This window comes from Anneissia japonica, unplaced genomic scaffold (genome assembly GCF_011630105.1).
Source record: "Anneissia japonica isolate Jap-2015-1 unplaced genomic scaffold, ASM1163010v1 scaffold5280_len750649_cov202, whole genome shotgun sequence".
NCBI lineage: Eukaryota > Metazoa > Echinodermata > Crinoidea > Comatulida > Comatulidae > Anneissia > Anneissia japonica.
In genome coordinates this window covers 280544-341928 of record NW_022703058.1, presented here as the reverse complement: position 1 = coordinate 341928, position 61385 = coordinate 280544, and the positions used below count along the sequence as shown (strand labels likewise).

The 61385-nt window shown below is 33.9% G+C and overlaps 5 protein-coding genes, 1 long non-coding RNA gene and 2 other non-coding genes across 17 annotated transcripts in view; 4 read left to right on the top strand and 4 right to left on the bottom strand.

The window, feature by feature from the left end:
• Positions 1–1200: 1200 nt before the first annotated feature.
• LOC117104278 (glyoxylate/hydroxypyruvate reductase A-like) lies at positions 1201–10392 on the bottom strand. Of its 3 annotated transcripts, none has more exons than XM_033245029.1 (12): positions 10280–10392; positions 9202–9286; positions 6100–6337; positions 5377–5505; positions 3974–4145; positions 3660–3739; positions 3423–3519; positions 3139–3259; positions 2460–2527; positions 2202–2286; positions 1862–1906; positions 1201–1540 (listed from the first exon to the last, which is right to left on the bottom strand). In XM_033245029.1, the coding sequence occupies exons 3-12, from the start codon at positions 6329–6331 to the stop codon at positions 1454–1456; spliced, it is 1116 nt and encodes a 371-aa protein (XP_033100920.1). In that variant the 5' UTR covers positions 6332–6337; positions 9202–9286; positions 10280–10392; the 3' UTR covers positions 1201–1453. The 3 variants fall into 3 exon arrangements, with proteins under 3 accessions (XP_033100920.1, XP_033100922.1, XP_033100921.1); XM_033245031.1 differs by having other exon boundaries at positions 6100–6254; XM_033245030.1 differs by lacking the exon at positions 10280–10392 and adding an exon at positions 10117–10163.
• Positions 10393–11244: 852 nt separating this feature from the next.
• Positions 11245–22649, top strand: LOC117104254 (U4/U6 small nuclear ribonucleoprotein Prp3-like). 2 transcript variants are annotated; one of them, XR_004444718.1, is made up of 14 exons: positions 11245–11407; positions 11635–11753; positions 12615–12806; positions 13359–13519; positions 13781–13871; positions 14357–14545; positions 14883–14984; positions 16051–16198; positions 16363–16506; positions 17354–17453; positions 17885–18117; positions 18359–18433; positions 19163–20279; positions 21129–22649. XR_004444718.1 is itself a non-coding variant. In XM_033244975.1 (13 exons), the coding sequence occupies exons 1-13, from the start codon at positions 11260–11262 to the stop codon at positions 19381–19383; spliced, it is 1923 nt and encodes a 640-aa protein (XP_033100866.1). In that variant the 5' UTR covers positions 11245–11259; the 3' UTR covers positions 19384–22649. The 2 variants fall into 2 exon arrangements, 1 of the variants encoding a protein (XP_033100866.1); XM_033244975.1 differs by having other exon boundaries at positions 19163–22649.
• Positions 22650–23360: 711 nt separating this feature from the next.
• Positions 23361–29846, bottom strand: LOC117104255 (protein KTI12 homolog). The gene is made up of 9 exons (XM_033244976.1): positions 29585–29846; positions 29039–29090; positions 28810–28862; positions 26450–26505; positions 25786–25865; positions 25293–25452; positions 24745–24807; positions 24483–24551; positions 23361–23519 (listed from the first exon to the last, which is right to left on the bottom strand). Exons 1-9 carry the CDS (start codon positions 29727–29729, stop codon positions 23376–23378), a joined length of 822 nt encoding a protein of 273 aa, XP_033100867.1. The 5' UTR covers positions 29730–29846; the 3' UTR covers positions 23361–23375.
• Positions 27988–28060, bottom strand: Trnak-cuu. The gene has a single exon. It is a non-coding gene; the product is annotated as a tRNA-Lys (tRNA).
• A 1565-nt stretch (positions 29847–31411) lies between the features above and the next one.
• LOC117104256 (deoxyuridine 5'-triphosphate nucleotidohydrolase-like) lies at positions 31412–36659 on the top strand. Its single transcript, XM_033244977.1, has 5 exons — positions 31412–31893; positions 33312–33448; positions 34488–34562; positions 34830–34900; positions 35923–36659. The coding sequence occupies exons 1-5, from the start codon at positions 31541–31543 to the stop codon at positions 35977–35979; spliced, it is 693 nt and encodes a 230-aa protein (XP_033100868.1). The 5' UTR covers positions 31412–31540; the 3' UTR covers positions 35980–36659.
• Positions 36660–40020: 3361 nt separating this feature from the next.
• On the top strand, positions 40021–40093 carry Trnaa-agc. Its single transcript has one exon. It is a non-coding gene; the product is annotated as a tRNA-Ala (tRNA).
• Positions 40094–42618: 2525 nt separating this feature from the next.
• Positions 42619–61385, top strand: part of LOC117104253 (unconventional myosin-Va-like) — an 84351-nt gene continuing 65584 nt past the window's right edge. For 6 of the 7 annotated variants that reach the window (XM_033244974.1, XM_033244971.1, XM_033244968.1 and 3 more), the window contains exon 1: positions 55142–55354. In XM_033244974.1, the coding sequence (XP_033100865.1) occupies positions 55292–55354 (63 nt within the window). In that variant the 5' untranslated portion in view covers positions 55142–55291. Of the gene's footprint in view, positions 43036–55141; positions 55355–61385 lie in introns of those variants that run through there. The other variant, XM_033244969.1, reaches the window with a different exon arrangement.
• LOC117104258 lies at positions 43910–54778 on the bottom strand. The gene is made up of 3 exons (XR_004444719.1): positions 54643–54778; positions 54198–54303; positions 43910–45014 (listed from the first exon to the last, which is right to left on the bottom strand). It is a non-coding gene; the product is annotated as an uncharacterized LOC117104258 (long non-coding RNA).

Sequence of the window (61385 nt, the reverse complement as noted above, 5' to 3'; positions counted from 1 at the left end):
TTTTTGTCTTCATTTAAAATGGGAAATTTTTAATAATAATAATAATAAGTCCATACTTCTATAGCGCATTCTGCAAAAAGCCTCAGTGCGCTTTACAAAAAGAAAACAAGCAGTGAATAAATTTTGACTTAAACTACTGTACTTATTATCCAGAACATACTATGTATCAAATGGTTTACTTTACCGCCTGTTAAGACCATAGGCCCCTCTTGAAATAGTTATGAAAGTTCCGATTATCATTAGGATTTATTACTAGCCTAGCCATTAGGGGTAGGGATAAAAAAGCACTTCTTATGATGAATTTTTTATGAAAACATGAATCAATACACCCATTCTTAAAATTTTCATTTTTTAGATTCAAAATACGGTTTCTAAAAAATTTAAAACGCCGGATATTTCAGGGAATTCCCCTACCCCACACTGGAAATTAACAGCTCCCAGCACCCCCGCCAACTAGCAATAAAGAGTTCAGCAACTAATCTTGCACTGAGCCAGTTCACACCTAGCTACGCCACTGATTTCCAAGGAACCGTGGATGATTATTATGTACAGTACAGAACTGTAATTTATTAAATATAAATCTGCAGTTATAAATCAGCTAAATATAGATTAATGAATAATAATTAATGAATAATTTCATAATAATACTAGTTCTTTTTCCTTATTCACTTCCTTTCCTTTTTTTTTCCCATTTCCTCATTTAATTTCTTTTCATTTCTTTTTTTTCTCTTTTCTTTTCCCTCCCTTTTCATTCTGCTGTCATTTCTTTTTGAATTTTCTGTTCATTTTCCATGCTTACAATACATTCTGTCAGGGTTAGTTACACAGTGTTTGCTTTTGGTTTCCATTGAAATGAAAAAAAAAAATGAAATACAATGTACATAATTCAATTCAATTCAATATAATCTTTATTCATAATCTTCATTCAAAATTACAATAAAGATATACTGAACAGATAGAAAAATAACTATACAGAGCAAGGTTAATCTATAAATCTTGTTTATACTATATAGCATAGAGATCTCCATAGAGTACCACAGTCGTGTCGTCACAACGCCAGGTGGCGCTCTCTGTTGTCAACAGACGTAGGTTTCCGTTCATTACGCCTGAATAAATGCATACTGTAGGCTTTCTGGAATAGGCATTTTAAAATCTAATATTTTACCATCAAAATGTACTAACAAAAAAGCTCGCATTATATTAGTTATCGAACACCCATTTAATCATAAATTAAAATTTGCAAAACTTCAAATAGTATAAGATTATTGTAAAAAAAACCCATTAAAACTAGCATTATAACCAATTCCACACATTTCCAAAATGTAGCAACCTTGTGAAAAGTTCAAGAAAAAAAAAACCTAGACTATGTACCCTGTCTCTTGTTTTGTACAATTGATTCCTTATGTTTATTGTTCTGTGTCAATATCTTGTATGCCTTGTTGGAGACAAATCACTAATATCCAGCTTTCATATCCACCACATACTTGAGTGGTTCTCCTCGAACGTACCTCCAGTAATTCTCAGTAAGTGCTGCAGCAACCTACAAATAAAATTAGACATTTCATCAGTATTGTGTAGAGCTTGAGAATTTGGGAGAATTTAAAATTGAATAAAATTCCCCACCTCCCCCCACCCCCAAACTTCAAAAACGTTTTGCTACCATTGGTTAAATGTATGAATCAATCCATCAACAGATATTTTTAAAACTCCAATATCCACAGCAGATGCTAATGACATTGGCATTACTCAAAGTACACCTATTAAGAAATTTAGTTCACTATACAGTACATACAAAAGGTATATACTTTATGTAAATATATATATAAAGGTAAATAAATATAATAAACTGAAACGTACTTACATTTTTCCCAAAAGTTAAACCTGCTTCATGTGGTGATATTGTTATCTAAAACGGCAAGTTAAAAAAAATTGTAATTGAAATGTATTTCAATTTAAATACTATAATTACATGGGCATAGGTGGGGGATAAAGGGGTGGAGAACTGTGGCAAATTAGTTCCACTAAGTGGGTTGAAACACTAAAAATGACAATCAAATTTTAATTGGAATAGCGATTTAGCTTCACAGCATCAATTTTCACAAATTTCTCTAAACATTCACAAGGACAAATTAATATATTTCTTAAGTGTGGCTATAACAGCAAACTTGACTGACTTTGAAAGTAACTAGGAAATAGCATACCTCTTTCATGCTCCATAAAGGACTCTCTTGAGGAATTGGCTCTATAGGCTGAACATCCAATATTGCATGAGAGATCCAATTTTCTCTGTGAAAATAGGCAGATATAAAATAGATGAGGCTTAAGGAAAAATACATATTCCCAACCTCCTATCTAAAAATTAAGCCGACGCAAATCAATTTGCATTGTGGAAAACCAGTTTAAGAGACAGAGCAGGCCACGAATCGATTATCGTCAAATAATCCTTGTATCATTCTCACCTTATGGCTTTAATGATACTTGCTTCATCCATAACATCTCCTCTTCCAACGTTAATAAAAATTGGTTTCTGTAAGTAAATGATTTAAATAATATAATCACATCAGGAACACTGTTTCATTTCAAGATGACCAGGTTTGCAATTTGACCTCAATACCATTGAGGAGATATCATGACCAGAACTGAAAGATTGTGTATAGAATGGAGTGGAGTTGTGGTTTGGTAGTTAAGAGTGACTTTATTTCAAAATAAATCCATATCTATATACATATACATATGTATTATTATTATTATTATTACTTTTTTATTATTATTATTAGGGCTACACGATAAAAGTTGTTTACTTGTTTTGTATGCATTTTTCCAATTCCTTATGATATGATCATTTTATTCACTATAATTGTTGTTGAACATATATTGTAATGTATTTTGTTGATGGAATTGGAAATAAAGTTGCATATTTATATTTGATTTGAGATAATATGCTTGCCTTGTTACTTAAAAACAGGATTTTTAAGTAACAACTCAATGCTACCTTGTCCTTGCTTATTTAAAAAAACATTACTTCCCTGCTTACTGTAATACATTAAAATCAACATTACTATGTATTTTGCACTTTACAAATCCAAATTATTATTATTATTATTATTATTATCTATGTAGGCCCGTAGTGTATATTACCTTTTCTTTAGCATCCGCTAAGACATCACCAGATAAAAACCCAATAGTTTTAGGAGTACTTGGTAGAACATTGCACACAACGTCACAATTGGATAAAAGTACAGGCAATTCAGAGGTCAAACTGTAGAAATTAAAAATAATGTAAAAAGGAGAGAAATCAAGTATTCATGTATTGTAGTTATATAGCAAATATTTTGTGTAAAATTGCAAGTATAAAGACAGAAAAGAGAAAAGACAAAATATATAGCAGAAAGGGTTATATTATTATTAGTATTATTTCTTACCAATAGCGGTCTACACAGCATGATCTTTTCTCAATCGGTAATTCTCTTCTCACCATACCCCAGACCTTCATGCCAAAAGTTTTACAGTATTCAGCAACTGGTAACCAAAGAAAGAAAACAGGGATAAACCGATCAAAGTTTATTTGGTAAACCAACATCATATATTGTTTTTAATAACATCATATATTGTTTTTAATAACATTGATTCAAATACAAACTTTAATTAAGAAAACAAACTTTGAGATCCGATGTCACCAACTCCAAGTATTCCAATAGTAAGTTCTGATAACAGACGGTATGGTACTATTTTTGAACCCCTGTTAAAAAGAGTACAAATACGATGATTTATTATCATTATCTAGGTCATTAAAGATAGTACTTTTCACAGTCACTGTTACAAAGGAAAAGGTGGGCTGTGGGTCAGGTGATCACCAAGGATTCTGTGGTAAGGGCATTGTTTAAAGGGCATGTCTGATCGATTTGAAGGTCTATTAGGAGAATCATTGAAATAATTGTTATGGAACAATTAAATAGCTAAAACACCACCTCACCATATTTTGGCTTTTTGTGCTTCATAGCACTTATAAAACCTCCGTTCATGCGCTATCAGCCTGCCGATGACATATTCACCGAGGGGTACTGCTAATTCTTGTCCAAGTTTACAAAGAGAGAATTCTGGCAAAGGCTTTGAATAATCAAGGTGTTTAAAAAACTCATCTTGTCCTGTGAAATATAATATCAATGATTATTTTACTGCCAGTCATAGAATAAATGAAATTTATTCTATGGATAAAGCATCAAATATACAGTATTAGTTATAGCTGAAAATTCACTTACACCATGGAGGTATAAAATTAGAATTATGATTGATATAAGATTCCAGCATTTTCAGTATGTGTCTTATTGTGAGTTCATCTTTTAATTAATTTTACAATAACTTTTTGTTTGGGGTGTAATCTTTGTTTTAATTTCATTATATTCAGGGGCGGATCCAAGATGGATCTGCCAGGGTGGCGTGAAGCACACCTACGAGGACCTTGGGTCCGAGGGAGGAGGGGGTAGCTTCCAGGGGGCAAATTGGCTGGTGGCAGCCAAGGGCCCCCTGGAAGCTTTGCATTACCTTATCAAACAATTTTAGACGGTTTAATAAAAGGAAGCAAATACATTTTGTACTTGTCAGCATTTTGACTGCCCATATACACATCGGTTGCCAAAAATATCACTAAATTCGAGGCCAGACTAAAGAAACATCTGTTTGACCAGCACTTCCCCAATTAATTCTTCTCTTTCTCGCACTATTTTTTTCCACTCTCATATTTTTTTCCTGTCTTGCTTGGCTCTGGCACCATGAGCGCTCCATGCAGATACCAGCACCTTATAAATATCCGCTATTAATATTATTATTTCCTTATTCAATTTTTGTATTTATTTGCAGACACAGTAATATGATGTACTGGGAAATGAACAATACAAGATTGTAGGCCTATCTTTCGAGTATCTACATACTGCTAAGCAAACAGAACATAAAAAAAAAATTTTTTTAAATGGTCCTTAAGTCTGGTTATTAAGCGTCTTTCTCCTATACTAGGGAACATGGGCATTTATAATGATAAATAAAAGAACTTTTATAATCTTTTTTGAGTGTTTGATCACTAGTATATTAAAATGATAAAAAACTTTAATATTAATATAGACGATAGGCCTAAACGATACAATGTATATTTGCATGTAGGTATTTGATCTACTGATTGAAAAACGTTCTAAAAGGCAAATCGGAGTCAGGGATATAACGTTGTGTTCGTGTAAATTGAGCAAAAAAAATGCGAGCGCCCACTTCGCCCCCCTGCTGGATGAGTTATAGTACAGTTTACTGGGGCTCCAGACTTTTGTCATGGAGACTCTGTTGCTATTAAACTTTAAATGACATAATTACAATTAATTTATGGATACACACCTGCCCATGTAGACTGAACCCATTTTGTGTGTGGCAGCTGTTGATAAATATGTGACAACAGATTTGGATCTGATACCAAAATTTCAGCTTCCTTCAACCGATTCATAGCAGTCTCTGAAATTTCAGGATCTAACAAAAAGGCAAAAAAAGTTGATTAATAATAACAAAAATAACATAATTTCCCTGTAGTGACATAAAGTTGATTAATAATTAAAAAAAAAAAAAAAAACATAATTTCCCTGTGATGGCATATTTTATACTACTTTAATTTTTGCATCATTCTTAATTAAGTTGATAATACTTCAAGAAACATTTTTTTGTAATGGTTTAAGATTAAATTACTTTAATTAGGTTCCCCAATCTGTGAGGATTTTTCCAGTAGAGCAGCTATATCATCACCGGACTAATTTCATTCCGGTTCTCATTGCTATGCATAATTGATCCTTTTACATGTAAAACCAGACATCGCAAAAACCTGTGAAACTTACAAGATATTAACCAAAAGGTCCACTGATTAAACTCAGGTAAGAAAGTATGATACATAATCTAAATACTGAAATCCACACCACCGTCTTGTTGAATCGTCTTCATTCCTGATGATGACATAATGTTGAAATATTAAATCCCAACATGATGGTGTGCATTTCAATACTTTGAGTACGTATTATACTTTCTTATAAGATATTCACCGCCATGTATCTGTGTACATACTCACAAACAAACCTTGTCTATCAAATACGGAAAATGCTAAGCCTTGTTTATTGGTAACTGCAACAAACTGAAGTGGTATCGTAGCATCTACATTTTTAATTTCATCACAGATGCTCGGATATTCACTAAAAATTGTTACTATGGGCAACTTCTTTTCGGCAGCCATTCTTTTAAAAACAATATGAGCTTTTGTTATTTTAAGTCTTCTTATGGTGGGTCTTGCGTACTTCAGTGTGGAATACATAAACGTCTAAAGAAGAGAAAACATACTGGTATCAGTGGCGGATCCAGGATTTCAAAAAAGAAGGGACCCGAGGAGGTACTTTCACAGATGGACAATCTATACCTCAGCCCCAACCATGGTGGCGCTGAGGTAAGAAAATTTGTCACTGATTATGGCATTTCTAGATGGCCTGGAAATTGATCCCTCAGACTTAAAATTTGAATATATTTTCTTTATATCTCCATTTAAAAAAAATGTTGAACAATTTAGTGGGGGGGGGGGAGGAAGGAGCCCAGGCCAGCTTCTCCCCACCCCTTAAATCCACCACTGGGTATATAGTTCCAAAAATAATTAATATGCATTATATCCATTTTCACATTTTTTTCATTCATTTGGACATAAGGTCCTCCTTTATTTCTTTAGGGCAGGGGTCCTGGAGCCAAAGTAAATTTTTGATTTAACACATCTGCCCCAGAAGGCCGCACCCAAACTTTGACATTGCCAGTGTGCTTCCAAAGACACACCACTTTGATCTCAGTTTTAGTGTTACTTTTTACATATGATTGGTGTCGGACGTGAAAAAAAACAAGGTGTTTTCTAGCCACAAAATAGGCCTAGGGTTTAATTCATTTTCGTGGGCTACAAACAAATTTGTGTCAGGCCGCATGCGGGGGACAGCTAGATCCAGTTCTAATAAGGGAGACGCATCTTCTAAATTTGAAAATAGTTTCAGTATGTTGCTCAAATATTTTTTAGTAAAATAAAAACTCTTCAGATTTAAGTAATCCTGACACCTGAGACCTTGCAAATCTCTACAACGCTGTTAAAAAATATTTATAAAGAGTGATAAGTACGATCAACTCCCTCATTAAGACACACAAATGAAAAGCCATATGCATTCAAAATTGTATGCACTTGATATACCCAATTTTTTTTTTAACATCATCAAACCGTTCCAACGTTTTATAGGATTTATACGGTAAACGATTGCTTTCCATTCTCGTGCTTTTCAACCAATACATGATCAGACGTTTTTGTGCCTTTACAATTTAATTATGAAAATCAGGCTAGTTCTCCTCTTACGGTATCATTACTTGCTCTATAACGCATACAAATTTACAAAACTCGGTATGCGTTTCATAAATACCTTTGATTTTCCTAAGAACTCGAAATCTCAGACCCATGCATTAAATTAGGAGCCACCACAGGATGAAAGAGATGACTAAGATCAAAATTGATGGATTCAAAATCAGATAGCATACCACATACTTTAAAAACAGCTTTCTTTCTTTGTGCAAACCAATATGTTGATGGAAGCTGACCAAACACCTCTAAAACTAAGTAGTTGTAATAAGGTGTGACCAACTTTTTCATACCATTTTTTCATTTTTCTTAACTATTCCACCTTTTTCTAAAAATCATAACTTTAGTCTTGTCAAGATTAACAGTCAACCCTCATTTATCACAGATGCATACCATGTGGGGAATCTGTGGTGTAAAATTGGGGAACCTGTGATGTAAAATAACATTTTCGCCAAACAACAAACAAAAATTATTAAAGCAATCCATAATTTATCTCCATCTACTTAATTAAATGCCTTACAGAAATCTACATAAGTAGCATACTTAATTTTGTCCTTTTGTCTTCCTAAAGTTTTGTCTAGACTATCAAATATTATGTGACAAAAAAATGTGATGTGCCCACATATGGGTACGATGATGTCATATCACATACTATCAAATTGTATCAAAAAAAGTTGAACATGTTCAACTCCTATTTTCCTTTACATTTTATGTGACGCTTTTTTGATGAAATTTGATAGTGGACAAAGCTCAAGATATTTATATAGCCTGTAAAGTTAAAAAATGATCAATAGTTGAATAAACCTCAGTTTCTAAATCTGCCTTGCATGTCAGGAATAATATTATGTCCATCGCACCACATGGTAGTAATGATTTTGAATAAAATTAAAAAGTTATTTATGGCTAATTAGCGTACCAGCCGCCACGAAGAAATGGAAATCTCAGAGAAAAAAATAATAGTCTTTCTTTAATTACGCCCTCCGCTGCCTTGAAATCTCCAAAGATAAGATATGTATAATTCTTCCTAATAAATTTAAAGCATCTAACCATACTAAACTGTTTACATTTACCAATAAAATTGGATTTTTATTTTCTCATTCATCTGGATTTTCTTGGCAAAAAAACCCAAAAAAAACTTCATTTTTTTTCTTCCACCCTCCCCTGATGATCGTTAGAGAAATAAGTTCGTGAAAACAAGGAATAAAAAGTCACGCCTAGTCTAGGCCTAGTTTGTAGTAGTAGTAGGACTACTAAGATAGGATATAGGGCACAGGTGGGCAAAGTGCGGCCCCCGGGCCGCATTAAGGTCTAGGCCTAATGACACCAATGATTTGTACAACTTCTGAATATAAATTTAATAAATATAAATATAAATTTCGATGGTGAATAACAATTACAATTACAGTTACTCCCATTTACAAATATCATTCGTAAATTTATAAATACAATTACAATATAATAATTTTACTATTTCATTTATTTTTGTATTTTATAAACATGATCACCAGAAAGCAGATGATACAAAGTTATTGGTTACATGATGTAGGTGAACACACGTAAAGTAGGTGAACTGCCAGCGTACGTGATTTGCATCTAAAAATAGCTTGTCATTCTGTTTTAGCATCAGACCTTATTCTGTCTTTACATTAATGTCCCCACATTTATACTAACAACAGTACCATGGGAACCTATTTGATTGTGGAAATGGTTTCTTTCCCTTGAAACAGATATAACGTATGTATTAATAAAGTATATATTTTACTATAATATGTATCAAAAATGGAAATAAAACGAAAGAAATCACAAACCCCTTGTGTCAGCTTCACCTCAAGAGTACCATGGGAATCTATTTGTGGAAAGTTTCTTTCCACAAATTATACTTCAGTTCTGTAACTAAAGAAAAAGGCCCAGCAAGTGAGTGATTTTCTCGGGCTTATGAATATAAAAGAAGCCTGAAACGGCTATTAAAATGTATGGCATGCAACTATAAATATACTGATAATTTGATATGGAAAATATGAATATGAAAATACTATATATTTCCTTTATAATATTATTATAAACATGATTAAAAAAATTTATGGTAAATGGAAATGTGACAAGAAAAAAATGTATTGCAAATTAATCTATACTATACTTATTCTCTATTTAATTTAAGCATTAATAGGCCTAAAACTGATATCAATATATATACTGCAACAAGCAATAAAAAATAATGTTTTTTCAAACTAAGTTGATTTTAGTAACATCTGCGTTTTGTTTCTGTAAAAAATATAAATATTGACACCAAGTGATACTGAAATAGTAACAATAATAAACTTTAATATACAAAAAATTATCTTAAATACTGTAACATTAGTTTAACTAATGTTACAGTAATTTAAATAATTTCGGGTAAAAATATACAAAATAAGATTGCTACTTCAGGAGGAAAGTTGACTGGTTCCCTGACAAACAGTTCAATATTTATAAATTATAATATCAAAACCTAATACTGTATTTAATATTGATTGAAATTTTTAGTATTTATTTTATTTTCTTTGAAATATGTTGTCAGTAGAAAGACAACAAAACAAAAATAAAAACGTATGGTAAACCGATTAACGAACTTATAGTAATAATAGGCCTATGGCCTAGTTATATTAAATTTTGTGTTTTTTTAACTCCATTGGCGCTCCATATATTTGTTGAAAATAAACCGCAACCAAATAATCTGTACTCGCCCGAGGCGGCCTATCCAAACATCAAACGAGCAACAACTCTACTCTATAGATTGAAAATAATCATGCTATAGTATTCTGTTACTGGTATTAATAATTACTAGGTCTACTCTATCTATTTGAGGCCGCCGCCTATTTACTAAATATTGTACTACTGTATTATTACCAGCACCAACAACGTGACTACCACTTTGCCGTAAGTGTTGTACTCAATGAACGGCTGGTACAAACTGTTTTGTGGCCCCGCCTACTTTGCGTATCAGGCCACTCGGATTTCTATCCAGTCCAAAAAAGTCCACATGTTACTCGAGCAAAATCGCATTCCTGCCCATTTCTGATTGGTCGGTTGTTAAGTTTGATTGACACAGTGGGGTAGGCCTATCTAAAAAAATTACGCGCGTCTCCCAGTCTCCCCTACCCCCAACAACAAATCACGGTCAAGTAGTTAAAAATCACGTAAAATCACCTTATTTTGAGAGTTGCACCCCTTAACTGATCATATCAAGCCCCTCCAACTTCACTTTCGATCCCCCATCAACACCCCCGATCATGTGGTGACTGGGACACGTTCTCCCCCCCCCCCACATATTTTTATGGGGGTTGGTCCCCGATTTTCTGGAGAAATGTAATTTCATAAGTCAAAAGATGCCTGAAAATTGTTGAAATGAACTGCATAAATGACGCATGTTTTAACGAAAGAGCCATGTAGGCCTACAGCCAGAATACCGTACATCTTCTTACAGCTAGCATAATACCGGGGTCTCTGCTCACAAATATTAAAAATCACCTAGGCCTATACACGGCTTTCGTGCCTTTATAACTTGAGAAGTATGAGGGAAAAAAAGCGTGAAAGATTGGTTTTGGCATATGAAGTAGGTAAAGTAATGTAAATACATCAAAGACAATTAAGTTTTATTTGCTATGGTTCATCAGAAGGATTAACATGCCAAAGATCATGAGAAATTTGTTGGCACTTCATTTAGATCTTGTATGGTGATGTGATGATGAATTTTACTATAAGAGTGTCATTTCCGGCCAGCTAGAGGTAGGCCCCAGAGGCGGATCCAGAGATGTCCAAAAGGGGGGGGCAATTAGTTAAACATAATATAATTAATTCTTTCATGTTTGTTAGGCAATTCATTCAAGATGACATCAATGTCACGCCGGGAGTTGGATGATATCAAACCATGGGTTGAAAAAACCGTGAAGCGTGTGCTAGGATTCCCGGAGCCTACGGTTGTCACAGCAGCTCTTAACTGTGTATCAAAGGGCTTCGACCAATCACAAACTACAGGTAAACATTTTCCCTGTGTATACTGTATACTAAAAAATAGTGCTGTAAACATTATCTTATTTTACCTTAAATTGGTTTTTTTAAATGTACATATTTAGATAATAGAAAAAACTAAATACAGTACTATATAAGTACTATATAATATATATAAAAATACATAATATATTTTTATAAGAATTATACATATGAAGATATTATTGTAAATTCATATTATTTGCTCTTTTCAGAAATGCTTCAACCTTTGCTTGAAAAATCCGCTCCCAAATTTGTGACATTGTTATTTGAAACAATGCAGGAAGTTGAAACATCAAGAAAGATGAATAAACCTCGCAAAAGAACATTTAAGGTGTGTAGATGTATTTTCAGCGTACTTATTTTAATTATTTTCTATCAGACTCAATACTATTAATAATGAATTATAGTACTCTACAGTACTGATCGAAGGCAGTGCACGTTTTTGGACATAAATATTATCAATTCTGTACATAAATAATACTCTTAGCGATCTAATTAATTTGTCTGGTAGGCTTATTATTTTCTTTTGAAGTGGATGATCATGCTGATGATCTAATACAAATTTACCTTATTAGGCCTATCTGAAATTGTAAGCTATGGGTTACAGTTATGAACCAAGAATGCTTTTATACAAAAACTCTATACATATCGCGTGCTTAGTCCAGAATTCGGGCTCTGCTGCCACCGCAGGTAGCTTTAAATTAGTAATATTGTTCTTTTCTAAATTCTTGACCGGGGGTACCGCAGACTGGCTTTGACTGCGTAGGAAGTTGGTGAATGTGGAACACGATGCCCACAGGCAAAAAGTGCACTGCCGTAATCAGTACTGTAATATAGTAATTTTGGTATAGGCCAGCGATGGGATCTGCTTAAAATGTAAGAAGAAAAACAAATTGCAATATCATTGCTATGACAATAATAATATTAATAATGATAAAAAATACTGATAATAAGGATAGTAATAGTAATAATAATCATTATTGATTGGTTGATTAATATTGATCATTATAGATTGGTATTGATTGGTATTGTATTGAATTGATCAATATTTATCAATATTAGTTGATTGAATAATATGTGATGATTAATTTGACTGGTTGAAAATATCAATGTTCATTAATATCAGCATTGAATATTATTAATTAAATAAACCATATTGATCAAAATATATTGTTTCATATATTCTTATCAGGAGGATGAATCAATGGAAGAGATTGTTAAGCCAAAGAAGTCAAAATTACCAGCTCATTTTTCTGATGAGTTAGAAGCTCCATTACCAGAACCTACCCCAAGCCCTGGCCAGTTAACTGCTGCTCAGATTAAAGAAATGATGGCACATGCACGAAAACAAATTACAGCAAGGAAAGAGCAGATAGATGCAATGGTCAGAATCAATATACATCAAGAGTATATTTTATATTATTTCACACTAGTATAACTAATATAACTAGTTTTTTATGTTGACTTTGCTGAATTGTAGATTAGCCCCAGAAAGTATTACTATTCTGATGGTGTTTACATCAGGTAGGGCAAAACATCATTCCTATTAATCTCCTCAAGCAATTTTTCATAAATATGGAATTACATCTATCATTCATATTAATGTAAAACGCAATTAATTAAATTTTGCAATGCTATAATGACTCTTAAAGGAGAAGTTTACCAGGACTGATTTACCAAATTCAGGTACATAATATCCCATTTTCCAAATTACGAATCTGGTGCATGTTCATTACGTAGACGCTCAAAACTATATTTGCGATGACGTACCAAGTGTATTTCTCCATCAAAGTTTAGCGATAACGCCATTGTAATGCATAGAATTTGGATGGAACTCGTCTTCTACCACCTAATTCACTTTGTGACATTATTTTCCGATAAAAATATCAATGTGTTAGTTGTTTCTGAAACCTATTTTTTGTATCAATGAACATAGGGCATGATGCGGAAGTCATCAATAGCCCCAGTAATTCCATTGAACCAAAGTCAACAACTAGCAAAGGAGGCTCTAGAGAAGGCTAAGAGAGCTGCAGAAATCCAGGCCAGAATCCAGTCCCAGATGGCAAGCACAGGCCTAGGAATCAAACATTTGTCCAAGTATGTATGATTTATACTTGATTTGAAAGCAATTATGTCAACTGTGATATAATACCAAGCATACTTAGCTCATTCGGCTATGCTTCCGTTCATTTGTAAATCTTTTTATGTTATTATCTCCAATGAAAAGGGTGCTGTAAATGATCTATTCTAGATGAATTATCATGATTTTTTAAAGGGAATTAAACTTAAATCATTAGCCTTCTATTTTCTTTGTGTATATCCATTATTATTTGTATTTGATACTTTTCCACCAATCAGACCCACACCATTGATTCTTGATGACCAAGGGCGGACAGTTGATGCTAGTGGCAATGCTATACAGCTAACACAGAGAATGCCAACACTGAAGGTAACATTTATTTTTTTCCTAGTAATTAATTGTAATTTTTCTGACAAATAACTCATTGTAACCGTTATTCAAATGCCCTTTGTACTACTGAATGGATGGATTTAATTGGTGTAAACACAAAGGGTAACCCACGATAGGCTGAAGAAGACATTTCCACTGTGGTCCTTCTGGTGTTGACTGGGCAGTACACCAGGAGACAATCCCCTGCTCTTTTCTGAAGAGTGTACGGCGTCCTTTAACGTGCACGTGGGCCAAAATGCAGGACCAACATCTTAAACATCTCATCCGAAAGATGATGTGCTATCGTACATGGAGAGCAATGATGGAGTATTGAACCGAAAACGAAGAGATCTTTACAGTTCAGTGCACACACAGTGGCTACCACCAGTTTAGTCAACTGAGCTAAGCTGCTCTCTTACTTATTATGGTGAATTATGTTATTTTTTTCCACTCTGTTCTGTTAGTATTTTGATCCTTCTTTTCAGGCTAATATTCGAGCCAAGAAAAGGGAGGAATTTAAGGCAGTGCAGGATAAACCGGACACACAACTTGATGAGACGCACAAATTCTTTGATCATCGCGTTAGCCTACAACCCGCATTAAGACCCAAGAAAGCATTTAAATTCCATGAAAAAGGCAAATATCAATTGATTGCACAAAGGGTTAGAGCCAAGGTAAGATTAACTGTTAATTACATTATTATATTATCATTACTAGTTTGTCAGATAAAACAGTTTTAGTACTTTTATAGTGCTTTCAGAGAAATAAGCAAAAAGCTTTTGTCAATATTTGTCTCTTAATCATTGTATAAATAAATCAAATGTGTCGTATCTAGTTCCTTAAGCCTGATATTAAAATATATTTATTTTTAGTGTATATTGCTGATTTTTACTGTGATGAATTTTAATTAATTTGTATTTTTTTTGTGTCATTGATCAATTTATTTTACTATAAATTTTGAAAGTCATCACTTATAGCTATAAGTATGTATCCATGTTTATTTGCATACAGGCCCAACTTGAGAAACTTCAAAGTGAGATTGCCCAAGCTGCTAAAAAGACAGGGATCTCATCAGCTGCAAGATTGGCACTCATCCAACCAAAGAAAGTCTTGGTGAGTTATATAATTATTATTTAAGAAAATGGTACAACCAGACAAAATTATAACAGTGATACTAACTAAATGTAAATTATGGGCAATCTATGGCATACTTAAAATGTGTTTTCCATCAGTGTCAATGCAAAGTTTTTACATTAAATATATATCATAAAAGCAGAACGTTTTTTACTTGCCTGGAGAAAGTGCTTAGAGGAGAATCTGTGATTCACAAGACACTATATAAATATGGTCTTATTATTATTCATGTAGATTTTTTCAATGCTTGAGGATTCAAATTACATACGGAACCTATAAAACATTGATTTATTTTAAAATTTTATATTTGTAGCACCATGAACCCATTTAATTTCATTCAATTATAGTGACATTAAAATACAATATGTAAGAAAAACCAAAATTGAAATGCTGGACAGGGGTAGCTTAATAAGCAAAGTACATTGCTATAACTCAGATGAGCCAGCTACCCTATGGGTAATGGTGGTTCTAAATGATGATGATAATTTATATCAAGTGGATGAATTCTTGTAATTGGAAATATACTTGTTCAGGGAAACTGATTATTTCCCTGCCAGCACTACTGAAGGAGGTGTTTTTACATGATCATTCTAATTCAATTGCATGCTTGAATGATTATGTGACAAGTGGATCTGTGTGAATACATCAGTTTCCCTGAAGAAGTTGCTGAGACAGTAATGAAAGCTAGGAAGTACAGTAAGATAAATATTTTATTTCAAATAATTACAAGAATTCATCCACTTGATATTATGAGCATTGGAATAGTACAAAATATTTTTGACATAATAATAATTGTTTTTGATTGTTGATATATTCTCCATTTAGAGGCAATGTGAATAAAATGAATAATAATGAAAGGGTGAATGGCTACTTAAATGATTGTTATTGTTGTAAATAAAACACTTTTTTTAAATGTGAGATGAATCTTCCAGCTCTAACAAGCTGATACTGTAATTGGAGTCCTTGATTATATTGCATTAGAACTAAGTACCATGAGAAATATTAATATTAACAGGTGAACTGAAATTCTTCATTTTGTTTACAGAGAGAAGATGAAATACCAGATGTGGAGTGGTGGGATTCTGTGATCTTGCATGTAGATTCTTACAATGGGTTACAAAACAAGGATAAACGTGAATGTATTGTTGGCATTACACATCTTGTTGAGCATCCAATTCAATTGAAGCCACCAGGTAGTACAAGCATAATACAATACATAGTATTATTTATTATAAAGCTACTCAATTTGATAAAATTTTATTTTGACAACAAATTTATTTATAAATGCTGAATAGAAAATATTTTTTACTTTGCCTATCTATATCTATATTTTTTTTTCATTTCATTTTTTTTACAGGTGATAAAGATGCAGCAGTGGAAGTGCCAATCTTTCTGACTAAGAAGGAAAGGAAAAAAATCCGTAGACAGTCAAGAAGGGAAGCTGATTTAGAAAAACAAGAGAAAGTAAGGTTAGGTCTAGAACCACCTCCAGAACCAAAAGGTAAGCAGTCACATACACAAGACTACCACTCAGAGGCTTCTTGCATGTTATCATTGATCAGTGTTAAAGAGATTTTAAAGACAGAAACATACAAGAGATAGTGTTTGTAAGGATAAAGACATACATGTAATTGGTCTACACAAATGTTTTTTGTTTTTTTTGTAAATGTTACAAAGAGCCATATTAGAATTTATTGAAACAGAAAAGAAAAATGAACATTTAGTATTCTGAAAATTGGTTGAATTTGTGATACTTACAAAGATATCGATATACGCTAGTTGCAGGGTCATACCATATGTGGCAAAGAAAAGCCAAACCAGACACTCCTCGTCTAAAGTTTATTTTTAGTTATTTAAATATAGGGTTAAACAGTAAAATGAATGGGTATAAAGTATTAAAATAATTATTTATATCCAACATTTCATTATGGAGTTACAGGATGTTAAAGGTACAGCTGTTTAGAGAACAATATTTGAGAAATCAGCCTTTAAAGTTTACGATTTCGGACATTTCTCAGGCAGAGACCATCACCAGGTTGTTAAAAAATGTGGTTTTTAACATTAAAAATGGGGAAAATAACAACATACCTTTATGTGAAAAGTTTATTTTAGTGCAACATTCCCACATATTTTGGCCATTATCTCTGAAACACAATTTGCAGGGAGTGACTGGCTTGGCTTGTCTTATGAATGGTCTGTGTCGGATGTTTACATTATTTTTTAGGTAAGCTTGCCAAATAAGAAACTGGCGTGGGGTTTTCTAATTATGTATCTCGCTCATAGATTATCAACATCACTGCTCATTTTTAATGATGTTAATAATGGCTACATGCACCTTTGTGTTGCAGTGCGAATGGCAAACTTGATGAGAGTATTGGGAAATGAAGCCGTCCAGGATCCGACAAAGGTCGAAGCTCATGTCAGGGCTCAGATGGCTAAGAGACAAAGGTAACACAATTAACTATATTTTACGTACATCTATTATTCTGAACCATCCACAACATATTCTGATTTCCCAAATAATTTATTGTCCTTCAGTCTGATTTGAAATCTCTTGAAAAGTGGAGTGTTACTGATGTACAACACAAGCAAAAGTAAAAAAAATGTCTGTTTCCACTTCTAGACAAACGATTGTCTTTAATTACATGTTATGTACTAACGTGTTAATTTTACAAAATTTATGGATGATTAATTTAAATTTAATACTAATATTAACAGTATTAGTTGCTAAGGCTATAACAAAAAGCTTGGATTTATACATTGGCATTGTTATAAGACAGTATATATACAGTATGAATATATTTTCATATGAAATTATTTAGTAATTGAAACATTTGTTGACATTGTTTGAATGGTGGTTTTTTATTTTTTTTTCCCAGGCTACATGAGGAAGCAAATGCTGCACGAAAATTGACGGATGAACAGAAACGAGAAAAGAAAATGAACAAGATTCGGGAAGATACGTCAAATGGAGTTAACGTTTCTGTTTACAGAGTGCGTGAACTTAACTGTCCATCTCACAAATTCAAAGTTGAAGCTAATTGCAAGCAGTTGTTGATGACTGGTTTAGTGGTTATGTTCAAGGATGCTAATGTAGTCGTAGTTGAAGGCGGTAAGATTCGTCGCAATTTAAAAGTACAGTTTGGTTCCTACCACTGATGCTAGTCACATTCAGGAGCCAGACTTCTCTAGCATTCAAATATTTAACTGTTGGAAGGAGATCACACATGCAAGAATGTGCAATTAAACAACCCTTAAAATAGCCCTCTAAAATTTCTATTTTCCACTGTAGTAGAAAAATGCTTTAGATTGGGCAACAAATAAAATAAGTTTTACTTTCTTAAATGTTTTAGGTCCAAAACAACAAAAGAAGTTCAAAAGACTTATGATGAACAGAATTAAATGGGATCAAGATAAACGAAGAAAAAGTAAGTATTATTTGAGCATGGTCTTAATTTGTTGTCGGTAATCGGAATGTTTTTGATTTGAATCCAATTTGTGACGTTTTTTTTTCAAATATTTATTTGAGTGTTGCCATTCAGCTTCTCAGCTTGGTTGGAGTTCAATACCTTGCTGTGGATTTTTGCTTGAGGCTTTGTGAAAGGCAATTGCCTATAGTTGTCTCTCCCCACCCAAGAGCACAAATTAGTTCCTGATAGTGTCAAACATTATTCTGTTGATTACTATCTGCATCATTAGGTAATTCTGTCCAGCTAACTGAGAATGGTTTTGATCTAATGACCGATCAAATAAATCTGAAGTTCTTACAAGCTTTGTTGGCTGAAAGTGCTGTATAACATGTTATTACATATTATTGTCATCTTTAGTTATCATCAGTGGATTTGTTTCTCCATGCCAAAGTTACTGTCTTGAATAACCTATCTATCCAATTTTATTTTCAATACTTGTAGTGACACCCTTAGTTACACAATGAAACACAAGTATAATCATGTGTTATAATGCATGTACTACTGTTCACAAACTGAAAAGCCAATATTCTCTATTATTACTTCACAAACTAATGTAATTGATCATAAAATAAATCATAAGCTCATAGATTTAGTAAATCGAATTAGTGAATTAATTACACTGAGTGCGGCACGTTCAAACTTTGTTGCCATATCTCATTACTAAAGAAATAAAATAATTATTTTCAGATGTACACGATGACGATTCCGATGAGGAAGAACAGAGGAAGGTAAACAAGTGCTTATTGGTATGGGAAGGGACAACGATGGAGCGTTCATTTGGAGACATCAAGTTCAAACAATGCCCTACGGAGTCAATGGCGCGGGAAGTGTTTAAGAAACATGGTGTGGAACACTATTGGGATTTGGCTCACAGCGAAGCTGTAATTGAGGCGTCCCAAGATTTGTAATTAGATTCAGTTCCAATGCGAATGATTATTCTTGCGTTTTAAGTTTGGTAAATTCCAGGTATTTTGAAATATCCCAACGGTAAGGATCCATTATACATTTGACTACATTACAATGTTTTGTTATATTCTTCTTGTTATTTTTTCAAACTTCCAATAATGTAAGGAATTAGGAGAAGTAATGTAAAAAAATAATATTAGATAAAGGTATATGAAGATGAAATGGTGTAGGTTTGTACTGTAAATTCATGCGTATAAGACGATACATGTAGTCAACTCCCAAGTTTGAATACAGATTCCTGGAGTGTCAGTCATACATAACATCTGGCCTATCAGAACATGTAATTCAATTTGTGGGACCAGTAATAATGTGCATGTCCAACACACAAGTTTACATTCAGGATTTCACTTTGTGGGACCTTAGCAAAAATATCCAAGAGGTAGGGCTTAACAAATAGTCCATGCCGAATAATTTGTTTGTACTATTACTCTCTGCCCTCCCCTCCCCTCCCCCTCCCCCCACAACTTTCTACTGTTCTAAACATATCAGGCTATGATGCACAATTGTTACTAGACTACTGGTTTACAATGGAAGAAAATGTTATTAGCCCAGAGTGTAATTTTGGTGGACTTCATAGCCTTGATTAATATTAAATCTTGCCCTGACACATAAGATGACTTTTGACTTAGAACATGCAAATTCAGCTGTCTTCTTATACATGGGAATTTACAACATGTACAGACATGGTAAGATTCTCCTACCTACCCACAACTTTACCAATGTAATGTGATATGGGTTGGAGTTTTTTCTTCTTGTCGCAGGTACATTACTGTTGTGTTTGCAACAAGACCAGTGTGTCATAATGATTGACGTCAGGTGAGCCCAACATCGCCAGCAAGTACGTATAGTCATTCAATCAATATATAAAGTATGTATACCAAATATATGTACAATGTCACTGGTTTTGTATGTATAGAAACCTTTTGAAGAAAAGGTGGTGTGATAAGAAATAAATGCATCCAAACTGTTAATTTTATTTCCTGTTATGTATTACTTTTAAGAATTGTGATTATTTTATGTAAATTTTCTTGAGCCACACATATTTTGGTGTGTTTTTAAAAAGTTGTTACATTGTCAAAGTGCGTTGTTACAATGTGTTAAACGTGCATGTAGCTAAGATTTTTTAGTTTTTTAAATAAATAACATTGAAAAGTTGAACTTTCATATGTTTGAATTCTGTTATTGTGGATTTTTGGAAATTGTCATTTTTTATCAAATTAATTTATATGGCCAATAAATCTTTTTCAAAATCAGTAGAAATTTAATTTGTTTCTGTTAGCAAACAAAAGGTATTAAGTTGAATATACTGCTAATAGGCACTTTTTGCAGCCTGTAGTTACCTTGGAAAATGTAGTAACAAAACCCTCCTTTAGACAGTAACTTCTCATTTCCAAACTCCTGTTGTTGCCGTTTCTTTTTTTTCATTGAAGTGTAATAGAAAATATTGACAATTTAATGTACAAAGATCAAAAAGTCCTTAAATTTCCATGTCATGTGTACATTCAAAAAATTAACAGGCACTTTTTCTCCTCCCCTCTTCACAAATGCTAATCCACTTGATTCTATAGGGAATTAATTTGGTGTCAAATTTACTCTGAACAATTTCAGTTCATCATATGAAAGTACAACTTTAGCTAAGCCTTGTTCAGACACACCAAATCTGTTGTATTTTGTTGTGTTTTCATAGACTTGCTGGCCAGTGAACGGCTACAAGAGGTCATTATTAAAGGTAATGTATTTTATGAATAATAATTACATGATGTCTCAAAGGAAAGTTCCAGAGTTAAATGTTAATTTGAATACATTTATTCCTAACATCTTTGTTAGGAAATAAAATGCTGTATTATTTGGCATATTGCAAATTTTTATTATATTCCCTACTTCAGTTTTCAAAAACAAATGTGAGCCTTCAAAGATTAGTAATTTAACACTCTGTAATTTAAGTATTAGTATCACTTTTGATTGACTTATGCCAATGCTGGTTTTTCACTACCGAGTTCAGGGTACCAATAAGTACGTAATTAAACGTACTACATATTTTTATTAAATATTTTATCTCTAGAACTCTCCTTTAATATAGTATAAACATGCATGAATAAACGAATACAAGAAAAATACAAAACAAAAAAATTTAATTGCTATTTTAATGCTTCTCTGGCAATGTTTAATTTGAAAATAAAGCAAGTACTTAGTTGGGCAGTTAAAGATATACTATCAATCAAAAGATAATACCTCAAGAATTCATATAAAATTTTGAATAACTTGTTTAAAAGGATTAAATAAATTATTAGCTTCCACCAAGAAACAGATCGAAAAAGATTTACAGACATTTTAGTACAAAATCCTTCCATTGATTACCTGCCAATTATGATTTTTGTACTAAAATGTCTGTAAATCAGGGAAAACTGGTTTTTTTTTTACCTGTTTCTTGGTGGAAGTTTATAATATATTTGATTCTTTTAAATGAGCTCTCCAAATTTCTTTTTTTAATTTCTGAAGTATTTTCTTGTATTTTGACTGTTAGTACATCTTACTAAATACTAAATGTTATCTTGCCATCTAGTCAGGGATTAACATTATATTCTTCATTTATACATTGTATCTTCAGTCTGTTAAATAATGTTCTGAAAACCAAACTGTATCTAAGCATGGAGGTATAAATCTAAGCTACTGTATCAAGCTATGAGAATAGTATAGTGGCAACAGTGGCAGCACCAGTGGGGTGTCCAGGGGTCAAAGTGTCCTTGTCAGTAAAGAAGCCAATCATTAATATGTTGGGTAATACTGCCTTGATAAGCATTAACACAAGATGCCAAGGAGCATTTGTGTATTTCTGCCTTCAAAATGGCCTCCGAGTCATTAAGTGCCACCATTATCTAGCAAAGTCATATAATGGTGGTATTGTTCAATATGTGCTTAATCCTATTAGAATGTTACTGTCATGAATTTACAACAGCAATTGATGAAGTAAAATATTTCCTGGAAAAGCTTTTATTCATGTTTAGCACTCAAGTATTTGAACAATTAGTTAATAACACAAAGGAGACTTATAATTCCAATATTGTATGAGAAAGAGTAACAGGGAACTTAGAGTTTGAAATTCAGTTTAGCTTAAGGCTGGTAATTACTGTACAAAACTTCTCTATTCATTCAAATTTCCTTAAAAGAAATAAAAATAAATGTATAATATCAATTTGGCTGAATTGAACAATATTGTGTGTACGCATTTGTGTGAGACAGATATGTAGATTGTATGAAATATTCAAGATTTTTTTAACTTCAACAACCCATGTTATGGCAGGGGTTCCATTTGTCCCAGAAGTCATAGGAGTCTCTGGAAATTGGTAGGGCGTCCCGCACTCCAGCGAGCAAGCAAGAATCTCCCGGAAAGTAACTCATCTCCTGCAAATTCACGATATTTTCATGTTTTTACCAATTGTCTCCTATATGTCAGTGCCAATGGGTATAACCATCGACAGCAGAATATTGTTAGGTTTTAAGAAAGCTCATTTAAACAAATCTCCTGGATGTGGATTCTTCCAACTTGGGACGCTGGTTATGGTGGCTATGAACACATAACGGATTACAAGATATGTTAACTGCAGACATCTGTTAATTAACAAGGAAAATCTTTTCTTGTTTTAATTTATATTGAAAGCTAATAGCATACTGTATTTAAATACAGAAAATAAGCACCTTTATTTTTCAAGAATATGTAATGAATGTATAGTACAGTTTGTTACTTGCTCTCCATTCTAGTTACATAATTTAGTATTGACTGTAATGATGTTTATAATCTTTTATAATCAACAAAACACAGTTTGCATTGAAATAGTTATATTTTAATAGCCACTGTATAAATTTATAATAGATTATTAAGCCAAAAATTTATCTTTTGATGCTATCCATAAGCTTTCACTCTGTTATTCGATGTTCACACAAGACTGTTGTTAAGGTACTGCACAAACATATTTGGTATCACATCTGTGTTCTCTACTGGATGCTGCTTGGTATACGATACAAACTGTTGCCGCCATCTTCTTAGTTCTGATGCCGTAACATGTCTCACCAATTTAATGTAAACAAATTTGTTAAGGTTAACACACGATATACAACTTACCACATTGATTGAATCAGTTTTCGGCAAGAGTGTCAGCTTGAGCTGAAAATAAGTTTGAGTTCATCTCTTTAAACAAGAAGCCCTTATTAATTAAAAGGCTAGAAAAAAATATAGAAAATCAATAGGCTCTTGACATACCATAGATTGAAGTTCTTTGGTGTGAAACACATCAAGGAAAAACCATGAATGTCTCAACAACTTCAGGTGGGAAATTAGGCAGTAGACTGGCAGAAAATGTAGAGTACTGTGTTACATAAACAAAGACATACACATGGGCTGTAATTCACTCAGGACCAACTGCCTAAACCTCTCATCCAAAAGATGATGTGCTATTGAAACTTGCATTTCATCCCTTCAGCTGGAACACAAGAAGAGCAGCAGATGGAATGCAACCAGGGATTATTAAAGATTCAAGAACTTTCAGGGGTAGATCCAGAGATGTCCAAAAGGGAGGGGCCAAAAGGGGGGGCCTTAAGTTAGGCTGATCGACACAACACTCTCCTAGGGGGTCCTATTTTTGTGTTCTAGACGCCTGAAAATAACATTTGAGGCGTTCTGGGCTTATATTTTTTTTCCTTTTCTTTCTTTTTTTTTTTAACCTCCCAAAAGGGGGGCTGGGGCCGGGCCAGCCTCTCCCTAAATCCGCCCCTGACTTTAATTGGCCTATAAGCTCCATTGTTCATGCACACAGGGTAGGTATTACCAGCTTAGCCAACTGAGTTTAACTTGATAAGCTGCTCGAATAAAATGTTTTCATGAAGGTTGTACTCAAAAATCTAAAAAAAGAGAAAAAAAAACATACTGTAGTTGCCTGCGAAATTAAGCATCCCTGGCTGAGTAAAAATTTCAAACTGAGAAAGCATCCCTAGCTGAAAACCTATACTGTAATTGATCACCTGTTACCTGACTTATAAAGGATATCTTTTCTGTTGCTTTTGGTAAGCTGACTTCGTCACCGGGTAGACTCATTTTTTGAGCATTCAAGACAGCCTTAAAAACAAAATGTCAATTGTGAATATGTTTTGCATATAGTGTATACATTGTTAGAACTACCACATTCTGAAAATTATTAAATCTATTTGCTTATACTGAATGAGCCATCAAAACATACACTGGACACATTCGAAATTATAGAGACATGAATGAATTGGTTGGATGTACAGAAAAAAGGCATGTGACATACCATTACGATATCTTGAGTTATTTTGTCCAATTCATGCAAGAAGCTGGTTGATGAGAGAGGTTGCTGTAAAGAAATCGTGCACACATTTTTAAAGATACTGCACTAAATCGAAAAATTTAAATTTCAATCAGTCTGTTCATGAATACATTCTGTGAAAAGCTCAGCAGTGTGCGCTGTAGTTGCATGCGATCAGGAAGATTTAACAGAGGCGTGCTGTTCGCATTGAACTTTTATGCTCAGGGAAAATCAGCTGGTTATTCTCCCTGGTTAGCGTTAACTTGGGTAGTTTTAAGTCGTATAATATTACACTACATGTAATCTGGAGACACCTCTAAGACATGAAAATAAATAGTTTTTCAAGAGGAACATTGCCCCATCTGGTTTTAAAACCCAAAAACTTTGATACATTTATAGAAAGTAAAACTATGGAAAAAAAATATGCAGAAGTGTCCTCCCAAATTGTTTACTTCATCATCTCAAAACCCAGGTCCGCCATGTTTATTATACAGCCATTCTGATAGATTGTGTAAGCTTAGATTGTAACTTACAGATACAGTGGACATATTGGGAGGAGGTGCTTTCCGTAAATACACAGCATCATAAATTTGTTGGCATGGCAACTCATCGTCTGGAAGTACAGTAAACAATGGTGAGTCCCATCGATTTCTAGAATCTGGTGCTTCAAATCTCATCACCAAACCATCAAAGCTAAATTCAAAACAAGTAAGCGTTGTACAGTAGTTAGACACAAATTAGATATTTTGTCCAGACTATTTATTTGGAAAAAAAAAACTGTTGTATGCCCATACAGTATATAGTAATGATATGCCTATATATGGTCATGATGTGATGTAACCATTTAGGCATTTATACCGATTAACAGCCAAAAGGTCTATGCAACAAAAATAGGAATGTTATTTAAGCATCTGTTTTAGCATGGAAAAATTAGGGGTTTTTTTTCATTCTAAATTCAAAATGAAATATTAATAACTTATTTAAACATACAGATATGATTACATATAATTTTTGTTCAAACCTCACATTTCATTTGTGTATCGCTCTTGTTCTGATCTTGATGCATTCCACTGCTTAGCAGTTTCAGGACTGACTGCACAGTGAATCTGCAAAAATAAGCTAATCAAGTTATTTGCACATATACTGTACAATTGTTCAATTCAAGTTACATTGGCTACCACAAGGGATGTGGGTACTGGGAAAATTTGCTACTATGGCCAGCCAAGACCTCATTGAACTACTTGGCCAGTTATGGGGAGCCCAAACTGTTTAATATGGATTTCTTATATAAAGCCAAACTTACCTAGAAGTTGGTCCCAAGAGGCAGCTTTTATCCCCCCCACCCCCTCCACACCCCACAGTTTGCAACAATAATGATTTGAAAATCTGTGAGTAGGATGATCAGGTGTCCTGATTCCATCGTGACCAGATAACAAAACAAGGATAAATCTACATTTACACTAGACACGGTAACGACACGACAGCAACATATCGCATCGTTTATATCTTTAACACTGAGCACATTTTTATTGTGTCTAGTGTAAATGTAACTTGAAACAAAAATATTTATCAAATTTTGATACAAAGTACTGTACAGTACATGGGAATCTTGGAAAATAGACCCCCCTCCCCCACATATTGTTACTGTTATGGCTCTATTTGAAATTTTTTTAAAATATAGACAACTTACAATACAGTGAGGTGTTTGAGCTGACTTGGCTACACAAAATAATTCATATCGAAAACCTGAAATATCAATGAGAGGGAGATAATTTATAGTATTTAGCTCTGGTGTGCCAAGATACAGTACTCTGATTAATAAACCCAGTGTGTACAGGATTTTATAGAACATTGTACTTTGCTGCAGTGACATATCTTAGTGGAGATTGTGTGAGGGAACCTCCTCTCAGAAGAAAATCATTTTCCCAACCCCAATGTCACAGTAAAGTGTACTGAAAAATGTGAATGGAACTGAATCCTTATTTCAATGAAAACTTAATAATTAATGCTCATTTTTAGAATTTTAACCCATTTAGTGGAACTAATTTGTTGTGAGATGGGGGGTGGGGGGTGGTGTAAGGTTGCACCTTCTAGCATATGCGGCATACATGTACATTAGTTAATTAAGAAACATATACCTCATTCCCCAAATCTTATAAAAAAAATAAATAAATAAATAAAATTGACCGAATGCATAAAAACCAAGATGAATTTAAACAGAAGCAAGTACTAGGAAATTGTTACAAAAGCCAACATGAAGCAGGCTGTATAGTCTTTCTTAGCAACAACACAGATCCAGGGTAGGGGGCAGGGGCCTCTGTCATGGGAGCTGCTCTCACTCCCTGTTGGGGAGAAAAACCACACTTCGTTGGGGAGAAAATAAAAATGTATTTTCTACTTATTATTTGACTCAAAATCTATTAAATAAGCCTTTGAAGGCCTTAAATTGTCATATTTTCCTGGACTACTTTTGAGAAATTTTGAGTGATGCCGAACCACGCCTACTTTGTCCTTGTGAGGTCATCATCCCCCTCATCCTTTTTTGTATTACTGCACATGCACAGGTCCATGGAAGTAATAAATTATTTTTTTCTTTCATACCAACTAACAGAGATAAAAACCTCCAATCAAATAAATAGATTTAAAAAAATATATATATATAGAAGTAAAAAAAAATAAAAATAGATAAACATAAACAAATAAAATTATAAATATCAGATATTATTCTCCTGAAGATGATTGAAGCATCTTTATCGAAACGTCAAGACTTTCTCAACTACAACAGTTCTTTTCAGAACTACTTACGTGGTGTACCCGCAAGCTTCAACATATATAAAATTATATCATTATATTAGAAAATAAAACTCAAAAAACATTTAGTACTTTAAAGACTAGTTTGTGTGACAGTACACTAGCTTTCGTGCACACAGTGTGGATAGAAAAAGTAAGCTACTTTATTCAAGCATTAAAATGAGACAAAGGGGCTAAGGCATATGAAATAAACAGTGTAAAATAAAAAATATAAATAACAAGATAGGTCAGAGGTCAGAAATGTAGTAACAATGTTAGTGAATCAGACTATAATTAAAATGGTCAACAATTATAGAATTAAAAATAATTATAAAATAATAAAAATTTAAAAAATCACCAAATGAATTCTTGCAAAAAAAATTTGTAAGAAAAGCAAAAATAAATTCTGGGCACTGACTGACTGAGAAAAAAAAAGTGCGCCCAATGTGGGGCTCGAACCCACGACCCTGAGATTAAGAGTCTCATGCTCTACCGACTGAGCTAACCGGGCTGATGGAAACACTCGAGACCTGCAAGTTATAAGTAGAAATTACCGCATTCGTAAGCGCAGCAATCTTTTAGGTGTGGCCAGGTAGGCTAGGCCTAGGCTGAAAAATTGGTAGCGTGTAATATTTTGTACAGTATTGGCTGTTAAACCCTTCACTCTGCTCCATGCAACTGTGTCCATTACAAAATTTTGTTTTGTCCAGTCGCATAATGGAACAACTCGAAGCCAAAATGTGTTCCCTCCTGGGCAGTGAGTGGAGCTCCAGCAGTGCATTGGATGGAGGAGCCTAGGCCTCTCTAGGCCTAGCCTACAATTCAATTCCCAATATCCATTATATTTTGTAAATACCATAATTGATATTTTTTTAATCTACGGACTTGCAAATAACTTTAAAAATTATAAAATAATAATGATGTAGGCTCTGAAAATCATCGGATCGTTTCGCAATCCGCCTGACCCGGCCCTCTGAATGAAGAATCCTGATGATGATTCATGAAAGGTCGTTTGTATATGGAGCGCCATTAGGCTCATTCTTGTAATAAACATTTCCATGGATTTCACCAAAGATATAATGTAACTGTGGTCTTTGATTTTACGTTGTTTTACAACCTTGGAGAAAACATACAGTATCGTGTTAGTTCTATCCATGGTATACAGTGTTTTTGTTTTTTATCTATGTACTAGAATATTTAAGCAACGATGACAAAACCTCAACAAAGAGAATTTTAAATTATTAATTATTTTTATAATACCTTTTATGTAGTTCAAAGAATCAACAATTACAACATCCTCTTTTGAGATGACTCTGAAACAGAAAAAAATATTTTAACTTTAAAAATATGACAAATCAGATAGCTTTCTTATTGAAAATTTTCAATATTGAAATCTTGTCAGAGAGAGCTACAGTGCCATACAGGTGTGTAGCCTGCCTTATCATGTTTGTTGTGTGCAGTATGATATTCATAAAAATGTTTAACTCACCTTTGAACCCCAGACTTAAGAGACCCACGTACATCTTTTTCATTTTTTGAATCTATCAATATGAAAATACAAGTTATATATTTTTTATGGAGCACCATAGGAACAGTGGCAGCGCCAGCGGGGTAGGCCCCACACTCACTCCACCCCCGACCAGATCTCGTGGGGCAGTTGGACCAAATGCGAAAAAAAAAACTTACACCAAGCCAACACATCTGTCAAAGACAGTCTGGGGGTTTTGGGCCATCCAGAGTTCCCTATTTTTTTTTTTTTTAATCTCATTTGGGAGGGGGAACAGCTTAGCACCCCACTCCCCAGCAAATGTATTTAATCAGTCGCCACTGCTTAAGAACCAAAGTTTCTGACTCACCAATTGTACAAACAAGCTATATAAAGCATTTTTTTTTCAAAAATGTTTATTTTCAAAAAGTAAAACATCAAACCAGATACTGTACAACTCCCTGATCAAATAACATATTGTACATCCATTATGTCGTCAGATATTTCAAATTGCCCTTCTAGCGTTCCATAAGGACAGGAGTGACTCACCATTATACACTTGATTTCTGTCTATTCCATGATCTCCGACAATAATTACTTGCTTGCTGTGCTTTTCTTCAAAGTAGCATTTGGCATCCTTGGATCGTTTACTTTTACCACTACTAGGAAATCCACATATAATTATTAACGGCATTTAATTACCTAGAATCTACAGAATATTCAGGCCAACGATATGGGCCTAGGCATAGGCGTATTTTACTGTTAATCACAGGGGTTGGGGCATATCGGGAGAAGTACCGCCAGGTTTGCATGTAAGAGACAGTATGGTGCGCCAATGGTGCCGTTATTATTAGGTTAAAATAAATAAAATAGGGTGCAATTGAAAATAAATGTGAGGGCAACCGAAAATCTATGACCTGGCTTGCCAGGCAATGAAATATTTCAAAATTCTGCGAGCCCTAAGTAGATAGATATAACTTAATGGATAGATGAAGTTATAATATTTATTAAAACATATTTTCACAAATCAAATCAAATGACGTCATAAGAAAACGATAAAGTCGTTTTTACTTGTACGATTTTGTCGTTTTACGATGATTAGGCTATGACGTCATTTGGTTGGTTTGTGAAAGTTTTTTTTTTTCCGTACACGATAAATCGTTATCGAATCGTGCTAGTGTGAAAACATTTTTTTTTAAATTATTTTGTATATGAAAAATAATTGCTTTCTTTTCTGCTTTGATTGATCCGGACTCGATGATGGCCATAAATAATGAGCTCTGCTCAGCTTATAAGTCAGTTGAATACATATGAATTTGGAACATTCAATGGACCTTTTCAGAGTGTCAGTTTGTTGCTGCACGCCGCTATCCATTTTTATGAATTTAGGAAATCAATTCAGGCTTTGTGCACCCTGATCATCTTACACATTACTAAATATTTTGAGTTTTGCTTATGATTTTTGTGTGGGACGGTTTGGTTAATCGTGCATCCTTCTGATGACAATGCATTTCCACTTTTGCAACTCCCAGGCAAATAAATGGTTTCCATGCCGAAAATAAATACCTGTACAAAATAAATATAACTGTAGTCTACTACAGTAAACTAATGGTCTCAAAAAGTATAAAACTGCAAGAGGTCCGACTGCCGGGGATTTTTTGGAACGCAATCTTTTACATACCTCCATATTTTAATATTGGTATTTAGCGATCTCATAATGTGCAAGGTCTGTGTTTTGTAGTGTCACCTAGTGGGTATTGCTAATTTTATCCCAGTTATATTTTTAGAGATAACATTACATAGTAGCATTAAAATGTTAAGCATTGCTTTTTAATAAATAACTACTGTATGTCTGTCTCTTATACACATCTTTTTGTTTCACAATAAACATTTACGTTCTAAATCCTGTATTGGAAAAAGTAGTCTTCTTATCCTATTTTTAAAATTGTGTAAGAAGTATTTAAATATACATGAACATGCATTGAAATGACATGTACATGCTTTTAAAATCGTATAAATGCTCTGGCTTCGGGGGCTTCGGCCCCCACAGGGGCTTAGCGCCCCCCCCTTACCCCACCCGGGGCCCTTTGGCGGACCCCTGGACTCCACGCCCAGAACCCCCCCTTGAAGCATGCTGGCTACGGGCCTGTAATGTGCGTTCATATCGAACGCGTGCTGCGTGTCTAGAATGTATGCTGGAATTCGAAACGCAGCACGTTCTAAATGAAGGTTATGAAGGACACGCCCCTTCGTGGGAGTACTTTTTTAACGTTCCATTGCATGTATACAGGGCAGTCGGACCTCTTGCAGTTTTATACTCTTTGATGGTCTCTGCTCCCAATACTAGAACAGAGGGCGTTCTTGTACTCCTCGACGCGCATACTCGATCAACCTAAGTTATTGTGTGACTGTAAGGCCTCTAGGCCTGGCCTAGTCGTAGTCAATGTTTTATATATCGTAAACTTATTGGGCGTTTTTATACAGTATTCGATTTCAGATTACAGTATGTTACTGAGTTTCACCTGCTGTACACGATTGTTGTCATTGCTTCCGGGTCAACAGGTCATCAAACTCGCGCCAAAATCAAACTGGCGCCAGATGTCTTCAAGGAGTCATCGTAGCAACATACTCTTTGATCGTAGTCGTCGGAAGAAGGTGGCGTTAGGCCTATACCAAGAAGTTCTGTTATCTCTAAAACTCGAAATGGCTCCAAATTCCCCATATAAACGACACATAACTGATGATTGTATTAAAGATGGTAACTCGGAACGAATAGTTTTGAAGTTTTGTAAATGTAGGGAAGGAGCACAAGCACCAAAGCGAGGATCGGATAAAGCAGCAGGATTTGATTTGTACAGGTAGGAAGGCCTAGCCTAGGCCTTAGGTTGGCAACAAGAAGAGGTCTATTTAATTATAGGAAGTGGATTACATGAAATAAGTAATGCATGCGCAGTCATACTTCAATAAACTTGCATTATCGGTCAGATAAATAAATGTGTCGATTGTAGCGGCAGTTGGTGCAGAAGTTGAGGCTCAGACTTTCAATCATAAGGTCGGGGTTTCGAGCCTCCACTGTGCAGATTCACTTGTATCCTTGGACAAGGCACTTCAGCTACATTGCTTCAGTCCAAGCAGCTGTATCAATAAGGACTTTTCAATTTGAGTGGACGTGGACGGCTTTCACGTCCGTGTGAGTGGAAAATCCGAGCAGTTGACTGGTACTTGTCCACTGGTTATCTGAACGTTTCGATTTAAGTGAACGTCCATGTTGACACGTCAGTGAACTTATGACCTTGTTATCTGGGGTTTCCCCGTGTTCGCAGGCGCTATTCAAATACACTGCCCATGGTATCTTTCTCAACACTCGGGTACTGTAGTCTACGCAGCTCAACATGGCAAATCTTCATCGGCTTCGCGAATCCCTTAAAATGGTATATCCATGGGGTATTCAGGGCAGGGAGTTGTAAAAACATAAATCTGCCTGTTGAGGGTGCACCTCTCCTTCTTTGTTCGATATAGGGTTTTTTTTTTTTTAAACAGATCAATGAAAAATTATTTCCTTTTTCCTGGATGCACCCGGCCTGACTGAAGGCTGGCGGCCTCGCCTAGCTTAGGCTCCCTTAGGCTAATAGGTTGATTAATTGATTACCTAATTATCCACTGAATTTGATCCACAATAATGGATAATTCTTAAACTTAACCGAAATGCTATTTACTTCCCAGTAGAAGTTAATTTTGCCAAATTAAGAAGCACAGCGGCATCGTCCTCCATCATGAATCAAAAGTTTGCAGTGATATGACGTCATACGTCTACTTGTTATCTCAGTCAGAGAGCGAACGTCAAAACGCTGCTGAACACGTTCTCAAATTTGTTTCATCGTCTTAGTCGACTTGACACATGCGCAAGTCATCAAAACTATGTCATAGGTTATCAGTCGACATAGTGGACGTGCAAATCGAAAACTCCTTAATGGGCAGCAGCAAATTACGACTAGGCTATGACTAGCTAGTAGCAGCATTGTGATGATACTGTGTGGTGGTGTTGGGCCGACGACTGCGTTTTAATTTTTTGGGACATGGGTATTAGCCAAATGAGTGTGCGCCACCCCGAGGGTGGGCACACAATCCCCACCACCGTGATTGGCATTCCTGACATGCTGATGAGAACCCTGATATCTATATTTTTTGTTCATAGTATTAATTCATATTTTTTAATCATTTCAATATGCCTGTATCTTTTTTTTTTATTACACATTTCATATTTTCTGTTTTTTAGTGCAGTAGAAATTGTTATACCAGCAAAAGGAAAGGGAAAAGTGGAAACAGGACTCCAAATTGCACTTCCTGAAAACTGCTATGGAAGGATAGCGCCACGATCTGGATTGGCCTCAAAAAATTTCATTGATGTTGGTGGTATGCATTAAATTATTTTTTTTCCTTTCTGGTAAGCCCCGTCCCTTGGATGTTGTTGCAGTGTAAAGTTCTGTTGGCACTATGACAATAACGATCAACGATAAAATGCTAAAAAGCAATTGTTCATATAGAAAATAAGAGAAGTTTTCACACTAGCACGATTCGATTCGATTTATCGTGTATACGATAAATGAATATTTTCACAAACCAATCAAATGAATTAATGAATACAATAATCATGGAAAAACGATAAAATTGTAGTAGTAAAAACGATTTTATCATTTTTTCATGATTATGACGTCATTTGATTTATGAAAATATTTTTTTATCGTATGCACAATAGACTTTTATCGAATCATGCTCGTGTGAAAGGTATGTAAACAAATGTGTGGGACAAGCACCTATTCCTGGCAGTGGCCCTGACCTAATGGGTTAGTTCTTAAGTTTGATCACCATTTCTGAAAGATCTATTCTAAAGGTTCATCCAAAGAGCAAAGTAAGGTCCAAATAAAATAGGGTGATGTCTTATAAAATAATGATAAAGAAGTGAAGCTCTGGATGGATTTTGGGTTATGTTATGTAGGGATTCCCATCCTAAGTTATGAGGAATGGAAAAGTTGCATAACATATTTCTTTGTTTTGCATTTATTGCATATCATAAAATTGCATATCATAAAATTGCATTTGAGATATTCATTGAACCATATCCTGTTCGGGAAAACAAAGCGCAAAAGGAAATGTTAAAAGAAGGCTGTTGATAGTGATTGTATGATATAAAACTTTTCTGTTTTTAGGTTTGGGCAATCTAAATTTGTATGGAAAATAAATATATAAATATTTATCAATGTTATTAGTGTTTGTAAAATAAATGTTTACATATTTATCATTTAATGTTAAATATTAATAACCAAGTTATAAATTAAAATGAAAGTAGTGAAAATTGGTGATAATTCTTAAATGGCTAAAAATATACTTGTAAGTTAAATGCAAATGATATACGAAAGGAATAATGTAGAAATGCCTTATTGTATTTTTTCAGCTGGAGTGATCGATCAAGATTACAGAGGCGAGGTTGGTGTATTACTGTTCAATTTCTCTGATGAAAATTTCAAAGGTAAGAATACAAGCCATGTAAATATCAAAACTGATGAACTAGAAATATAGTTTTGCTGGTTTTATTAAACATGATTTAACTTGGTACAGTAGCATGTATTTCAATATTTAAGTCAATTATTAAATACAGTAGTTGTGTTTTCAAAAAGAGTGATGATGAACCAGAAATTTTATCAAATCAATTAAGTTATTTCAATCATAATTTTTTTTTTCTGATGTTGAAAATTGTAATATTAATTTTGCAATGATTTGTTTTTTTCTATTGTAGTAACCCAAGGGATGCGAATTGCACAACTTATTTGTGAAAAAATATACATGCCAAAACTTACAGAATGTGAGGTGAGTAATGACATCAGTTGACACAAATGAATAACCATTACCAGCAGAGATTGACTGTGCGAGATTCTTCATTTTTGGTCAGATAATTTTTAAAGTACAGCACTGTGGATAAGTTGTTGTTGATTGATTGTACACTACCTGTGTTTTTTAAATGAGGAAAATATTGTACATTATTATAGTAACTTAAAATGAGACTCAGTGGGGCACACAATCATTGTATCAGCCAACAAATCCATTTCCTATTTGTATCTGTACGATCTCGTGCAAACACCTTCTAAGGTTGTCGTCGCACTTAGGTCAGGGGCAGGTGTGTAGCAGTTAAATTAGGAATTAGGTGGTTGGCGAAAGTTCTTGATAGTCCAATCAAAATTTAAATGTCTTTACATCTGGCGCAGCGCAGATGTCATATGGCAAACGATCCCATTCTGGAATTTTTTTCGAATATAGAGAGTGGTGATAAGTTTTTATTTGAAGCAGTGCTCAAGTTAGGAAAGCGAGTTGGTCTGTATCGTAGTTCTCCGTGACAATGACTTCAGATGTTCCTGAATATTATTTGGTGTGATATTGAGTTTCTTTGTAGGGTGTGCATGAGTGATGGGCAATGTGATGCCATCCGTTGATTGTGGAGTATAAGCTTATCTTCGTTGAAATCGATCTAATGCACACTCCTCATCCTGTTAGGGTCTCTTAGGAATATTACAAGTGGATATTTAACAGTGGCATAATTGTAGGGGGGTGAGATGCTTTTCTTGCCTCCCACTGGAAATATTTTAAGGACAAAAATATACACTGAAGTAGTTAAAAATTGCCTCATATCACCTTATTTTTAGAGCTAGTACCCCTTCTCTCAATCGTTGGGCCTCTCACCCCTCTCCCATTAGCTCCACTATTTCAAGACTACTAGATATGCCACTGCTTGTTTCATTGTTATGCAATTCCACAGCATCTATGTATGTAACACTTAAACATTTTTATGTTAATTAATGATTGTATTTTTACATGCTATCTTTTTATTTGGCTAGAAACTGGATGAGACAACGCGTGGAAGTGGCGGGTATGGATCATCTGGACTTCACTGATAAATTTGAAAATGACCAGGTGAATGAAGGGGACAACAAACAGACAAATGAAACCAGACAATAAACTGATATGAAATAAGAGACAATAAGAGGAATTAATAATTACTATGGATTAATCAAAATGTATTGTACAATATTTTGCTGTGTTAAAATTGTCACTACATTTTGTTCAGAGACTGGCATTTCTAACCTACCACATTTTTTCTGACAGCCTATTAGGCCTCTATGCAAAATTAACTTTTAAATGTTAAATTTGATGGGATTAATGTCCACTTTATGCACAATATACTGTATTGCATACCACAAGTATACTTTTTACTGTACCATGGATATGTATACTCCCCATAGAACTAAGGAGGTTGCATATTGTGCAAGTCTCGCCCCAGTGTCACATGGATTTAAGCCCCCATTTCTAATGTGAATTTGCCCCCCTCAGAGCCAAATTGATTAAAGACAATATCCCTAGTAGCTGATTTGAATGCTAATAAATAATTCATTTTCAGGCTGAAAATTTATGAACCTAGAACCTTGTATTGTAAAAGTTGCAATATTGTTATATACAAAACTTTATACAGTATTAATGTCGTCAACATTGCACAACTCTGCATTCTTTAAGCTATTGTTAGTCCTGTTAAAACTAGTCATTTGTACATAAAATTAAACTTCTTTGAAGTACTGTATCAGCTGTTCTATCATTTATTTCGAACTCTGCCATAATCAACCATAAAAAAATACAGTATAGTTACATGGGCACAGAGCAACACATGTCCCCCTTCACTTATTTTTTAAGGGGGTTGGTCCCCTTCACTGCAATGTAATTTCATGAGTAAAGATGCCTGGAAATTGTAAAAATTATGGATTTAAGTGCAAAATTTGATCAAAAATGGCAAATTTTGTTTTAGCTTCGTAGCCCCAGCCAAGTGTGTAATTTGGGTCACAACATTACAATAGTGTCATCATACACATCATTTGATACATAATTTTAATAGTTTTCGTATGATACCAAATACACTATTCAAATTTAATCTTTTAGTAAAATACTAGCTTCAAAATGCCATTTTGGGGTAAAAATGTGTAGTAAAATTTGCAATTTTAGCAGGAGATAAGCTTTGACATACTATAACTTTATATAATATAAAGGTGTCTTGCTTTGTATGTAGTCGGTTTTTTCAAAAAGTAGCAGATGAAAAGGATGATAGGTTGATAAGAGATCAGTGAAGTGATGACGAATTTCACTACAGTATATCAGTGTCATTTTCGGCCATCTGAGGTACTATTTCCCCAACCATTGTGCGGCTGAGGTGGGTGTGGACTCTCGTCTTTGAAGTAGGTAAACATCAAGACCATGTTTTTAAGGGGTTTTTTGTCTATGGTATATTACACACATCAATTAGATCTCTATGGTTCCCGAAAATCGCTGATAAAAGATCATAAGAAATATTTTCGTTATTTTCGTTCGTTTTGACTATTAAATGGTGATGTGATAAATTTTGCTATATACGATTGTCATTTCCGGCCACCTAGCGGTAATGTTTCATCAAATTTTCGCACCTCAGACCCTATCATGGTGGGGCTGAGGTAGGTGTGGACTCACAAAATTCGGTTCTCAACCCCTCAATAGAACGACTCAGCTTCAACGGGTCCCAGAAAGTACAATACTGTACTTCAATTCCATTGGGGTCCAAACTAACCTCCAAATTGCACAAAAAAAAACAAAAAAAAAACGTATACCAAATATAGGTAAAGGAAGGAAACGAGACATCAAGTGGCGTGACGCCTGCGCTCTCGTGCGGCGGTCCGTGTTGTATTCTTAATAAAACAGGATACACTGCAGGGTTCGGTTACTGTAGTTTATTTCTACTCAACATGGCTGTCTACACCGAGACGATAACAACCACACACATCTCTTGACAGACGCCCTCTCTGTAACAATATCCCAATAACAGTGGTACTAATCTACTACAGTCCGCAGGGCCCCTCGGATCTCTTGGGGCCCCCGAAGAGGCTCCCTATCCATAGTGCCCATCTAGCACCATCCCCAAAAGGGCTTTGTTGAGACATAACAGAATAATGTCTCTGACATCGACTGCAGATATAAAAAATTTAAATTTTAAATTCGGTGAGGCCCTTACTTTGTACAAAAAAAATTAAAAATGGAGATTAAAAAAAAATGATATTCCAATTTTAAGTCTTAGTGCCATTTCCGACCGTCTGAATTGCCATAATCATAAATTGTCTTCCCTCAGCCCCAACTATGGTGGGACTGAGGCGGTATAGAATAGGAAATCTAGACCTCCATATGTGAAAGTTCCTCCCTCCCTCTCTCTCTCTCTATTACAAATTCCTGCATCCGCCACTATATATAATTTATTTCGTCGTTATAAACATTTAGAATACACTGATAAGCATGATTAAAAACGAGCATATCTAAAATCCCACAATGGAATAGCCGACCGGGACCCAAAAAAGGGCCCAGTCAGAAAGTCACATGTCCCCCGGTTCCTTCGTTAGGTCACTGCAGACATCGTGAAACTCCATAGCAATAATGCACCAGCGAATATCAGTGTATGATAATACTGTATCTTATAACTTCAGTTATGATGAATAAAAGATGCTATAGTACAATATAAGACTGACAACAAATAATATTATAGATGTTTCTTATCCCATTTTGTAGTCTCCTGATGAAGTCCATTGTGTGGACGAAAGCTTAGCTATATTCGATACAATTTATATATGTTAGTTCTCTTGATACGACATGTAGTTGCTAGTGCCTCGATTTAGCTCAGCCTCAAGTAAAACAGGCATAGGCCTATACGTCCGATTACGGTACCATGTAAGTAAGTGCACCATATCACCGTATTAAATACTGTGTATGCATAGTAGTCTAGGCACAACATGAAGAAATTAATACAAAACTTAATTTGTGCAAACTTACAATTTAATTTATGTACCCGATTTTATAATCATGCCATTGAACATAGTTGTCAGGACAACACTATATTAAATTCAATTAATTGAATAAATTATTTTGATCTATCTTTATATAATTATTTATTCATTTTTTAAAGTTAATCTTTGAGGCATTTTATTATTAATTGTGTAAGATTTTGGTTTCTTTTATCAATAATTGTGAATTTATGTAGCGTGTTATGTAAAGACCAATGCGCTTTTACAGCCATGCAGTGCAATAAATTTAGGATAATGCGGTAAATTATTCAACTATTTACCTAAAATGGCCACTATATAAATTGATTAACTTATTGATTTAGTTTAGGCCTAGTTAATGGAGTAATGATTCATTTGAAAAATAGAGTAATTCTAAGTCTCTTTCATCTAATTTATTATTTTTTAAAATAGGCCTATTTCCTTTCTTGTCTATTACATCCTTTTTCTTTTCCATTTTCAATTTCTTTTCTTCCCCTTTCCTTTCTTTTCTTTCATTACTATTCTTTCTTTTCCTTTACTTTCGTATATTTTCTTTTCCGTTTCATTATTTTATCTTTATATTTCTTGAATTTCTTTCTTTCTTTTCCTTTTTGCAGGATGTAGTAAACGTAAACTTTCCTTAAGTTCTTTCCCTTGCCTTTGTTTCCATTGTTCTTCATAGAAAATAACTGTCGGAGAGGTACGGGATTATTGTAGGGCATTCCTAATCACATGAAAAAATCATAATATTATTATTGTTAATTATTGTTTAACCAAAATTTAATAAGTGATAATTATAATCCCTATTATTATTAATCAATATATTTTGTTTCTCTACTTGAAGCTTGATTGATGATGTCAATCGGCGGAATTCGATTTTTCACTTGTTTTGTTTCGCATTCGCATAACATTTCCTTTTAAATGGCACCGGAAGGCCTCCATCAATAGTCCTCTCTGCTCTTCTTTATTTTCCGCATCAATTCCCAAACGGTAAATGGATATAATTCATTATTATTGTGTTATATTAACAGGACTTGGTGTTCAAGTTCACCGGAGAACAGCTTAATAATAGAAGACGCCATTTTGCATGTATCCCAGTATTCGAAAGCGTCAGGGGGACTAGCTCAAATGGTAGAGCGCTCGCTTAGCATGCGAGAGGTACCGGGATCAATGCCCGGGTCTTCCATTGATTATTTTCTTTTTTCCAACAGCTCAAATTAAATACAAAAGCTTGATGTTTAAATTTCTCTTCGAAAATTGTCTTCTTTTCACTACACTACCGTAAAACCTTGAATAGAAACCATGACCTTCCTTGTTTAAGACTCTGGGGTGGGCTTCGTTTCGAGATGGGACTCTGAATGCTGTAAATTTTAGAGTAGCTATACACTATACGACATTTTCAACTATGAAATTAGAAGTTCTGTTAAAAATATTTTTTTTAAATTTAACCATATGTCAGTACAATAAAATACTATCCATACTGACATCAGTCTGAATATATACTACTACCAATTAAGTACTGTATATCGAAAGAAACCCAGCCCATGTAGTGGGACACGAAGGCACAGCCCAACCCTACCCCCCCCCCCACCCCCGTTTTGCCACTAAATTTTGAAAATGTCGATGCATACCAATGTTATGTGCTACTCACTCAGCTATTCTGAAACTTTTGTGCCCCACCCACCTCCCCTTTGAAAAATTCTCGATCCACCCCTGGTTGAAGCATGGACTTCTTTTCGAGATGGGTTTCTGTTTGCAAACTGAATGCAAGTCTGTCTCTAAAGAAGCCCTTGTCTCGATTAGAAGCCCATGGGCCGCCTTTTCGATGTGGGTTTCTTTTCGAGGTTATTTTTGCAAACTGCAGAGGATAAGGGGGATTCTTTTGATGGGCGTCTCCTTGGGATTAAGCCCATGGGGCTTCTAGTCGAGGTTTTACGGTACTTTATTCCCAATCATCTTCCTCTCACTGCTTTGTTATGAAAATTCCTCATAGGCCTATACCGTATTTAAACATTGTATCTTTTATGAATAAATAAATGCGCTGCTACCACAGCACTTATTTGGTCCAATATAGGCCTACATTAATATAAAAATATATTAGAAATTGTCTTTAGTACACTACAGATTTAAAGGTAAAAAATATTTAATATCAAGACAACACAGAAACATCAAAAAGGACAACAAAGAATAATCATAATAAGAATATTAACAATAATTGTACATATAGAATACTAAATAACAATAAACAATACAGGGAATAATTTAAAATTCGTTTTAGCTATCCTTAAAAAAAGAAGAGAAAAAAGAAGTACACAGTACTTATAAAAAATATCAAATTACCAAGAACAATACAGGGAATAATTAATTAATTAATTAATTAATTAATTATATTAATGATACAAGTTTGTCTTAGGTGTTTTCTTCTCCTAATCTTTTCTTTAGGAAAATAGCAGTTTAAATTTGCCGATGGTCCTTTGCGTTTGGGGTCTGGGTACCTGAGGCCCTCAAACAATTTAGTGAATTTTTATGAGCATAAAAACATTCCGGCCAAAATCGCCAACCACAATGGTAAACCCAGTGGTGGCTCCAGAAATTTACCGACAGGGATCCGAGGGGGAGAGATCCGCGAACATAGGCCTATTTGACGAGGTGGGGAGGGAGTCAAACAAACGCACAGTCAGTTGCTCAGTGGGGGCGGCGTATGTTGAAAAGAGAGTAGGCTACATCCACTCACTAGGCATAGGCCCTATTGATTATTGATATTGATTGTTACATCTAAAAGTACGGTACATTTAGGCCTACTTTACCATTTAGGCTTATTTCCATTAATTAGGCCTATTTTTCCATGTTTGAACAAAGGGGTGCTCAGACATCACTGTGTAGGCCTATGTCTTTAATTTAATTTGGCATTATAAACAGTACATAAACAATTGCGAAAATGTTTAGGCCATTATTATAGGCCTATAGGCCTAGTCATTGACTTTTGATATAGTTGATTGTAGTTATAGCCTATTTAATTTGGTTAAAATAGGCCTACAATATTTAGGCTAAGGAGGCCCTAGGCCTTTTCTTTTCCTCTGTTTCATTTTTCATTATGTTTATTTTCTCTCATTTGATTTGCCTCTCTTGTTTTCCTTTTTTTTTTTTTTTTAAATCCCTTTCATTTTTCTTCTCATTTTTCATTCATTTCCCTTTCTTTCTTATCTCTTATCTTTATCCGTTCTTTTTAGCTTTTTAAACTTTTGAAATTCTAATGCCGGTTTTGTGTGAGAAATGTACATGAGACTTGTAGACTGTCTCTTATACACATCTCCCCATGGAGCCTGTGGCGTTTTCTTTGGCTTGGCCTAGGCTCATGGGCCTAGACACTAAAAAAATAATCATAGGGTAGTGTATCTGAAATACATACTTAACTAAATATTATATACGAGATTTGGAAATATGTCTAATAAATTCGCCATATTTAATTTTCTTCTTATAGCAAAATTTACTTACAGGTGTAAAAAATGAGTAATTATCAGTGAAGTATGAAGACCACGCTCGATCACGATGAAATTTGGTACACAGATTGCTTAGCTGAAGTGGTTGCCACAACCGATCCAAAATTCATCCCAAAATAATTTCCTTTGGAGAAAAATCGACTGATGCAACATGCCCCTGATGCAACTGACCCCACTCTCCCCTACGCCCACTTGACAGATTTTAGGTTTTGTTCTTAGTTGCCTAAATACAGAAAAAGCTAGTTAGTAGTGGTAATTGGTTGTAATATTATAATAAAGCATGTACATTAATTAAATTGATTTTAAAGAAATATTATTATCAAAGATTGTTCAGGGAGACTGTTTTCGATGTTTTGATCGATCAGCTGTTGATTTGAGAGAATAATTTTGCGAAGATTGGGTGCGCTGCTAGCTACACTACACTGCGAAAACCACCACACTGTGTGTGCGGTGAGTACAGAATTCAGTGGCTGGAAAAGAAGAGAGGAACGCGGTAGCAGGCCAGATGAATGAATGAATGAACACATTTACTGTTTTGCTGGTTGGATATTTTCCCCACTACTGAGAGTGGATAATGGTACTGGACTAGTATTCAGGAAGGATGTCTATAGAAGAACTTTATACCAAGGTAAGTGATTGGGAGGAAGTTCTCTTTAATCGCTTCCGCCTTCACATCGTAGTCTAGGCTAGGCCTGGGCTATTATTGTATTTATATTGACAACCCCCTGGCCTAGCCTATATTTTAGTGGCTACCGATGCTGAACTGAGGTGTGTCCACGGGGGTGCTAAAATGCAAACCTTTGGTTTGACGAAATCTTCGGTATTGGTCATTTTATCGTTGATACATTGATTATTAGGTATGATTGAGACGTTAATAATTCGGTTTGAATGCTACTTCTAAAGTTGAATTATATTTTATCGCCCGGCCTTGGCATCTAGGCCTAGCTAAAATGAGAAGGGTAGTAGAGGATTGGCACAGAACTAGGCTAGAAGAGGCAAGCCCAAGCTAGAGGCCTAGCCTAGGCTAGAGATGTAGAAGAAGGCTGGACGAGCTAGAGGAGAGTGTTGGCCTAAAACACTAGGCCTAGTCCATATTTATTATAGGCAATTAAGGCCACATTTAGGTCTCTCATATTTTCACATTGATTGGAAATGTAGACTACTACTGCTAACTAGGCCCTAGAGGAAGCCTGGAAGGGGCCTACCACAGGTCAGGCAAAAAATATTTAAGGAGGTGTAGTATGTCTGTACGGCCTTGAGTGGTTTTACCCCCAAGTCATTTTGGCCTTGGCCTAGATCATTTCATTTGAAACAACTGGGAAAACACTGGGGAAAATAACTCAATATTTGGGGTTTTTTTTTCTAACATTTTCAATATATATATACTGTAATTTAAGAAAAAAAAAAATCAGCTTGTTGAAGACAAATCAAAGAAAACATAAACAAGCAAAAAACAGCAATACTATAGCATTTGTGATCATTTTTTTCTTTATTTCATTAACAAAAATACCCCCAAACAAATCACAATCAATTAAAACACAATTATAATAGAAGACAAAAAAAATGATGAATGATGAAATACAGTAATTCTTCTAAATAGGCCTACTACTATTATGTAAAAGTACCCTTAGATGTCATAAAAATGCTTGAGTTGATATGACCATGAAGGTATAAATAATGGTACAAAAAACTATTGCTACCTGTACAATTGATATCGCTAGCTTTAATTCAACTACCATAAATTATCAATAAGTGATTCTAATCTATTAATGTCGTAACAGTTTAATACAACCTCTATTTGTCTAAGCCACGATTAAGCCATTATATTTTTTTTATTTTCCTTTTTTCATTTTATTGTATTGTACAGTATTCCAGATTATGGTGTGTAACACAAGTTGGATGGAAACAACCCTTGAGAGGTGTATCAATTATCCTATATAAATATGTTTTATTTAAAGAATTTAATAGATAAGATAGATAGGTAGGTACAGTGAGTACAATAGGTACTACAATGGCGTCGATTGGTAGGATATTGACTGATAGCCTGATCTCGATTTTGTAGATTAGAGTGATGGATGAATGGGTGGATAGGTTGGGAGATAAAACTGTCTTAGCAATGTCATCTTATAACATCCAAGTCAGTTGGGAAAATTATACAAGATGGGTGAATACTCCAGTTTCAGTCTGAAAGAATCTGTGTGTCCTTATTTATCATGTTTAATTGTATTTAACCTTATCAGTGTTGGTGACCTAATTGTTTGTTGACAGCAAAAATGAATGTATTATCATATCAATAATGGCCTTCCACTCCCTGTTTCCTTTTTTGGGGGGTTATAGGTGCTATTTTGTTAGTATAATTAATAAGTAGTATTTGTAATAATAACATGAACTTGGTTTTTTTTTGCCCTTCATAGATGAATCATTCCAGTTTTAGCAATGTTATTGTTATTTCTTTTTTTATATAGAGATGTTGTAGTACTGTATAGAATCTTGCTCAGTATGATAGCCTACCTACCGCCATACTGTAGCACTCCTGTAAGTTCTGAGGGCATCATGTTGCCTTAATAGTAGTCAATTTTCCTGTTGGGTAATAGTATCTTATGCAACCTGAAGATTTAAATAAAATACAGCAATTGAATAATATTACATACCAATAATTAATCAACAACAAATTAGTTAAAAATAAATAGTGAATAACATTATCGATTATAGGCTACTTATTAGTAAAATTAACTTAGTTACACAATGTAGATGAAGAGGAGATAATTATGTTAATAATACGGTAAATGCAGGCCTACTACTTTCACAGCCATTGGACAATTCAAGTACGGTAAATACCCTTTGATGGCTGGTTTCTCTGAAAGGGATTGTGTGATTACCCAACCCATTTCCTTGTATAAATTTTTAAAAAATATTTTAACTCATACAATACTTTTCAGCAGTTAATATGAGAATAAATTAAGCTGTAATGCTATTGCTATTGAACCTATTGTTGTTTTTTTTTCTTTTCCTTTTTAAGTTAGTGTTTACTTATTACTTGTTGAGCTAGATGACTCATTCATTAATAGATATTAAGACGTGTAGTAGTAGTAGTAGTACACTCCCTTTGTTAGCATTGATTCATTACAATAGCAGATCCATCAATTCAATATTCCTATGTTTTCTACTATTCCATAAAGTGGTCCTTTGTGAGAACTTCTGTGGTTATAGCCTTTTGATAATGATATATAAGGGAAGATAGGAAATCATCTTTTGTTTGAAAAATCCCAATATCTCATTGATGGAAAAGTGTATGAATAGGAATAAGCTTTAGAAAATCAAGGACTTGGTTTTTCAACTGGATTTTTCTCTTCATGCACATCTGCTTTATAAACACTTAGCAGTATATTATAATAATTTCATACAGAAGTCTCCTATTGTTAATATTACAATGCTTACAACTTGTACTATTATAAAATGATCCAATTCTAATGAATTAGGGTATTGTTTGGAGGTGTTTGTAATATGTTTTTATAGCTGCTTTGATTTCCTTTTAATGTGACACACCAAACATGGTTGTAACTTATCCAATGAGATGCAAATTACCACCTGTCTACCTTTTCTATTGAATCAATTGAATTTCCGTTAAAATGTGTCTACTGAAATTTGTCACCGATAAATCAATTTCAGTCTCTAACTGTACCCTTCATACTTGTTGAGTATTATTCCCCAGATACACTGTGAAATGTCATACTGTTAAGGGGTCAACTTTTTTTTTCTTGTAACTGATAGTCTCATGTATGTTGCAAATCTCATGCCATAGCAGAATAAAAATTTTCTCTGTGCTCAACCTGCCCATACAAAGTAATATTTACATTTTTTTTATATTAGGTTTTTTTAAATTTTTTATAAAAGGATCAAATAAGTTATCACCTGCCAGTGAGTCACAACAAAACAAATTTGATTTATTCCCCTCTGATTTGAAGACAAAAAATCTTAACATGATTTCATATTGGAATTTTAATTTAAAACAACCAATTTAAGGGCCTACCTTACAAAAAATACAGAAATGTTGTTACAGTATTATTAGTCATGCATCTGTTATTTAATTGGAAACGAAAATATTTTCTCTTGTAGAATTTTCAATTGAAAGCCATAGAAACTATAATAATATAAAAGCAATTCAAATATTGACTGATTGTTATTCTAATAATTATTTATACTCACATGATAAACTATTGTTATGGCATCTGTTGTTTTTTTTTTTTTTTTTTTTTTCAAGAATACTAGTAATTATCTACTTAACATGAAAATTAGTTTTCTATTGCATTGTGTAAAACTTAATTAGTTAAATACAGTGTTTTCCTGTGGGGTATTATGATTCTATTAATATTTTTTTTATGTATGTAACCATTTAAAAAAAAATGAATTATGAAGTGAGGGGCATTTTGCAGAGTACAGGTACAGACTACAACCTATTTTTTGTAGAATGTTATAGAAGTTTTGATAAGTACCAGTAAATAAACATTCAATAGTCAATGAACCAATCAAATTAGTCAGTTAATCAATCAATAAGTATGTTTATTTAAAATCATCTACTAAGAGTAAACATTATCAGACACTGCTTTTCCATTTGGCCCTCATTACTTATTATAATTTATTATTGATGCGACTTCATCCAATGTTACATAATACTTTCCACCTGTCTGAGTTGTAGAGGTAAACAGTATTGGTTATTATAAATTACAATTTTCTTACATTTCATCGACCCTTATTTTATTACATTACCATATAGGTATTGTTATTAAAATATTTTGTTAATTAGATAAGTGTTGTGAAATGTAACAATTTAATTTCATTGACATACGAGTTGGTGATAAATTAGCCACCAAAGTCATAGTACATTTTTATATAGATTTTAATACATTTACTATTCAATTTGTTTAACTTATGAATTATTTGTATTCCAAATAATAAAAATGGCCTACAGTAATTGTAATATTTTAAATGAAACAAATTTCAAATCATGTAGCTTTATATAAGCGATTTCTATTCTGAAATTAATAATTTAGCAATAATAGTAGGCCTATTATTAATGCAAGTACTGCAATATCAGTTTACTGTAAATTTAAGGTCTGCTTGGCAAATAATAATCATTGTTAGCAATTACAATTATTGTTGGATTGTGTGGGATATCTGTGTTGTGAATAGATTGTTCTAATATTCCTCTAATTGCCACGGCTTGTTGGAACCAATAATAATATCTAAACACATATTTTAATCATATGTTGATGATATATAATTGTTAAAATGATGACTTTGACAACTGTCACACACATAAAATAAAAAGAAATAACCTAAAAAATCATATTGAATTGTTTATTTTATACTAGTTATATAACTTTCAATAAATCACATGGGCCTATAAAAAAGATCAGTTGTTGATGGCTTACACTATTCTAATATGAAAATTCTTAAATTTGTTTGCAGAAATCTAATGCAGTGATTATAGAAATGGAATTATTTTATTTTAATATGTAAAGGAAATGTTTTGTTTTGTTGTAATTCCTAATTGAAGCTAACACAATAATAACAATGATAAGGCCTCTATGCACTTCACATTATCATTATAATTTAGCAATAGAACATTTTTATATATTTTCACCTGTCTTAAATGATCAACCATCATCAGTGTCAAATTATTGGCACACAGTCTTGCAATGATGATACAGTATATAAATAATCATTATCATTTACAAACCTTGATGCTTACCTTGTCTGTAACAGACATTTATATAATGTGATATAATGCACTGCTTGAGCATCTTGTGTGTTTTCCAGAAATGAAATACAAAAGGCTTAAGGAAGGAAAATGTTTGTGTGGGCAAAATAAAAATCATTTACCTGAACTAGACAGGTGTGTTGACCACCTCCCACCCTACCCTAGGCTAACAAACACATAATTCACAGGCTCTTTCATTGGCCAGATCCCCCATTGTGTCCCAGACAATATATTGTGAATTGGATGGAATAGGCAGATGAAGCAGCTCATATATCGAGAGAGAAAAACTTTTTCTTGAGTTCTGGAGTACAGAACTGTGAGAGACCGATCTAAACCGAATTCTTAAATTGATATTAGAGAGACAGGTTGTCGGTCAAAGCTAGCTAGACTTGTTTCTGTTACTGGACCTGTTTAAATGAATAGCATGTTGTCACAACTGTCACAAATAACTGGCCAATTTGTCATAGCTAACTGGACAAAAGTTAAAATGCAGGGCAAGTTGTCTAAGCTAACTGGACCTGATTACTACATCAATCATTTCCTTAGACTTTACAAATCTATAATTTGATTGTTTCCATGGGGCTCATTACTGTCAAACTGTTAATCTTATAGGAAGGTCCCGTTGACAAATACTTTTATGTTTAATTAATGATTTATTGACACCAATTATAAGAGTGTGTGCATAGTGTGCAATTAATTAATAGTTATCAACACACTCACTAAATCAATTCCTATACTGTACTTCTCACTAATTCATACTTTCAAAGAATTTTTATGATGCATACTCTCTACTCCATGACATTAACTGTATGTTAGTTGGTCTTAGGCCTATAAGGTTTACCATGCTAACGTATGTTATAACCACGGCACGTACTTAGTTTCTTCAATCAGTGCTGACTGTATAATGTGTGATTTATGTAATTGTAATGTTTCTCATGGCCTTGATGAAAAACAGCATGTATTGTTGATTTGTACTTCATGAATAAATAAAGTTTTACTACTACATTAGCAGTTAATGAATACTCCATCCTTCTTCATATAACCACTCTATACATTACTACAGTGTATAGTATTTGTGATATAACCTTGCTTATTATATACCTCAAGTTGCAAGTTTCACATACCGGTTAAGTCAGTAATCTGTATTCTCCAGTACAATACCGTTTCATTTTACTTCTTCAGTCATGCATTTCCACTTACCACTTGTGTCAGTCCTTTGGAATTTCATGTGAATGCTTGAATGGGTAAAGGTGAACCATGAACCATGCATATTGTTAACATTTCCTAATATTCTAACTTTTGGATAAATAATTTAATAAATGATAAATAGTGTAAATTTAATTTTAATTTTTTTATTTAGGATATCGGTTGGGGCAGGTGGGAGGGAGTGAACTGGGTGCACAACAAACATTACAAATCACGGTTTATGGCTGGGGGATGGGAGTGGGGAAACAAATTTAAGCGGGTGTCTGGGGAAAAATTACAATTATAATTATAATAATAATTATGATAAATCAACTCTAAAAAAACCTAATATAAGAAGTCTCAATGTGCCTTATAAAACTTAACAAAAAAAAATATTCACTGGAGTTCTATAACAGTGTGCTAATCTGTAATAAATTATGAATCTGATGTCAACATTCAGTGACTTAAGCCGTGATGATCTGAAAGTTACAGTATTGTTCAACATAAAAAAATAGTAACATTGTTTTTGTTCTTTATTTTTATGAACGTTGATAAGGCAAATGACAAGACGTACAGGCAAATTGTCCAGACATACATGATGATACAGAGGTTCTGGCGATGTTGACATTTAACAGAGCTTACTGTATACGTTCATCAATTTTAAAAGCACATGATCCTGTTTGAGTTCCTTGGACATTAATGATCTGAAAAGGCAATAAACATTTTAAAAAAAAACAGATAGCATTTATGAATTGCTTTCCTCATGAATTTTTCAATTCATTAGAAATGTTCACCTTTTTAGATATTAGTATGTTTAGATATCGGTAATAATTCTTAACTTTTGACACTGTTACTGTGTTTTGCTCACCAGAGGTCATAAAGTGATAGCTGTAGGTCCAAGTTATTATTTCATGAAATCATTAAAGCACATAAATTCAGTTCCATTTTATAGACCTATTTAAAATCTGAAACTGATAAAACAATGCTACAGTACATAAGATGTAATACTAATGAATAAAATACTGATAAAAATTGATCTTCTTATTTGATACTGGCAAAAATTAAAATTACTAGGAGGAGCATACACAAATATTATCAAAATACCATTGCTTCTTGAAAGTGAAAATATTGAATAATTAGTATTGACTAATAATGGCTAACCTTAGATTTTTGGTAAACTATATTATGGCTTATTATAATATCAATAATATGTTAATTGAAATCACTGAACTTGATATTTGGCTTCTAATTCTAACTTAATTTCCTCCTTGATTTTAATTTCAATATTAATTTATTTATTAGACGAAAAGGTTTGTGATATTTCGGAATATCATGAAGGGTGAATCTAGGATTGGACAAATAAGGGAACAAAGCGGGGGGGGGGGGGGGGGGGGGGGGGAAGAGAGTGGAGGGGACTTGATTATTGTTGTTTTTAATAATATTATTTCATTAATTACTATTTCCATCAGTGGCATGCTGATATCAAGTAAAATGATAATCAATGGCATTAAACCTTGCTGCAAATGAAATTTGACCTGCAAACTACCAGGGGAAAACATGATATCGTTTTGAATAAATATGATAACCTGAATAATGTGGAACTTTCAGCCTATGAAACAAACTCTGGTAGCTATAGCACATACATATAGCTTAGTTTGTGCTAAACTGACAAATTATTGTATGTTGTATAAATATTTTCTGAATTAGTTTCCGAGAGCTGGAAAAGCAGATTAAATTGTGTACTCTAACAACATAATTCGTGATTATCAATAATAATGTTTTATACAGTTAATGCAAGAGATCCTATGCATTTACATGAACAGAAAAACAAAAGTATTAAGAGGGATACTGTATAGTTGTTAAATTAAATGTGGTATGGTTAATTTGTTCATTTTTAAGCAATATAAAGGCATTTTTATTTCTTGTTTATTGAATCTATTATCCGTTATTTAATTTCACTAGGTTCCATTAATTTAAAAGATAACTAATGCTATATAAAAATTATAATCATCTACATTACCTGTCTGTAGTAGGACATCATAGTAGATGCTATAAGCTATTAATAATTTTGAAAGCACACTTAATCAATAAAACCTTTTAAACCATAATGACTTTAAATTATAAATAAATAGAAATAGAAATAGTAACCAATACCTTGGACTACATTAAACATTAGGTGCATTAGCATGTCAAAGTCAAATGTGTAAATATCATGTGTCCTTGGCAATAATAATTATTTATTATATCTTTATATAGTTATATCTTTTCAATATCATCTCAATTTAAAACAAAAACAACTGATGTTGACTTACACAAGTTTTCATCATGTTGTTAGATCTGAAACTACTCAAACATTAATTTTATCTACTTCTTATTAGCTGTCAAATATCTATTTGAACTTCAAATTCCTGTTATTAATTCATTGTTAATGATGATCATTATACTTTTTGGTATATGCCATGGACATCATCCAAAACATGACTGTATCCATGAGGGATAACTTAGATTGCTTTAGTTCGCAAGCCTGATTAAGCAAACAATTGAGTAGTGCTTAATATGGTGCATGATATTAGCAAGGTCACAGGTACAATCCATAGTTGATGTCTACCATTCATTCACTGACTAAAAGCTAACTCTACCGACTTTTACCTTTGTATGCTTTGCTTCACTTAGCTCGTCTCTACTGCTCTTATCTCTCCAAAGAGAACAATTGGTAGCTATTGAGAGTTGTTATACGTGGGCAGGACAGTTTTGTATTTTCAAAATTGTGTCCAATATTCCTACTTTGTGTCTACATAAGTCAGGTGCTCTAAATATGAGCATTATCATTATGATACATGAATATGAATGCTTACAATTATTGTATGTTAAATGTGACTTCTTCGATCATTGTCTTGTGAGGTTGACTTGGACCATGGAGGTATTGGACTATGAAGCTCCAAATGAACTACTTTTTAAAATTGTATGCCTATATTGATAATAAGATTAAGTACACATGTACCGTTTTATTTGAAACAATTGGAATGAATGTTAAGTATTCTATAGTCATGATATCAAGGTTGCATATTTGTGCATGATTTGATTCTAAAAAACCAAATATAAGAGAAATTGTAGAAAATACTCAAGACACATAAAAAATGATAAATTATAACACTGACATAATTTACAGTACTGAACAATGTTTTTTTGATCATCATTCTTATAACGAAAATGGTACTCTCGATCATGTGATTTGTATAACAAAATATATCCTCCACAAAATAATACGTAAGCCATGCTATCTCTGGAGTATGTGTACTGGTATTGGGTCAAGTAACCATCTTGGCATCTAGTAGCCATTGACATGAAGTTGGTATTTTAATGATGCTAGTTTCAAGAGTGAAATACCACCACATTTGTAGCAATCACAAAACAATTATAAAACAAAACATATCGATTAGTTAAAATGTTGCTGGAGTGGAACATAGAGATTTTGGTTGAAGCAATATAGTTTAATGTAGATAGATTTATATATTGCTTTACACAGTCTCAAAGCATTTAAAACATGAACTACTGTAGCTCACACAGTAACGTTCTTCTCCAAGGCTCCACAACAAGGGTTGTGTGGACCAGTATTCCGGGGTACAACCACCTACTCGTCTAGAAAGATGTACGGGGTTCTTTATATTGCACATGAGCCAATTGTGTACATTGGGCCTACGGTTTATAGTCTTTATCTGAGAAGACTTGTTACACCACCAGGACCACAGGCGAGCATGCCGCTCAAACTAGCGCTGAGCTCTGCCCTAACCACTTGGCTAAGCGACTCGCCGACTTGTCAACAGGTCCTGAAGAAGTTGCCTCTATCAAATTGACTTTCTTATACAGCTTTATCAAGTACTGACGGTATTGTCCGGCCTCATTGTTTACCTCTTTGTGTACTGAGTGTACATGGCCGGTAAATCATTATTTTTGAAGCACATTGAGACTCCGTGAAAAAATCAAAGACCGCTATTTTAAGTTGTTTTGATTTGATTTATTTGATATAAACTAAAATAAAAAACAAGATACAGAACCATGAAGTCAATTAAGTTTTGGTATCTAGGATGACCCTCTAAATCCTAATAGAAGATTTATTTGCAGAGGGGTTCCATGTTCTGTAGCAGTGTAAGCACTCCATACTTTGAATTTTATTTGATTTTCGGTATATAACTAAGAAATCTTTAGGTAGGAGAATAATACTTGCAGTGTCATTGTGCTGAATTGTGTGCAGGTGTAGTTTGTGATTACTGTTAGCAGCCGATAAGAGGCGCTCATTGGCTTCGTGTGAAGATGATCATTCCACAATGGCAGTGGCCGACATGAATAATAGCATTGGGTAACCAGTTATCCCAAGTTGAAAGAAATCCCTTCAGGGAGATCAGCATAAGTCAATTTCGTGAATGCTTACCTAGAAAAAATCGACTAATTTCCTAATCTAAATTTAACTTAAAGTAGCAAAAACATGCAAATTTCATTAATTTGCGGGAGATGAGTTATTTTCCGTAGATTCTTGCTTGTGTGCGAGACACCGCTCCAACTTGCAGGAGTCTCCTGCGACTTCCAGGAGAATTGGGGCCCCTGGGGTAAACCTCTACTCTTCTGAAAGATGCAGTGGTTCTTCAAACTGCACATGAGCCACTTTTTTGTATCAGTCAAAAAAAAAAATTAAAACTAATGCACATTACCAATTATTTTTGGTTGGTGCCTTCTGCACCTCATAGTTTTTAGTTTCACATGGCATATAGTTTTACGATTTTCTATAGACTTTGATACTGTAAAGGAAAGCTGTTTGCTATTATTTCCATTGTGTTTGGTTATCCTACCTGCTGCCACATCAGCACACTGGAGCATACTTCACTGCTCAGACTTTATGCTCTCTGACTGTCAAACCAAACACTTTGCATCTTGACAGAAACACTTTATATTTTACTGAAATGAAGAAACAAGTGTGCATATATTTTTACTTCAAGCAAGTAATAAGTAAAATTTCTGAACACTTTGAAAATAACCTTTTGACCTCATAGAAATTCTACAATTATTCTACGTATATAGTAACTAATAGTATTCTTTGCACATTATTTAGGTCAATACACTGGCGTACAATCAACATAATCACCCTATATTGGAGAGTTCATTAATCTGTGTGTTTGTAATGAAAACGTTTATATAATACAGTAGTAAATAGTTGCTGCATTGAATTAGTGGCCTTTTAAATAATTGCAGCTTATTTAGAAAAAATATAATACTAGTATTACAAAGTAAACATACCCTCATCTGCCTGTTATGCTGCCGCATTGTAGTGGTCTGAGTAGAATTAGGAACAGTTTGAGGTTGTACACTAAAGTCGTCATGAATATTCATAAGTGATATGTTTACACAATTACAAATTATAAATGTGAAATTAGCTGGTAGGCCTGTCCCTGTTATGGAGCATTGCTGTTATCAGTCCAGCTGGTGGTGTTGCATTTCATATCTAAAACAAGGCAGTATTAATGCCATTATCATGCTAAACTTAGTCATCATTTTAAATGCCTAAATTTCTGCTCTGATTGGCTGCAGATATTTTTATGTCAGGAGCACTTTCCCATTTGTGGATCCTGACAGTTTTCCATATGGTTCCTGTAAATTATTGGATTTGGTGTTCGGTGATGCTTTTTTTAAAACCCTGTGAATATTTTACGATTGAGTGAATTGGAAATCTATCAAGGTCAATATTGAAGCTTAAGATTTGAGGCATGGTTTGGATCCCAACGCTTGGCCGTGCAAGTATCTCTAGATTTGTTGTCTGCAGCTAGACACAATGGCTATGAATATTTCAGTCATTACATAAAATGTCAGTATTGTGTGGTTCATAGGATTTGTAACAAAACTTTAGTAGTCATGCGATCACTTGATACTGGTGTAGCAAATTTGAGTCATGTCGATTGATTGGGCATTTCGCTTCAACTACACACCAGTTGATTACAGAGTTTATACCAAAGTAAGTCTTCAATTAAATAATGATGTTTATATTATACTGTAATAACAAATATATGAATGATGGTGATGCTAGATTTGTTATTTTGGTGCAGTGTAGTATACATGTGCTTTACGGAACTTGAATGTAGGAATTGTAGGGCTATCAACTTTGTGAGATGCCTCTCATTGATTGAGATGTTTGAGCCATGTTTTGGATTTAAATAGGATATGTGCTTAGGTTTGAGGTGACTACAGTCTCCACCCATCCTTAGGATTGAGGTATGGATCAGACCTATAGAGTACCACAATCGTGTCGTCACGATGCCAGGTTGCGCTCTCTGTTGTCAACAGACGTAGGTCACTGTTTATTACGCCTGAGTGACTGCATAGGCTTTCTGAAATAGGCATTTTAAAATCTAATATTTTTTTATCAAAACGTACTAAAAACACTAAGTTATCAAACACACATTGTATCATCAATTTACAAAGCAAAGGTAAGAATGATACAACATCTTAATAATTTACGTTGGAAATTGGGATCAATGGTTGGTTAGTGGCGAAAATGGCGTCGGGTTGAACGCATTTTGCAACGATAGCAACAGAGTAGTATCACCTGGTATCGTGACGCAACACTGTAGTACTGTATGCTTCTGATGAGGTAGTTGTTGTAACAGTACTCAGAATTGAGGATTCCTTTTCCGATGTCAGTGTTTTTTTACTGTATTGCCAGGTCCCTAGTAGAGGTCCGGTGGTAAATCCACCAAAGGTTTTGGTAGTATAGGGATTTAAGATGCTTATTTAATTGATTTGATAATGTGTGTTAAGAGAGTAATATATTTCTAAATGTAACTTGATAATTTTTAAACTGGTGTCACAGAATTATTTATAATTATTAATTGTGCTTGTATAGCACATACTGCATGCTTCCCCGAAAATGATAAGCCTGGTGATTGGCTAATTAATATTATTGTTATTATTGAAATTGGAACTGTAGATTAGTGTTTAAGATGCATGCTTTCTAATTCTAGGGATAGGTTTTAAATCCTACAAGTGCCAGCAATTTTTTCTACTAAAAAACCCACATCCTTATTGTCTTAATGAGATTTATAGATAATTATGCCGGTAATTAACACCGTATTTGTCATTTACTGCGAACCAGGTCAAAAAAAAAGAAAACAAATAAATGAGTCATTCTCAGTCAATTAAATAAACAGGAAATCTACAATATTGAATATTAATTTTATAAAAAAATAATAATAATCAAAAATTAAATTTTAGTATTAAGGTAGCATTGTTATAAATTGATATTGTAAAATTTAAGTGTTCATTTTAAAAAGTAGAGTATCATATTTATTGTATATGGGTCATTGTCTCTACCCTTGGACCCTGCTTAAAACTACAGCATATTGTGGTTTAGATAAAACATGCATCGTTTAGATAAAAACATGTTTTAATACTTTAAGTGTTGACACATACATACTGTAGTTATGTACAGTACGCATACATTATCAGTTTATAACAAGTTACAGTAGGATCATTAGAACACCAATTGAAAGAAGCCACTAGCCATTAGTAGCTTATCCTAGAAATTTTCTAATTTGATTTTAGCGATAGACACACGTCCCCCTTGAGCCTTTTTTGTAACAATAATACTATCTAATCAGTCTATGAGAAATTTTTCATGGCTTTAGCACCAAATGTTATGTTTGCCCAAATGGAGTGGAGGGGGGGAGGGGGGCTAAACTGTTCAACTGGGGATCGGACAACTTCTGAAGGAGAGACCAGTAGGGATTAGGCCTACTGTACTGTAGGTGCCAAGCTCAGGTGAGGGTCTAATAGAAAACACTTATAGTCATTCAGAATTCTGGGCAATTTTAGACTACTTTCTTCAGCTATTCGTTGTGGCCCACGGGGGCTTGGCCTATTTGGGGCTGTCATAGTCTGTCTCTTATACACATCTAGATGTGTTGAGTCAGCCATAGTTAAGGCGGCCTTAGGCCAATATAAGCGTGATCAGGCGTTAAATCATCATGATTCTACTCATCAACATTGTTTAATGTTGTTAGGCAGTAGTCAAGATATTTTTTGGTATTCATAATTCTGTTAAATACTATATTGTCAATATCAGAGACATATTTTAAAAAATTGAATCATACTCAGGGATGTCACCACGCTGGTCGGCGGTGGACGGGCCCGTCCAGCACTCAACATTTCCGACCAGGATTTACAGGCTCCCGACCACCACTATAATTTCAACAGTTTACAAATTGTAACAAAATAATTAGTTTACCTAAACACAATAGACAAGCTAAATTGATAGATAAAGACAAGAAGAATACAATAAATGTTTTCGTGGTTACGTTAATTGTAACAAAATACTGCACTGCCCTGCTATTCATCGCTAACTTAACAGCCTAGGCCTAGGCCCAGTTGAGTCATAGGGAAATTTCGTGGGCCGGCATTACATGGTTGCTCTTTACGCATTCAAAGGTTAAAGTTTAAATCGTGAACATTCAAGTGTTTTATTATGAGAGCATGGTCTGGGGCAGGAAGATTATTAAAAATTTACAAAACCTGATTTATGGTTTATTTCTTTACTTTGTTTTCATTTTGTATTTTAAGTTTTTCACTTTTAATTATAATTATATAATGTGTGTAAATGGACAAAAAATAAATAAATGAGTGCACATGAATCAGTGACATACGCATTCATTGTGGTAATCGTCAAACATGTGAAATTACGGCAAACAATGCGGCTGGGTACAGTCGGATCGACGCTTTGTCGCCGGGATTTGTTCATTATTATTTTTTAATCTAAAACAAAGCATGTCAATTATTGAATTTAATTGGTGACATCCCTGCATACTGTATACTTGATTAAAGAATCATGAATGAAACCCCCATTTACTGTACAATAATATTTAAACTCTTTTTGGCTTCATTAAAAGCATCACCACAAAGAAACGTAAAGATATAATAATTTGGGATGGAATTTCTCCTCCATATATAGAAAGACGTTATAATTCCTTCCCTTCCCAGCCATATCAAAAGCTACTATGATCTTTCCATGATCTTTGGGCATTGTTCATATTTTCAAGAAAATATGAAACACTCTTTTCTGTAACCACTCCTCACATAAAAAGTACATAATAAAATGAAGATGATTTAGAGATTATTATTTTTTTTATTTTTTAGTTTTCATATGTTCATTTACTGTTGAACCCCTAGCATATGAATTTTTGTTTTATAATATTAATTTTGGTTTTTATTTATTTGGTAAAACAATCTCACAACAACCTCAGAAGGCAAACTAGTAAGTTCACAAAAACAATGCATTGGAAACATACAAATTAACTGAAAATGGATGACTCTCGGGGAAACGTGTATTTATTTTTTACAGTAAGAATATTATTACAGATACCTCTATACCCGTTTCTACCTAAAATACTGTATAATTGACCGTATGATTATGGATTCTATAACAGTTGGCTGCATCACCAGTGCATTGCTCCGATTCTTACACACAATAGAAATGCTAATGCAGCGATGGAGTCAATGTTCTTAGGTCATTGATGTCATACTAATAGCTCAATGCCTAATTTAAATTGTTCCCCTAGACTCATGGTATATCAGTAATCATGTATGGAGTCATGGATATCAAAATCCTAGTATTCTCAATATAAAATACTTTTGATTACCTTTTTGATAAATGAAAAGAACCATACAGCATATTATCATATTATAATCTAATAATATCTTCAATAGCTCAATTCTTAATTTTAAATCTTTCTTTAGATCACTGGATTTCAATAATTATAAATGAGGTCATGGATATCTTATTAATAGCATACTGAATTTAAACTATTCCTCTAGATCAGTGTTATTAATAATCATACAATGTTCAGTTCATGAAACTATTCTTGATCAATGGTATGTAGGCCTAAAACGACTTCGTTGACAAAGGAAGTCAACGTCAACGGAAGTGTGTTAATTTGCAATAAGTTATCCTCATGGCCAACAAACATGGCCAATTGTCAGTTTAGCAACAACATTTGCATTAATATAATTTAGATTAAATTTCAGAAAATAATAATTAAAATATTTGCCCACATAAAGCCAAAAAATAATATGTTAAACAGAATTCAAAAAGTGCATGAAAATATTAGTTTACAAGAACATCCATACTACTACAAGCCGAAGCAACTTTGATTATGCTAGTGTGTATCGCAGTAAGTCAGCCATTTTATTTTCACGAGTATTTACCAGCTTTCTATTTGTCTGGTCGTCTTCGTTAAGTAGGATTTTACCACTGTGCAGGCAGCCAAGGTTTAACGAAGAACGACCAGTTGAAAAGGCTAATGTTATTTTTATTTTTTAATTTTTGTTATTACTGTTGTTTGCTTTTTATTCACTCTTATAAATACTCTGATGTATGCTTACCTTGAATGTTACATGTAGTGTTGTTATAAGGGAGTTTTCGCAAGCTTACGAAAACAATAACAAATACGGTTACGTCATCAAATATTTAGACGACTCTTTCCCAACAGTAGCATACGTGTCATAATGTAGCAGATTCCTACCTTTTACATGAATCAAGGATAATATTGAGCTTGTAAAGTATATTATTGTCAATAATGTTTTTTTTTCGTAAAGGCACGAATGACAATGATGTTAATTTTGTATTTGTTATCGTTTTCGTAAGTTTGGGAAGCCTCCCTTCTGTTACATTTTTTTAATTTTCATTTTTGTTGTTGCTGTTGTTCTCGTTTTGTTGTGATTATGTTGTCTGTTAGAAAACAAAAATGCAGACCTACCGCACAAATGAAATACACAATACAAAACACGAGACGTTTATAAGCTTTGATATTAACATAATGATCTACATAACAATATATTAATGACGAATACTAAAATTATCTCAGGAATATCATAATGCTATTTTAATGTCAGGCAAAGTCTGAATGCTATAATGGCCACCATTACATAGGCCCCAGGGTCCAACATTGTTAAAACAAACATGTTTTACCAGATTTCACTGACATCATCATCAGCGTGAGGATTTCAAGCAGGCAGTATGTGTTAAGTGAGTGAAAGACAGTGATAAACATTACATTGTATATGAACACAAATTGGACCATAATAGCTAAAACAAAAAACATTATATTATTGATATAATAATAGTAGCAATATGGTTTATTTGATTATCTTATCTAACAGGAGGATAATGAATGATAATCTATGCCAGTAATATATAATAGTTTATTAAAAGGTACTGTAGTCCTGTATTCATAACTGAATCTAGGGGAATAAGTTGTTAGCTCATTGTGCTAAGCCTCAACCTTGTGTGGTATTATGGTCAATTCCTTTCCATGCCGCCTTTTTTCTCCCCAGTAGTGAACCAACAATTACCCATTTATACTCCTGGGTGGAGAGAGGCAAACGTAGGTGAAGTACCTTGTCCAAGAACATAAGCAAAATGCACAGCGAAGGTTCAAACCCCTGACCTCAAGTTTGAAAGACCGAAATGCAACCGCTGCCCAAACGCTCGCACTTGTAATACATACGTAGTTGGTAGAAAATTTGTGTGACTGGTACTTTGTAATGTGTGTATATCTCCTATATCATATAGCTTTTTAGATAATTTATTAGAATAGATTGTGTTGAGGTCTAAACTTCAAATGCCTGTACCGGTATAACAATTGAAAAGTGCCAGATTTGATCAAATAGATAGATTGCATTATCTTAAGAGTTTAAAAGTTCGGCTATTGTAATAGACAACGGGCCCCATTAAATGCAAATGGTCATTGAAAGAGAGTACAGTAGTACCCCTCCTCATTCTTGTTGGTGGACTGGGGTTGAAATCTTTGACACTTAACCTGTGAAGGTGTTTTTGGATTGCCATTCCTCACTATGATCGTTACTGGTGGGTTGGGGTTGCCATTCCTACTGTTTAGTTGTTGCAGGTATTTTTGGGATTAGCATCTTCAGAAGCATCATAAGCTTAAGATAGAAATAACAGTAAAGTTGAAGAGTCATGCAGCTGGCTCTATTTA

Bases quoted from the DNA above. Each gene is read 5' to 3' on its own strand.
- LOC117104254 (XM_033244975.1), top strand. From the start codon at position 11,260: ATGACATCAATGTCACGCCGGGAGTTGGATGATATCAAACCATGGGTT. The intron at 11,408-11,634 runs GTAAACATTTTC...TGCTCTTTTCAG, and splicing joins CGACCAATCACAAACTACAG to AAATGCTTCAACCTTTGCTT. The intron at 13,872-14,356 runs GTAACATTTATT...CCTTCTTTTCAG, and splicing joins AGAGAATGCCAACACTGAAG to GCTAATATTCGAGCCAAGAA.
- LOC117104278 (XM_033245029.1), bottom strand. From the start codon at position 6,331: ATGTATTCCACACTGAAGTACGCAAGACCCACCATAAGAAGACTTAAA. The intron at 3,740-3,973 runs GTGAGGTGGTGT...TCTTTTTAACAG, and splicing joins GCACAAAAAGCCAAAATATG to GGGTTCAAAAATAGTACCAT. The intron at 3,260-3,422 runs GTAAGAAATAAT...TAATTTCTACAG, and splicing joins TGCTGTGTAGACCGCTATTG to TTTGACCTCTGAATTGCCTG.
- LOC117104256 (XM_033244977.1), top strand. From the start codon at position 31,541: ATGTTACTGAGTTTCACCTGCTGTACACGATTGTTGTCATTGCTTCCG. The intron at 31,894-33,311 runs GTAGGAAGGCCT...TCTGTTTTTTAG, and splicing joins GCAGGATTTGATTTGTACAG to TGCAGTAGAAATTGTTATAC. The intron at 34,901-35,922 runs GTGAGTAATGAC...TTATTTGGCTAG, and splicing joins CAAAACTTACAGAATGTGAG to AAACTGGATGAGACAACGCG.
- LOC117104255 (XM_033244976.1), bottom strand. From the start codon at position 29,729: ATGCCGTTAATAATTATATGTGGATTTCCTAGTAGTGGTAAAAGTAAA. The intron at 26,506-28,809 runs GTATTATAAAAA...TTGATATTTCAG, and splicing joins TTCTTTGAACTACATAAAAG to GTTTTCGATATGAATTATTT. The intron at 23,520-24,482 runs ATATCCTTTATA...AAATTTGTTTAC, and splicing joins TACCAAAAGCAACAGAAAAG to ATTAAATTGGTGAGACATGT.